The sequence below is a fragment of the Triticum urartu genome, chromosome 4A (assembly GCF_056163025.1).
Source record: "Triticum urartu cultivar PI428250 chromosome 4A, HENAU_Tu73, whole genome shotgun sequence".
In the NCBI taxonomy this organism is placed as follows: Eukaryota; Viridiplantae; Streptophyta; class Magnoliopsida; order Poales; family Poaceae; genus Triticum; species Triticum urartu.
In genome coordinates, this window is record NC_141876.1 from 60,268,872 (window position 1) to 60,340,960 (window position 72,089).

General features: G+C 42.7%; 3 protein-coding genes across 3 annotated transcripts; 2 read left to right on the forward strand and 1 right to left on the reverse strand.

Annotated features, from left to right (window-relative positions):
- Positions 1–20,453: 20,453 nt before the first annotated feature.
- LOC125550631 (RNA helicase family protein) lies at positions 20,454–33,162 on the forward strand. The gene is made up of 16 exons (XM_048713662.2): positions 20,454–20,772; positions 21,176–21,268; positions 21,351–21,455; positions 22,656–22,873; positions 24,464–24,516; positions 25,158–25,274; positions 26,387–26,478; positions 27,210–27,296; positions 27,446–27,660; positions 28,185–28,277; positions 28,934–29,057; positions 29,142–29,283; positions 30,560–30,629; positions 32,010–32,167; positions 32,600–32,775; positions 32,866–33,162. The coding sequence occupies exons 1-16, from the start codon at positions 20,549–20,551 to the stop codon at positions 33,014–33,016; spliced, it is 2,118 nt and encodes a 705-aa protein (XP_048569619.2). The 5' UTR covers positions 20,454–20,548; the 3' UTR covers positions 33,017–33,162.
- A 1,534-nt stretch (positions 33,163–34,696) lies between these two features.
- Positions 34,697–38,128, forward strand: LOC125550633 (3'-5'-exoribonuclease family protein). The gene is made up of 7 exons (XM_048713663.2): positions 34,697–35,264; positions 35,363–35,432; positions 35,519–35,624; positions 36,092–36,158; positions 36,792–36,867; positions 37,343–37,632; positions 37,821–38,128. Exons 1-7 carry the CDS (start codon positions 35,046–35,048, stop codon positions 37,911–37,913), a joined length of 921 nt encoding a protein of 306 aa, XP_048569620.1. The 5' UTR covers positions 34,697–35,045; the 3' UTR covers positions 37,914–38,128.
- Positions 38,129–40,731: 2,603 nt separating this feature from the next.
- DPMS2 (dolichol phosphate-mannose biosynthesis regulatory protein-like protein) lies at positions 40,732–47,370 on the reverse strand. Its single transcript, XM_048713660.2, has 5 exons — positions 46,477–47,370; positions 46,027–46,225; positions 45,617–45,727; positions 41,257–41,400; positions 40,732–41,166 (listed from the first exon to the last, which is right to left on the reverse strand). The coding sequence occupies exons 4-5, from the start codon at positions 41,344–41,346 to the stop codon at positions 41,011–41,013; spliced, it is 246 nt and encodes an 81-aa protein (XP_048569617.1). The 5' UTR covers positions 41,347–41,400; positions 45,617–45,727; positions 46,027–46,225; positions 46,477–47,370; the 3' UTR covers positions 40,732–41,010.
- Positions 47,371–72,089: the final 24,719 nt, after the last annotated feature.

Here is a 72,089-nt window from a genome sequence, read left to right on the forward strand (position 1 = left end):
TGCAAAACACATACGGGTCTGAATATGGCAGACCCGTTGACTAAACTTCTCTCACAAGCTTAACATGATCACACCTTAGTACTCTTTGGGTGTTAATCACATAATGATGTGAAATAGATTATTGACTCTAGTAAACCCTTTGGGTGTTGGTCACATGGCGATGTGAATTATGGGTGTTAATCACATATAGATGTGAACTATTGGTGTCAAATCACATGGCGATGTGAACTAGATTATTGACTCTAGTGCAAGTGGGAGACTGAAGGAAATATGCCCTAGAGGCAATAATAAAGTTGTTATTTATATTTCCTTATATCATGATAAATGTTTATTATTCATGCTAGAATTGTATTAACTGGAAACTTAGTACATGTGTGAATACATAGACAAAATAGAGTGTCCCTCGTATGCCTCTACTTGACTAGCTCGTTAATCAAAGATGGTTAAGTTTCCTGACCATAGACATGTGTTGTCATTTGATGAACAGGATCACATCATTAGAGAATGATGTGATGGACTGGACCCATCCGTTAGCTTAGCATTATGATCGTTTAGTTTTATTGCTATTGCTTTCTTCATGACTTATACATATTCCTCTGACTATGAGATTATGCAACTCCCGAATACCGGTGGAACACCTTGTGTGCTATCAAACGTCACAACGTAACTGGGTGATTATAAAGATGCTCTACTGGTGTCTCCGAAGGTGTTTTTTGGGTTGGCATAGATCAAGATTAGGATTTGTCACTCCGTGTATCGGAGAGGTATCTCTAGGCCCTCTCGGTAATACACGTCACTATAAGCCTTGCAAGCAATGTGACTAATGAGTTAGTTACAGGATGATGCATTACGGAACGAGTACATAGACTTGCCGGTAACGAGATTGAACTAGGTATGATGATACCGACGATCGAATCTCGGGCAAGTAACATACCGATGACAAAGGGAATGATGTATGTTGTTATGCGTTTTGACCGATAAAGATCTTCGTAGAATATGTAGGAACCAATATGAGCATCCAGGTTCCGCTATTGGTTATTGACCGGAGATGTGTCTCGGTCATGTCTACATAGTTCTCGAACCCATAGGGTCCGCACGCTTAACGTTCGATGAGGATTTGTATTGTGAGTTATGTGTTTTGGTGACCGAAGTTTGTTCGGAGCCCCGGATGAGATCATGGACATGACGAGGAGTCTCAAAATGGTTGAGAGGTAAATATTCATATATTGGAAGGTAGTATTCGGACATCGGAATGGTTCCGGGTGATTCAGGTATTTTTCCGGAGTACCGAGGGGTTACCGGAACCCCCCGAGGAAGTGTTGGGCCTACATGGGCCTAAAGGGAGAGAGAGGGAAGCCCGCGGAGGGTGGCGCACGCCCCCCTCCTAGGGAGTCCGAATAGGACAAGGAGGGGGCGCCCCCCTTCCTTTTCCCTCTCCCTCTCCTTCCTATTCCCTCCGGTGGAGAAAGGAAAAGGGGGGTGAATCCTACTTGCACTAGGAGTCCAAGTAGGACTCCCCCCTTGGCGCGCCCCTCCTGGCCGCCGGCCTCCTCCTCCCCCCCTTTATATATGTGGGTGGGGGGCACCCCAAAGGCACACCAAGAATTCTCTTAGCCGTGCGCGGTGCCCCCCTCCACAGTTGTTTACTCCTCCGGTCATAGCATCGTAGTGCTTAGGCGAAGCCCTGCGCGGATCACATCACCATCACTGTCACCACGCCGTCGTGCTAACAGAACTCTCCCTCGACCCTCTACTGTATCAAGAGTTCGAGGGACGTCATCGAGCTGAACGTGTGCATAACACGAGGTGTCGTATGTTCGGTACTTGGATCGGCTGGATCGTGAAGACGTTCGACTACATCAATCGCGTTAACATAACGTTTCCGCTTTCGGTCTACGATGGTACGTGGACACACTCTCCCCATATCATTGCTATGCATCTCCTAGATATATCTTGCGTGATCGTAGGAATTTTTTGAAATTGCATGCTACGTTCCCCAACAGTGAGCACAACCCACCACCACGAGCCTGGCTTCGGGGTCACGCCCTGGTGTCTTGTGGGCTGTGTGGGACTCCGTTTGTGTTGATTCCAAGTCCCAAAAATCACATATATTCCCAAATAATTCCCCGTAAAATTTTATTGCATTTACACTTCGTTTGATATGAATTTTCTGCAAGACAAAAAACATGCAAAAAACAGGAACTGGCACTGGGCACTGGATCAATAGGTCAGTCCAATAAATCATATAAAAAGTTACCAAAAATATGTGATAGTTGTATAATATTGGCATGAAACAATCAAAAATTATAGATACGACGGAGACGTATCAGCATCCCCAAGCTTAATTCCCGCTCGTCCTCGAGCAGGTAAATGATAAAAAAGATAATTTTTGATGTGGAATGCTACCTAGCATAAACTTGATCATATATCTAATCATGGCATGAATATTAAGACATAAGTGATTCAAAGCAATAGCCTATAATTTAACATAAAGACATCAATACTCAGGCATCCCAACAAACAATCATGTCTTTCGAAATATCAACGCTAAAGAAAGCTATCCCTACAAAATCATATAGTCTTGTCATGCTCTGTCTTCTTAACACAAAGTATTTCTCATGCACAACCCCGATGACAAGCTGAGCAATTGGTTCATACTTTTTAACACGCTTCAGCTTTTTCAACCCTCACGCAATACATGAGCGCGAGCCATGGATATAGCACTACGGGTGGAATAAAGTATGATGATAGGGGTAAATATAGAGAAAACAAAAACTAAGAAAGTCTCACATCGAAGCGGCTAACCAACGGGCTATGGAGATGCCCATCAATCGATATCAATGCGAGGAGTAGGGATTGCCATGCAACGAATGCACTAAGAGCTATAAGTGTATGAAAGCTCAATATGAAAACTAAGTGGGTGTGCATCTAATCCTATAGTGAAAATTTCTCACTAGTATATGAAAGTGACAACATAGGAGACTCTTCATATGAAAAACATGGTGCTACTTTGAAGCACAAGTGTGGTAAAGGATACTAACAATGCCCCTTCTCTCTTTGTTTATTTTTTCTTTTTCTTTTTTCTTTTTTCTTTTTTTCTTTCTTTTTTTAGTTTTCTTTCTTTTTTCTTTTTATTTTTATTTATCTTTTTTTTCTTCTCTCACTGTCCGGATTCTCATCCCGACTTGTGGAGGAATCATAGTCTCCATCATCCTTTCCTCACTGGGGCTCTACTCTAAAAATGAATAATGATGATCATCACACTTCTATTTACTTATAACTCAAAAGAAATAAAAATTACAACTTGATACCTATAAAAAAATATGACTATATGTATGCCTCTGGCAATACCAAGATGTGCAATGATCTAGCATAACATGTATGAAAAATGATGAACGATGGCTGAGCCACAAATACTATGTCAACGGCAATATATCTTGGAATGGCTATGAAAAGGCCATAATAGGTTGGTATAGTGGTTGTTTTGAGGAAGATATAATAAGGCTTATGTGTGATAGAGCATATCATATCACGGGGTTTGGATGCACCTGCGAAGTTTGCACTGACTCTCGAGGTGAGAAAGGGCAATGCATGGTACCGTAGAGGCTAGCAAATTGCGGAAAGGTAAGAGTGCGTATAATCCATGGACTCACATTAGTCATAAAGAACTCATATTGTAAAAGTTTATTAGCCCTCGAAGCAAAGTACTACTACGCATGCCCCTAGGGGGATAGATTGGTAGGAAAAGACCATCGTTCGTCCCCGACCGCCACTCATAAGGAAGACAATCAATAATAAATCATGCTCCAACTTCATAGCATAACGAGAGACTATACGTGCATGCTTCGGGAATCAAAAACCTTAACACCAATATTCCTACTAACCACAACCGTTTACTAGTACCTCCCACATATTCCATCTCTATAACGCAAAACTATTGCAAGGAATCAAACATATCATATTCAGTGATCCATAAGTTTTATGTAGGATTTTATGACTAACCATGCAATTGACCAATTCCTGTTGACTCTATAAATAGATATAAATGAAGCATGAGAGTTTAATTCTTTCTACAAAAGACCATGCTCCAACAAATATAAGTGAAGCAAAAGAGCATTCTACAAACAACGGTTTTCTATGTGAAGAGAAATAGGCAATCCAAACTTCAAATGATATAAGTGAAGCACATGAAGCATTCTATAAAGCCACACTCAAAATATATAAGTGAAGTGCAATGAGGATTCTATAAATCAACCATGGAATATCTCATACCAGTATGGTGCTTAAAGGAAAAATGAAAAATAAACACAAAAGATGCTCCAAGATTCACACATATCACATGAACGAAACGAGAATGAAAGCATACCAATACTTGTTGAAGAAAGATGGGTTGCCTTCCGGGGCATCCCCAAGCTTAGATGCTTGAGTCTCCTTGAATATTAACTTGGGGTGACTTGGGCATCCCCAATCTTGAGCTCTTGCCTCTCCTCCTTCTCCTCATATCGAGACCTCCTCGATCTTTGATCACTTCATCCACACAAAACTCAACAGAAAGCTCAGTAAGATTCGTTAGTATAATAAAGCAAATCACTACTCTAAGTACTGTTGCAAACCAATTCATATTAATTTTTTTGCATTGTAGCTACTGTGATATAACTTTTCCATGGCTTGTACCACCGATAAAAATCGATAGTTTCATCAAAACAAGCAAAACAATGCATCAAAAACAGAATCTGTCTTAAACAGGATAGTCTGTAGTAATCTGAACATTCACCATAATTCTGATACTCCAAAAATTCTGAAAAAATAGGACAAAATAAACAATTTGTATATAAATACCTTACAAAAAGTTTCAGAAGCTTTTGATGTTCCAGTAAAAAATGTAAAATCACGCACTACAGCCAAAGTTTCAGTTTTTGCACCACACATACCAACAAGCAATCTACTCATCCTAAAGGCAAATTTTGGCACATTATTTTTATAATACACTGGAATTGTACAAGGGGATAATTATTTTTGTTGAAAAGTGTCTGCAATTCAAGATTCACAAAGTTTCCAAGGGCATGAACAAAGTTCAAGGCATGCTCCCGCTTCCACGGTGCTCATCTATCTCACTTTCACTTTTCTTTTTGTGAAGTTTTAAGTTCCCCTCTATATTTTTTATTTTTAAACTTTATAAAATCACTCAACAGAAATAAATGACTCTCTAAAACTTCCGGGTTGTCTCCCTGGTAGCGCTTTTTTTAAAGCCATTAAGCTAGGCATAAGGTGCTTAAGTAATGGATCCACCCGGATCCCAAGGTATATCAAAGCCAATTTTAATTAACAATGATTTGGCATTTAGTAGTGAGCACAAAGCAACATATATCATGAAATGACGAAGTCTAACTCTCTTACTATGCATCGGCATGTCATACAAGAACAATTCATGCACATCAAGTAAAGGCCAACACATAGCATAAGCAATTTCTTGCAATTTTATCGTGTTGGAAACATAGAGAGGTGTAGATATAGTCCCTCTCTCATAATAATTGCAAGTAGGAGCAGCGAGCACATGCATATTATATTCATCAAAATCATGTGCAACGGTAAAAGGCAACCCATCAATGTAATCCTTAATAAGTGCAAATTTCTCCGACATAGTGTAGTTTGGAGAATTCAAAAAGATAATAGGACTATCATGTATGGGTGCAATAGCAACAATTTCATTCTTAACATAAGGAACTATAGCAAGTTCATCTCCCTAAGCATCATTCATATTGTCATCTTGGCCACAAGCATAGCAAGCATCAAGTTCTTCAAAAAGGGATGTTTCAAAAGAATCAATGGGGTCATAGCAATTATCATAGCATTCATCCTTGGGTAAGAACGAAGCGACATTAAATAATGCATGAGTTGGAGGGTTACTCTCATTAGAAGGTGGGCATGGATAGCTAATCCGCTCTTCCTCCTTTTGTTCTTCGCTCTCCTCATCATCTTTTTCATCCAATGAGCTCACAGTTTCATCAATTCCTTCTTCCATAGACTCCTGCAAAATATTAGTCTTTTCTCGGACATCGGAGATTTTCTCAACAAATTCATCAATATTGGAATTATATTTGTAATTATCATACCAATATTTAAGGATGGCGGAATTTTCAGGTCTATAAACATCATCATCAAAAGCTTCATACTTTAAAAACAAAGATTCAATTTCATAAGCACCCTTAAAAGCAACAAATTCTTCTGTTCGTTCCACATCATAATAATCACATATACCATTAGCGTAAGAAGCCAAGGTTTCATTATCATTAAATTTGCGTGAAAAGGGAAGATGTGGAGCGTTCATCCTAGAGCAACAAGTATAATCATATCTCAAGCATAGCTCCCGAGCATACCAATGCAACATATGAATTTGATCCCATAATAATTTTCCTTTATGAGTCAAGCGATAATCCCTAAAGTATTCACTTTGATCCAACGTTACTCCCATTATATAGTTGAATGGGGTTTTCTCGGGATTATCAAAGTAGTGCATAATATCTTTAATATAACAAGTATCGAGGGTTTTAGGAGGTTCCCCATCTCCATGAGTAGCAAGTACAACTAATTTTTTGGTCTTTCGTGTTCCATATCCATAACTAAAGATAGAGAACAACTTAGAACAGGCAATAAAAACTACTTAGTGATAAAGCAAACAAGCACACACGAGAATATTCACCCCACACCATTGTTCCCAGGCAACGACGCCAGAAAAAGGTCTTGATAACCCACAAGTATAGGGAATCATTTGTAGCCTTCTTCGATAAATAAGAGTGTCGAACCCAACAAGGAGCTAAAGGCAGAACAAATATTCTCTCAAGTTGTATCGACCACCGATACAACTCTACGCACACTTTAACGTTTGTTTTACCGAAAACAAGTATGAAACTATTTTGCAAGGATAAAACTACGAGTACTTTGCGAGAATAAAACTACAAATAAATTGCAAGGTAATAAAAGTGGATAGCTTTTGTCAACAAGAAAGTCATTTGTCCCTAGACAATCGATAACAAGTACCGGTAATCATTCTTGCAATTTTACATGAGGGAGAGGCATGAGCTAACATACTTTCTCTACTTGGATCATATGCACTTATGATTGGACCCCTAGTAAGCATCCGCAACTACTAGAGATCATTAAGGTCGTGAAACCCAACCATAGCATTAAGTATCAAGTCCTCTTTACTCCCATATGCAACAACCCACCTACTCGGGTTTAAGCTTTTGTCACTCCCGTAACCCACCATAAGCAAATTATGAATGCATTTCAATACCCTACAGCGAGGGCCCCTCACATTTGCGCGAGATGGAGGGCACCGTAGGATAGCACATAAATAAAATATACAATCATACCAACCAAGATCACAATTAACCCACAGGACAAAACAGATCTACTCAAATATCATAGGATAGCCAAATATCATTGGGAAATAATATATGGAGTTGAGCACCATGTTTAAGTAGAGATTCCAGCATGGAGAAGAGGTGTTACACCGCTGCATAGAGGGGGAGAAAGTTGGTGATGACGGTAGCAAGATTGTTGATGTAGATCGCCGTCACGATCCTTGCCCCGACAGCACTCCGGCGCCACCGGGAGATAGGGGGAGAGAGGCCCCCCTCCTCCTTCTTCTTCCTTGGCCTTCCCCCTAGATGGGAGGAGAGTTCCCCCTCTGGTCCATGGCCTCCATGGCGGCGGAGGGGCGGGATCCCCTCCGAGATTGGATCTCCCTCTCTGTTCTCTTATGTTTCGCATTCCTCAGATCTGGCTGAAAACCGTTTCTTATATTCCGTGAGATCCGTAACTCCGATTGCGCTGAGATTTTAACACGATTTTTTTCCGGATATAAGCTTTCTTGCATCCTAAGTAGAGCGCCAACCGACGTACGAGGTGAGCACAACCCACCACCACGAGCCTGGCTCCAGGGTCGCGCCCTGGTGTCTTGTGGGCTGTGTGGGCCTCCGTTTGCGTTGATTCCAAGTCCCAAAAATTACATATATTCCAAAATAATTCTCCGTAAAATTTTATTGAATTTGGACTTCGTTTGGTATGAATTTTCTGCGAGACAAAAAAACATGCAAAAAACAGGAACTGACACTGGACACTTGATCAATAGGTTAGTCCAATAAATCATATAAAAAATTGCCAAAAATATGTGAAAGTTGTATAATATTGACATAAAACAATCAAAAATTACAAATACGACGGAGACATATCATCTAGCCAGGATGAAATTACCACCATGCTTTCATGGGATGATGATGATGTTATCTCAGCCTTCGAGCCCCGGCCTCGGTGCTGCAGGGCTCGAAGCCCACAGCCTTCAAGGCCGGTTCCTGGTAGATCTACAACTTGATAGACGGCTTGAAGAGCTGCTCGAGGAAGAAAATTTTGGGTACATGGTCACGTTGCACCCATCTTGGCTAGTACATCGATCGCTGCATTGTTGCCATGTTTAAGAGTGGAACTCCAGTCTGTCGAACCAACCTCACATATGTTGTGCTGCCTCCTAATATGTCGTATCCACGTGTCCTTGGCGTTGAAATCTCGATTAATCTGGATATAGCAAGGTTGAAATCACCATGCACCTCGAGCCTTTGGATACCCATGGTCATGACCATGTGAAGGTCATGTAGGAGAGTTTCGTAGTTAGCAACATTATTGAAGTATGTATATGAAATCTGCAGCACATACCGCATCTTATCGCCTGTTGGAGATGTCAGGACTACCCCGCCCCAGTTTTTCCAACATATTAGATCCATCGAAGTACATCATCTAGTGCTTGTAGTCAATGGTATCTCCAGTCCACCAGAGTTACAAGTCCCAAATTTGACATTAGTGCTCGCATTTTTCTATATTTATTTCAGACCTTCTGGCGATGTGCATTCAGTTGGAGAAGACGTTCCCGTTGACTACGAAGGCGTCTGTTGCGACTTGGTCAATCTTAAGATGATGTGCCGGCTCAGTCTCTCGGAGGTGCTCATAGAGGTAGGTAGGGCTGGAAAAAAAACTCGAAGCTCGCGAGCTAAACGATTAGCTCGTGACTCGGCTCGAATCGACTCGAACTCGAAGAATAACGAGCCGAGCCGAGCTTTAGTTTAAGATCATTTACACACCAACTAAAACGAGCCGATCTCACGAGTACTCGGGTAACTCATTAAGCTTGGTAAAAAATTAATATTTTTTAGGGATAATAAAATACAGCCGCTAAAGACCTTGCATCCCAGCACAAGGCCCAGCCGCTCAAGGCCGAGCCACCTAGGAGACTCACACGTACAAGATCACATATGCACATGCTAAATTCTCAATTAATCTTTTTATCGTATTTGTAAGGTCTAATGTTCATATCTTTAACGAGCTTAACAAGCTAAACAAGTCAGCTCGCGAGTTATACGAGTCGAGCCAATCTTGGATTTGAGATCGTTATAATAACAAGTCGAGTCGAGCTAGCTCATTAATGAAACAAGCTCTAGCGAGTCGAGTCGAGCTGGCTTGACTCGGCTCGAATTCCACCCCTAGAGGTAGGGTATGCGTTCGTGCGTTCATAAGGGTGAGTGTATGTGCGTGTGTGTGAGCGACTTCGATTGTACTAAGTTAAAAAAGACCAAGATTTGTCTTTTTTTGTGTAGCTCTCATTTTAACATATTTTGACATGGAAATGTGCACATGTGTACATTATGTATTTAGGTATATGTGTATTTTTTCTGAATTTTTTGAAACTGAGAAGTTTGAATTTTGAAGTTTTGAAATTAAGGCCTTCATGGAGCTCGGCCGCATTTGACATTTTTGATACGACATTACTCATTTTGTTCTGAAACTTTAGAGTATTATGCTATATCATGTATGTTGCCAAAAAGTTTCAAAAATATTTGACTATTTTTGAATCATTTTTTCAATTCGAGTGCGCTCTCACCCAGGTCCACCGTTGTATTTTGGGGTATCTTCTATATCTAAATAGCTAGCCCCCACTAACTTATTTCTCTCAACATGCAAGCATGACACCTCATCAAGCAACATGCATTAGAAAAGACCCACTTCAACATTCAATGAGTCATAGGAAAAGATTAACTTCAACATGCAAACATGCATGATATATTTAATAAATATTTTGCAAAAATACAATAATCAAACACAAATAACAATATGTATTTTTAGTTTTAGCTCACATATTATTTCTCTGAATATTCTTATTTCTATAAAATTATTAATATCTTAGAAATGTATTGCAAAATATCCCCGCAACAACGTGTGGGGCATCGTCTAGTTTATGTCTTAACATGGGTGTCAATTTGGCAATAGACATTGCAATACAGAAGTCATCAATGTGTATTTACCATGTCGGTTTTTGTTTAATTGTTCGAATTACTTACCACATTTGTCACGTGGTTATTATGTCGTTTTTATCACGTGTTTCCTCTGCAAGATCTGTTATAAACCGATGAAACCCTGTAGTAATTGGATGCGTACGTATTTTTCTAGTGTACAGGACAGAAGAGTTATCGTAGTACCATTATTTGAAAAGAAAGAAAAAAGACCACGCCCGCTTTTCCTTCGCTCCTGGACGCTATCATGTGACGGATGTCTCTCCTAGCGTGCTAGCTCCTCCTTGTCTCCTTTGTGAAAGAGGTCGTACCAATCATTCGGCTGTTAGTAGTACGTAGCACAGTATACTTGGTAGTAGTAAAAGATTGAGAGCTATAATTACAAATCATAAGCACTTGGTAATAAGGAGGGGCTTGCATGCATGTGAAATTACAATCATGAAAAACCCACAGCCAATCATATAACAGTACGTATATATACTAGCACCATCATCGTCCCCTTCCCTAGTGGGATCACAAAGTTTTCCCTTTCGAGGCCGTGCAGTACAAAGCTGATTATTGGCAGGGGCGACGTGCCGGCCGCGTACACCGGCCATGCCAGCGGCTTTGCGTGCACCGCCCTCCGGAAAGCTGAAACCCGACCCGACCATAAATCATTTGCTAGTTCTTCCAGTGATGCCCCAAAGTCTTCATCTACAGTAGCGTGCATGGTTATTCATCCTACTGTAGTCTGGCTCCAAGCTAGATACCCCCTGATCCCGCCAAAAAGAAAGCTATTCAACACAGCCACGTCCTGTTCAGAAAACACGGGCACGTGCATGCACGGATGGACCGTATATATCGCGGCTGTCGCCTCCAGAAACGGACACCGAGAGGTGCCCAAACAGCTCCGTGGAAGAGCAATTAATCCAGCACGACGGACGGACGGAGTAATTGGAGAAGGGAGACCACCTGAGAATTCATGGGGACGGGGCCTCCTCACCGTAGCTGGCACCGGCATGCCGACGTGAGAATTCATGGGTAACATGGCAAATGAAGCAGCCAGCCCAGGCAACATGTCAAACTAGGGAATGTCATTTGGCAAAGCCATGCTTGGCCGACCCACTTGGACAAGCACCCAGCTCCGGGCTGGTTCGGACGCCGCGGAGCCGCTCGGGCCGCTGCGCATGTACCTCGAGCCACCACTCGCCTTGTGCGGCGACAGAGCGGACACATGCCGTGGGCATTCGCCAGACACGTCGTCGCTGCCGAATCCGAGCCGGAGTGGCGGTGAAGGCGCCCGACTGCTGGATCCATGCCTGGGCAGCCCCGACGCGAAGCTCGGATCTTGATCTGGGACCGACGGAGGAACAACTATCTCGTCCTCGTTCAAGTAAGCGACGATTTTCAGGTCGACCCCGTTCTAAGGTTGAGAGTAGGGAGCCCGATTGAAGATACTCTGAGACATCCCTCCAAGCTTGGGGGCACAGGTAAGCCACCCGGACCCTCTAGCTCTAGGTTAAGAATTGAACTCATCGTAAACCGCAAAAACGAAAAATGGCGTAGCCGAAGAACAAGAGAAGAGCAATCGGCATTGGATCAGATGAAAGAGAAGGCACGAGTGTTGCACAATAAGCTAGTTGTTGCTAGCAGTCTAGCGTCAGAGTAGCTGTTTTTCTTCAGTTAAAAGTTCAGTTAGCATGTTTTGTCAGTTTCGTCAGGTTAGTTAGATGCCAGCTCCCACGAGACGCGGTCTGTGTGATCCGTGGAGAGTTTGTAGGCGTCGTGGACCAGGTGCTCGATCGTGGGATGGCACGATTCAGTAGGAGCGCTGGAGCCGCGGCACGATCGTTTTCTGTTAAGGAATAAAAGGGGAGGAAAGCTGAAAAGCAGCAGTCATTACGCTGCGCAAAACTCTCCAGTGTTCAACTAACCAGCGAATACAGAGAGAGAGGGGCGACAAGTGGTATCAGAGCCATGTCGAGGACGCCGGCGGCCGTGACGAGGACGCCCGCTGGCGGTGCAGGCCGATCGGAGACGCCACCACACATACGCGCGCCGTCACAGGACCACGGACGGACTCGTCGCCGAGGCGACGTGGTGGCTCAGCAGTCGGTGCAGCCGGCGCCCGCGATGGGCGCGCTGCCGGCGCTGACGCGCACCAACTACGCCGAGTGGGCTCTGCTTATGAAGGTCTACCTTCAGGCCCACGGCTGGTGGGGCGCGGTCTCTCACGGCGACGTCTCCTACTACCACGAGCGGAATGCGATGATCACCATCCTGCGCAGCCTCCCCTCGGACATGCTGCTCGCCGTGGGGGAGAAGGAGACAGCCAAGGAGGCATGGGACGCCATCGCCACGCAGCGTCTTGGAGCCACGCGCGTGCGCGAGGCCAACGCGCAGAAGGTGCGGCGTGATTTCGAGGGGATCACCTTCCGCGACGGGGAGACCATCGACGACTTCTCGCTCCGTCTCTCCGGCATCGTCGCCGCCCTGCGCGCTCTCGGCGACACGGTGGAAGAATCAAAGGTAGTCGTCAAGTTCCTGCGTGTTGTCCCGCCCCAGTTCGCGCAAGTGGCAATCGCGATCGAGACGCTGCTGGACATCAGCACACTCTCCCTGGACGAGGTCACCGGCAAGCTACGCGTCGTTCAGGACCGACTCGACGATGCGCACGGCGGCAACGGCAACCAGGGGGGCGGCTGCTCCTCACCTGGGAGGAGTGGCAGGCCCGCCAACAGCAACCCCGCGCTCCAGGGCCTCCCTCAGGCGGCAGCAACAACCGCCGAAGAGGCGGAGGCCGCGGCCGAGGCAGTGGCCGCGGAGGCGGGCGCGGAGGCGGCCGCGGCGATGACTACCCCGACAAGAGCGGCGGGGACAAGGAAAAATGCAGGTACTGCGGTATAAAAGGGCACTGGGCCCGAGAATGCAAGAAGAAGAAAAGGGAGGAGGATGCTCTCCTGGCCCAGGCGGATGAGGAGGGCGATCCCGAGCTGCTGCTTGCCGAGGTCGTCGAGCTCACGCACCCCATGCAACCGCTGGAGATGGTTGCAGACCGTCCTGATGCACCGCGCGCTACAGTCTTCCTCAACGAAGAACAGGCGCACGTCACTCCAGCAGCCGAGGGCGCCACCGTCGACGCGATGTGGTACCTGGACACCGGAGCGTCCAATCACATGACCGGCGACCGCACGGCCTTCACCGACTTGGACACGGCCATCACTGGAACCGTGCGTTTCGGAGACGGTTCAGCGGTGCAGATCGAGGGGCGCGGCACGACGGGGGAGCGCAGCGCGCGCTCCTGGAGGTGTACTACATCCCCAGGCTCAAGAGCAGCATCGTGAGCCTTGGGCAGCTCGACGAGAACGGCTGCGACATCAAAGTGCGCCATGGCATCCTCACCATACACGACCGGCGCGGCACTCTCATCCTCAAGGTAAAACGATCTCAAAATCGTTTGTACAAGTTGCATTTCCGCCCTGTTCGCCCGGCTTGTCTTGCCGCGCGCACGGACAACGTGTCATGGCGCTGGCGGAGATGCCTCTCGACCTCGTACACGCGGATTTGTGTGGGGCGATCACGCCGGCGACGCCAGGCGGACGGCGATACTTCCTCCTTCTCATCGACGACCACAGCCGGTACATGTGGCTCACCTTGCTATCACGCAAGGACGAGGCCGCCACGGCGATCAAGAACTTCCAGGCGCGTGCGGAAGCGGAAGCGCGGCGCAAGCTAGGGACGTTGCGCACGGACCGCGACGGGGAATTCACGTCCGTGGCGCTGGCGGAACACTTCGCGTCCGTTGGCGTCCAGCGCCACCTGACAGCGCCGTACTCCCCGCAGCAGAACGGCGTGGTGAAGAGGCGCAACCAGACGGTGGTGGGCATGGCAAGAAGCATGATGAAGGCCAAAGGAATGCCAGATCACTTCTGGGGAGAAGCGGTGACCACGGCCGTGTATCTCCTGAACCGCACGTTCACTCGAAGCATGGACGGCGCGACTCCATACGAGGCCTGGCACGGCAAGAAGTCGGAGGTGAGTCATCTACGCGTATTTGGGTGTGTGGCTGATGTCAAGAGCGCGCGGCCAAACCTCAAGAAGCTGGACGACCGGAGCACGCCCATGGTGCTCATCGGATACGAGTCTGGCACCAAGGCGTACAGGGTCTACGACCCGGCGAGCCGGCGCGTGCACATATCGCGCGACATCGTGTTCGACGAGAACGCGAGCTGGGACTGGAGCAGCGAGACGGCGAGCACGGGCGGCACGTTCGTCGTCGACTTCGCAACATACGACCCAGGGGAGGACAGCGCTGCTCCAACCGTCTCACCGTCAACGCCAACACTTGGAACAACCACAACGGCGGCTGTGCCGGCCACGACGACGCCCACCTCCGCCGCGGCTGCAACAGGAACACCAGCGTCGAGGAGCGCATCACCTGCCGCTCCGGCGTGGCAAGACGTGCAGTACGCCACTCCGCCGCCCTTCGACGCGGACATGTTCGACGACGCCGACAACCCAGACGCCGTCCATCGCTTCCGCCGCGTGGACGACGTGCTCGGAGAGGGCGCGGCCGGTGCTGGGAGAACCGAGCAACTGCTCTTGCTGCCCGAAGGCGAGCCCGCGACGTTCGCGGAGGCCGAACCACATGCAGCATGGCGAGCTGCGATGAAGGAAGAGATGAGTTGTATCGAGTCTAACGGGACATGGTCCCTGTGTGATCTACCCGCAGGTCACCGCCCCATCGGGCTGAAATGGGTCTTCAAGGAGAAGCGCAACGCCACCGGCGAGGTGATCAAGCACAAGGCTCGCCTCGTGGCAAAGGGCTTTGTGCAGCACGCCGGCATCGACTTCGAGGAAGTGTTCGCGCCGGTCGCGCGCCTCGACTCTGTGCGGCTACTGCTCGCCGTAGCAGCACAGGAGAACTGGGAAGTGCACCACCTCGACGTCAAGTCTGCCTTCCTCAACGGCGATCTTGAGGAGGAAGTCTACGTGGCGCAGCCCCCGGGGTTCGAGCTCGCCGGCAAAACAAGCAAGGTGCTTCGGTTGCACAAGGCGCTCTATGGACTGCGCCAAGCACCTCGGGCGTGGTACACGAAGCTCGATGGCAGCCTCAACGCTCTCGGCTTCGAGAAGTGCCCGTCCGAGCATGCGGTCTACACACGGACTGGTGTGGGTGGTCGTCTCCTCGTCGGCGTGTACGTGGACGATCTCATCATCACCGGTGCGTCCGCGGCGGCGATCACCGAGTTCAAACAGGAGATGATGACGCTCTTCAAGATGAGCGATCTAGGATTGCTCAACTACTACTTGGGCATAGAAGTGGACCAGAGGCCTGGGCTGATCACCATCACGCAGTCCTCGTACGCCGGCAAGCTTCTGGAGAAGGCCGGCATGGACAACTGCCACCCCGTGGCCACACCAATGCAGCCACGCCTCAAGCTCAGCCGGAAGGGGACCGGGGAGCCCGTTGACGCCACGCACTTCAGGAGTGTGGTGGGCAGTCTCCGCTACCTCACCCACACGCGACCTGACATCACCTACGTTGTTGGGTATGTTAGCAGGTTCATGGAGGCGACGACGAGCGAGCACTGGGGCGCCGTCAAGCAATTGCTGAGATACATCGCCGACACATGTCAGCTGGGATGCTGCTATGCTCGGCAGGAACGAGGCGCGGAACTCGTCGGGTACAGTGACTCAGACCTGGGCGGGGACGTGGATGATCACAAGAGCACCAACGGCACCATCTTCTTCCTCGGAGGCAGCCTGGTGTCGTGGCAATCAGCCAAGCAAAAGATCGTCGTGCTTTCCTCATGCGAGGCGGAGTATGTCGCTGCAGCAGGAGCTGCGTGTCAGGGCATCTGGCTCAGGCGACTGCTCGGAGAGCTGCTCGGGCGCGTCGACGGCGCCACCAAACTCTGCATCGACAACAAGTCAGCGATAGCACTGAGCAAGAACCCTGTCTTCCATGACAGGAGCAAACACATCGAGCTGCGCTACCACTTCATCAGGCAGTGCGTCGACGACGGCAGCATTGATGTTCTGTACGTCCGCACAGGTGACCAGCTTGCTGACATTCTCACCAAGGCGCTCGGACGGATCCATTTCCAGGAGATGCGTGATCGGGTGGGAATCGTCAGATGCAAGCAAACCTAGCTTAGGGGGAGTTTGTTGCACAATAAGCTAGTTGTTGCTAGCAGTCTAGCGTCAGAGTAGTTGTTTTTCTTCAGTTAAAAGTTCAGTTAGCATGTTTCGTCTGTTTCGTCAGGTTAGTTAGATGCCAGCTCCCACGAGACGCGGTCTATGTGATCTGTGGAGAGTTTGTAGGCGTCGTGGAGTAGGTGCTCGATCGTGGGATGGCACGATTCAGTAGGAGCGCTGGAGCCGCGGCACAATCATTTTCTGTTAAGGAATAAAAGGGGAGGAAAGCTGAAAAGCAGCAGGCATTACGCTGCGCAAAACTCTTGAGTGTTCAACTAACCAGCGAATACAGAGAGAGAGAGGCGACAACGAGGAGGAGGAAGAATTGGTAAAACTAGAAAACAACCAGTTAAAGATTAATAACACGCCAAAAATTACGTAGTGATCGGATCTCAGAAATTCGTGTAAGGGGCAAATCTAGATTGGACTAGCTCTCACTAAAACTGAAAAAAAAACCCAGAGGAGTTCAGGCTTCGGACTCTTTTCTTAGTACAATTCCAATGTAAATAGACTGATGTGCCCTCTATCCCTAAATACCTAGCCCCACTATTGATGTTTGTTGCATGATGATGAAGGCGCGTCAGGCAAATCGTTCGAGCCCTTGATGAAGTATAGCTTAACCATATGCGGCTGTTTGATCAACTTTCACCCTTTGGAAAAGGGACTTCAGTTTTGTAATCATTTGCTATCTTATAGTCCCACCAATTGTGACGAATATGTGTCTCTTCTCCTTTCCCATTACATCCATGCTAAATTCCTCCAATATGTTTCTCTTGCCTCCGATGGAGAGGTTCCTGGCCACGGTCACAAGCTTCTCTATACGGAATCAGATGCTGCTCCTCATGGTTCATTGATTGTGAGGGGTTCGCTTGCAGTTCCTAATCTACAAGATTGCAAGAAAAAATTGGATGGCATTGGCAAACTCATTACCGCTGCCAACCGTGGCACTTTGGTCAAATTGGTCATCATTGCTCAAAGCTATTTACCACCTTATTCCTCTTATCCTGCCAAATGAGACGACCAAAATCATTACCAAGCTTGAACGATATTTTCTCCAGGTGGCGACAGATGAGGTCTCGGGGAGATGCAAAGTGAAGTGGGAATTAGTATGCCACCCGACTGCACTTGGGGGATTGGAATTCTTAACTTCGACAACTTTGCAAGAGCACTTCGGCTCCAATGGTTGTGCTTAGAATGGACCGAGGCCATCTATGGCTTGAGTGGGCTTGGGAATCCAGTGCAACATCGAGGACATGAACCTTTTCTAGAAGTGCACTACTGTTACTGCTCGAGATGGAAGCAAGACCAGATTTTGGCATACACCATGGCTCAATGGTGCAAAACTAAAGGATATCACCCCCTCAGATCGAGTTGTCCAAACTCAAGAATGATGGGATATGTAAGATTTACATCACCCGGGTTTATATCTGGCCGTGGGCCGGGCCGGGCCGGGCTTGGGCCAGGTCTAAAAAAGCCCATGGCAGAAAACTGAGGCCCAGGCCCTCCCAGGCCCTACCATCGGGCCTACTTTTCAAGCCCAAGCCCGGCCCATCTGGTAAAAAGCCCTGAAAAGCCCTTAGGGCTTAGGGCCGTGGGCTGGGCCTCTTCCTTAAAATGTCAATATGCTAAGCCCAAGCCCTGCTGGTGGGCTCAAAACTCAGGCCCAAGCCCAGCCCACGGTCAAGCCCATTGGGCCTAGGCCCTGGATTTTAGGGCCAGGCCTGGGTGGGCCGACAGGGCCGGGCCTGAGATGGCCAGGACTATCTGGGTTCAACACAAGTCACCTAATGGAATTCTACTCCCTTTAGGGACTTCTCTGTGATGTGCACTTAAGCGAGAAGGCGTCTGATTCTATAACATCGCATGTGATCCCTTCCAATTATAAAAAAAAGTTAGACGATCCATTGCGATGCTCACATTGTGGGAAATTTCAAATGAGAGGAATGCTTGGGTATTTCGGTATATTTATACCTTGCCAACATCAAGCGGAAGGCTATGTGTTAGGAATCATCGGCGGTAAACATTTGAGATCGATCATGGCGTGATAGTAGTTCTTTATGTGTATTTCCACCCTCAGGCGGGCATTGTAATCCTAAATCGCCTTCTTAATCAATGAAATGAGGCAAAATCTGTTCCTCATGTTTAAAAAAACCATCTGCCTCCGCCCATGGCCTGTGCCCTTCACCACCAGGACGCTCCGCCTCGTTCATTGCTTCTGTCAGCGGCCTGTCGTCCACCTTAGTATGTTTACTTGCCACAAAAATGCCACCGCCGTAGAGGATCGCCACAACTAGAGGTCCACGAAGGTATTGCTATCCAACACCACTAAAAGTAGGACTAATGTTCTAACTCCAGTGCAAATATTCTTCCTCTACTTAAAATCAAATATAACTATCATCACTGAAAGAATTCCTCTTTTCTTTCCATGTCCTCTCTCACTATGGTAGTTTATGCCTGCTAGGTGCTTGATGGAATTCCTAGACATGCATTTTTGAGGAAGATATGACAAATAATCCAGGTGAAGTGATTAATTGATGATATTCACCTGATGTCCCTTCCCGGAGTAGATATAAGTTCTTTCTTAGCATGCTAGAGAAGAGATGACTCGTGATGGGAAAACCAACACACTCATAGAGTGACTCGTTACTGATGTTGGGGAAACCATTATGACTCCAAAAAAAATTCACATTTTGTTTTAAAAAATATGTGTGAGTTTTAAATTTGTTCATGTTTTTTTTATAGATTTAGAAAAACGCTCATCAAATAAGAAACGGAAAACAAAAGGAAAGAACCGAAGAGAACCAGGTTAAAAGGAAAAATACAAGAGAAAAAAACAAAAGGAGAAAAACAAGGATAGAAAAAGAATCAGGAATCTATGGAACTTGTGCGCACCCATTGTCGTAGTTGGGCCGGCCAACCCGGTCATCCATCCTGCTTGCACGTTGTAGGTTCTATCCTTCCCGACGAGCAAAGAATAGCATTTTTTTGGAATATACCTACTTGAAATATATAAACGTTTGCAAAGCAAAAATTTAGTATTGTAGGACAAGCCAACCCAATAGGGTGTATGCTTGAACTTTGAAATAGGCTATGGTGTAGCTCAGTAGCTCAAAACAAAAAGGTAAAAAAAAGATAAACCCAAGCACCCTGCTACCTTCGGCCATGTTGTCATCGTCGTCATTGTCGCGAATTTTGGTGTTGCTAATCTACCAGTTCTTAGTTTCTTTCATACTCTCTCTGTCCAAAAAAACTTGTCCCAAATTTGTTCCTCAAATGGATGTATTTAGGACTAACTTGATGCTAGATACATCCATTTGAGGGACAAACTTTCTCGAACGAAGGGAGTACCTTTTTTTCTTCTGATTTTTGTTTTTCTTCTTTTTCAAAAAAACATGAACATTTTCTAAAAAAATATGATTTTTTAAATAAATCCATGGATATTTTTAAATTTCAAGAACACTTTAAAAATTATGATCATTTAAAAAATCCAAAGAGAATTTTGAAACAATTCATGAAATCCTTTAAATATTTATTTACATATTTTTTCAAAAAGAGAATATTTTTAATATTCATGAATATAATTTGAACTTCTTAAACATTTTCTGTGTTCATTCTTCTAAATTCGTGCCTTTTTAATCTATGAATTAGGAAACACGCGACACGTGTGTATGTTGCGAAGTCGTCGATGACATCACTTACAGAATCTGCACAGCGCGGGTGTGATTTGCATGGTGGATCAATGGTTGGCCGTCCGTCGCCCCGCAGCATGTTCTTGCGCTAGCTATACGTTACAGACAAAGTTTTCGAAAAACATAAAAAAATGGGCTAAAAAAACTGGTTCCACTACAAAAACCGGCCGAAACCGGTTAGCTCCTGTGAGTGGAATAGAACGACTGGGCGAAGAATAGACGCGCCCGAACCACGCACGCTTGAACTTTGAAAGCCGTCGACCATCTGCCTGCCCTCTGCGCAGCCCAGTGGCTCAAAAAAAAAAAAAACTAAACCCTAGCACCCCGGTTCCTTCGGAGATGCCGTCGCCGTCGCCGTCGCGGCCGCCGGTGCTGCCAATCTCGGAGCACGAGGACGAGATCGTGGCCGCCGTGGAGGCGAACCCGGTGATCGTGGTCATCGGCGAGACCGGCTCCGGCAAGAGCACCCAGCTCTCCCAGATCCTCCACCGTCGAGGCTACACCCGCCGCGGTGCTATTGCGGTCACCCAGCCCCGCCGTGTCGCGGCCGTCTCCGTCTCCAGGTGCTCCCCTCTCTCCCAAGCGTGCGCGCATAGTTCAATTTGCTAGAGTGTGGGCTAGTTGCGTGGGAGGTAGGCGCCAGGGAGGCAGGGAGCATATGGTTCTACTTCCTGATCTATCATGCTACCATTTTTGTCTTCCTTGTGGGCTGCGAGGGTGCATTTAGGTCAATTGGCTGGATTGGGAGGAGGATGCAATCGAATCGATTGTGTATCAAGAACTATGTATGGGTCTATATGCCCGTGGAGATACCAAACTCTGATATATTACAAATTACAATAGGAACATAATGCTCGACTGGAGTATCATTTTGTTGCACAGAAAATACATTAAGAGCATAAACACCTAGAAGGAACTGCCCTGTATGATACCTGGAATGCCGAGAGTAACTTCAATTATTTTCAGGAGGGTGGCACAAGAGCTCGGTGTCTCCATTGGGGAAGAAGTTGGTTATGCTATTCGGTTTGAAGACCGAACTTCAGAAAAGACTAAGATCAAGTAAGCTTCAGAAAGATTGAATTCTCTTGTAACTTAAGCATGTCCTGAGTTCTTGGATTGAATATTTTGAATCAATTCGTAGGTACCTCACAGATGGTGTTCTTCTGCGGGAAAGCCTTTCAAATCCTGAGTTGAAGCAATACTCAGTAATTATCTTGGACGAAGCTCATGAACGTAGCTTGAACACGTATGGTCATCTTTATGTTACACAGATTTACAGGAATCTTTATCAAAATTTAGAGTGTTTTTAATCAAGTTTTATTGAAGTACAGTTTGCCAAGCTCTAGCATAAATGCATAGCACAATAGAGTAAGAACTTTGAAGCTATCAAACTAGTAGGATGACCAAATACTGTTATTTCGGCATCTCTTATCATATCGTGTATTGAGTTTGAACATATGTAACCTATACTAGCAATTTGGCTTCTCTGTCCAATTTATAATCTGAGTTGTGAACTTGGGTTAAAATGAACTTTGTACTATCCTATTTGATGCCTTCTTTCTCGACTAGTAGGAATTTACTGCACAGTACATACCAAATAATTAATTGACCACTCACTAATATATGTTTTCAAATACTCCTCTGTCCTATACTAATTGACGCTCAAATAGATGTATCTAGAAATATTTCGGTGCTAGATACATCCGTTTGAGCGCAAATTAATATGGGACGGAGGAAGTAATATATAACAGTAACACATTACCTAAATTGTAATTTTCTCTAGTACATGCTTACTTGGTTACTCTTTAGATGAGATGGCCTCTGACTGCAAACATAAAGTAACTTCTAGCTCTTGGATGCATATGTTGATGTTGTACCGAAGTAGAGTTACTTGGGTTGTAGGGGTGAGAGGCTCTAGGGAAAGTTTACCACTGGCATGCTATTGCTGCTTTGATAATACTCCCTCCGTCCCATAATGTAAGAAGTTTTTTGACACTAGTGTAGTGTCAAAAAACGTCTTACATTATGGGAGGGGGGGAGTAGAAGGTAATCGGAAGACTGGCAATTTAAACATTAGGGTAACAACTGAAAGAGGGAGCACATGGATTAGGATAGCACCAGATAGCTTGCAGTCACACTTAAATACTTAATGCTGATAATCACATATTCACACTCGTTGTTCTGCATGAGTTGATACTATTCTATCTTTACCCCGACTTTCTGCAGCATAGCTCAACAGATTCAAAAGTCACATGAGAGAATAACAAATTGGATTCAAACTTCCAATAACATACTCATCAGGACCAGCTATCTGGTTGTGGGAACCTGTGAATGTAATCTAGCTACCATAGTCTTGAAATGATGCTATTTTCTTCCTTTGTTTTAGTGTGGCGTTGATTGTGAACTTATCTGTAGTGGCTCATTTTGATGTTTTTTTTGGTTACAGTGATATCCTTTTAGGTTTAATGAAAAGATTGATCAAACATCGAGCTTCAGATTTGAAAGTTCTCATCACTTCGGCGACTCTCGATGGTTTGAAAGTGTCAAATTTCTTCTCTGGATGTCCTGTGTTGAACATCCCTGGAACTATATTCCCTGTGGAGAAGTTTTACAGCACAGATCGTCCAACAAATTATATTGAATCTTCTCTCAGAACAGCTATAGGTATGGATAATTTTTTGTTTGTGTAACTATTGCAGTTATAAACTTTTACAATAGAATGCCAATATTTTTTTGGTGCTTCCTAAGTAGGCAAATAGCTATATGTATTCATCACTTTTCCATTACATCAATCAGAAATTGATTCATTGTCAGCAGACCTAAGATTTTGATCTAATGTCGTGAATGTACAAGAGGGCATTTGGATTTATAGTGGTATGCGGGTAACAGGTCAGTACCCCTTGAGTTGCTGTTGGATACTGCGTTGGTCAAATTGGCTGGTAGAGACGAAAGTGTGTAGGGGCAGAGCCATTTCCTTTTATTATTTTAAGACTTCAAGGCACTTGGTCGTAATACAAAAATGCAGTTAACTCTATCATTCTAACAGAAAAGCACAATTTGCAAGTCCAACTGAATCCAAGTGCAGCTAACAAACTTCTGTTGTTTAGGTTTCTAGCTCTAGAAACCGCAGTGAGAGTAGGCTTGTTTCCATTCGTTTTCTCTGTTTCTAGGTAGATACCGCTGTGAGATTTTTGTGTGCCAGTCTGCAGTGGCGGCTGTCTTGTATGGACTCAGTGCTCTCTTCTTAAAGATAAGATGTGCAAAGCTTTTGCATGTTCTCTGAAATAGACCATTTTTTCACTTTGGCTGTTTCTACTTATTTCATGTGTTTATCAAGAATATCCATTTGAGCCATTTGAGCCACTTTGTTTATCAAGAATATCCCTGCAAATTGGCTTAACTTTAACCACTGTGGAGAAGTTTATCAAGAATATCCATTTGAGCCATTAATGTATGCATATCGTACATCATTTCATGTGTTTTTATATAATATACTATCCAACAAAGGGCTCTTATTATTTGGAAAAGGTAAAGAAAATAAAATGTTTGCTCTCATGAGGATTTGATAATCTAGGATGACTCCATCCCTTTCATAGTTGTTCGTCTGATTTTGACATATCCATTGGTGATTGGTTCAACATCTGATGAGAATATTCCCTTAAGTAGTAGCACTTTGTCCCTGATGAGTAGGTCCTGTACACCCCACCAAACACTAGGATACCCACATATCCTAGACCACTGACAAACCCCCTCCCCGCTGTTGATTCTGCCACTGTACTGGCTGCAATTTGCCTCCCTTGTCGTCTTGTTGCCATCGTGTGGCTGTCACTGTCTTTGATGTAAAGGGAGGTGGTGCAAGTGTGGGATTGTGGTGGTGTGAGTTGCTATGTCAAAAAGATCAGCCTTGGGAGGGTCATGTACTACTGGTTTCTGGGTCATTCCCTTGGCTCTTATCCATTTGACACTATTAAAAATTTGAAGGGCATTGACATGAAGGCGTATACAAACTACAGGTTTGCCAGCTAACTGCCTGCATGCCTTTTGGTGGCATGGAAATTATTTCATGCATGCATAAATATGATCAGAGAGTAATGTTTATATTGTATGACTAATTATTGGTGGAAACTAACATCGATTATAGGGAAGTCATTTAATTATGTCTTTAGGCTTGTTTAAAGTTTTGGCCCTGATGATTTATATAATTGTTGGAGATCTTATTTTCGGTAATAATACCCATAGATTTTTCTCCAACAGATATACATGTTAAGGAAGCTCCTGGGGATGTATTAATATTTATGACAGGAAAGGTCAGTATCTCAAAATTGGCCACTGTTTATGCTCTCATTATCTTATATGCAACTTGAAGGACATTATGTGGTCTTTGACACTAAGGAAAGACCTTGACCTGTTTCTTAGCTGATTTAATTGCAGTTTATATTAGTTTGTCCTCTTTTCTTGCATTGTTAGTGTATCTATATCTATATATACCTACTAATAATGTCATTAGTGCTTCTGCCCGTCCGCCGTCAATAATTTTGCAAAAAAGTCCCTGTGTTTTTTGGTATTCAATAATACCGAGAGTCCCAGTTTGTCCTTAAGGTTTTAAGACAATTACTTGAGATGGTTTTACTGCCTACTACCACTTGGCCCTAATTTGTGACCAAATTACACATTATTCTTATAAGAGAACAAAATATTCAGAAAATATTTTCTCTTGATTATCTTACCTGATTCTTTTTTGAATTTTGATACTGTATTTTATTCCTCCCATCTAGAGTGACTGATAATTTTAATTTTGGAATACCTGTAGAACTTTCATATGTTGTCATTGATATGGTTTTAAAATGTCTGGGAGTATTTTTGCATAACTGAAGGGGCTATGTGTTGGATGCAGAACCCTTACTATTGTTTTGTCATACTTATACAAACTTGTTGGTATCCTTTTCAGGATGACATCGACAAGATGGTGTCAAAATTGGAGGAAAGAATTCAAAATCTTGAGGAAGGATCTTGTATGGATGCTCTTGTCCTACCACTCCATGGTTCTTTGCCACCTGAACAGCAGGCAATCAGTTAATCTCCCGTTGCATATTTTCTTCCTTAATCTTTTACCCCAAAACTTTCCACATATCCATCTCATGAATGCTAGCTTGCTCTCAGTTTTTATTTCGAAATCTTAGGGTGTGCTCTTTTCCCAGCACATGTGTAGCTACAAATCACTTTAAAAAGGTCCCAACTCCCAATTACAAAAATTTCATGGTATGTTTTTTATTTAAAATTTAGCAATTAGGTTCATAGAATTTAAGTTTGACTTTTTTTGCGGTCTACTTGAAGTACTTTGAAATTCACAGTGCACTCGCATAATCTGAAATGAAGCAATATTTATCGCATAAATTCTCTCTTTACTTTGCAAATTAGCCTGTACTTTTTCTAGTTGAGGATGAGCAGCTGGTTTTCTGCATGAATAGTTGAATCCTATAATTTACATCAAGTTTTACTATTTGTAGCATTTCAATAAAACTTTCTGGTATGTGTCAGTTACAAGCCTCCTGAATACCTTACTGGAACATATAATGTCAATCCATCTGAAAACCATATGGTCCTGTAGTAAGGTCTTCTGAATATTTTTTTTCCGAGCACATCGATCACTCCAAATCACATAAAGACTTTCAACTAAGAGGAATATCATGACATGTTCTTTTTTTTTTTTAAGAATTTAGCTATAAGTTCCTGGAACTTAAGTTTGATTTTTTTTGGGGTCTGTACGAAGTACTTTAAAACCGACAATTTGACAAAAGTTCGATTTATTTCATAAAGTTTTCCTAGTGTTGCTAATAAAAATTGTATACTATGAGAAGCTGATTCGTCTTTCACTCATGATCATATGCTTTTAGAATGTTGCATTGCCTTGCTTTGCAATTGTTTCTTAGCGATCAATTATTGCTAGTTGATAGTGTATTTTGTTTTGTGAACCTTTCTGTTGTTATCTTTGAGCTATCACATTGCTACAATATTACCTATTTAAGGTTTTGTGTTAACTATGCACATGATCTTGCTCTCTTACCTCTTTGCTTAGCAGCATCCATTTGTTTTATGTATGTTTGGTTTGATTTCACTTTGGTCGTAAGCATTTGATACCTATAGAATTCTTGCTGATCTGTTGAGTTTTATTTATAGGTTCGGGTATTCTCTCCAGCACCTCCAAATTGTCGACGGTTCATTGTTGCAACAAATGTAGCTGAAACTTCGTTAACTGTAGATGGTGTTGTGTAAGCAAGCAAACATTATCAGTTAAAGTGCACATACGTCCAGTTTCCATTTCCATACTCTTGTTTTTATATTTAATTTTGATTACTGAAATGTTGTGTTTCTAAATTAGGGAATCTATATCGACTTCGCGGTTTTCTAGAAAATAATCAATCAAATACCATATTTTTTACGGACTAGTGTATCACTACATCCTGTTTATCTCCGACACTAGCTTACTTGAATTTTGTAGAAGATTGATTTGTAAAATGTAGATGGCATACTTTTGCCTGTTACGCCATGAATTTCCATCTAACTTACACAACTTTCATTTGACAGCGCTAGTTGTATGTGTGAATTCATGATTCATGCATTGTATTGCATCCTGAGGTGTTAGTGTTATGGTTAATAAATTATATATATCACCAAGATAAACATTAAAGCTGTCTTATGCCTGCAGGAGTTGTTAAGAACTGATGTGATCCAGTTATCAACTTCAGTATATATTAATGATTTTAATCGATAACGAATTATCTGTATTATAATCACAGTGTTACTTTGGATGAATGAGATGCTTTTGATTTGTTTTTTTTCCTCTCATGCTAAAATGCTGATGCAGCAGCAACTACCCAACTGAAACCGGACTATTAAAATTTGCAATATTTTCTGTATATAGCTGAGTACTCAAATGTCCTGCAATTTTGATATTCCCGGAGAGGCATTTTATTAATAGTGCTATATCTTATTTCACCAGGTTTGTTGTTGATTGTGGTTATGTAAAGCAACGCCAGTATAATCCGTCAACTGGAATGTATTCACTTGATGTAGTTGAGATTAGCAGGTAAATAGTAATGGGATATGCACTCTGGTTGTCTGTCTGCATCTTATCCAGACTACTTTCATTCACAGATGTCTAGCTACTGTCTCAATTTTTTTGTCTAGCTTTAATACACACAATATGAATCACTGATTTTTTTCATGAATTACTAGAGTGCAAGCTGACCAGCGAGCTGGACGAGCTGGAAGAACTCGGCCTGGCAAGTGTTATAGATTATACCCAAGTTCCATCTACCAAAAGGAGTTTCTCGAGGCTACAATTCCAGAAATTCAACGAACCTCCCTTGCTGGAAGTGTTCTGTATCTGAAATCATTAAATCTTCCTGATATCGACATTCTAAAGTTTGATTTCCTCGACCCACCATCACGTAAGATAAGATTCAGAATCTTTTATTCATAATAATCCTTCTGCGCTCACTTCGTAAAACTTCTTTTCATCTAATTAAGTACTATGTGTGGTAACCTAAGCAGCTGCAGGCTGGTCTTTGTTCAGGCATGTCATAACTTAGTCACCTTTCTTGCGCTGCTGGGTCTAGCCTTGACTATAGAATTTAGTGTGCTGCATCATGCTTGGTCAGCCCAATGACACTAGTTTTGTGGTGCACGAGCCTAACAGGAACGCCAATATAGAAGTTCTTAAAAAAAGTGATTGCGCATAGGTCAGTTAGATGCTGTTTGCATTTGCCATTTTTTATCATCAGTTTATAATATTGCATTTCCTGAAATTGCGTACCACTGTCATTAGCTGCTCACTGTCACTTGTCAGGAATCTGTGACTTCAAAGACCCTCATGGAAACCCCCATTATTTTTGTCCGTAGTGATCCAGGTGGATAAAATTTAGGATTATCTTCTCTGTCTCCTTATTAATGGACCAATGCTTATGACCTGCAGGTGAATCATTAGAAGATGCTTTGAGGCAGTTATACCTCATTGATGCAATTGATGAAAGTGGGCAAATAACAGATGTTGGACGCCTTATGGCAGGTATAAGTTTGAGCATGAAATCAATTGTTATTCAAACCTATCTTGAATGATGTCTGTAGGAAAATTGCTATTATACCAAACGGCAAGCAGCTCTGGGTGGCTGGGTTTTGTGTGTGTGTGTGTGTGGGGGGGGGGGGGGGGGGGGGGGTTACACCTATGCCCATTTGAAGCTGGGGCATTACCAAAAAATCACCTACAGAATTGAGATCAGGCAAATGAATACTCGTTGTAAAGTGCCTTTTGAGATCGACATGAGCTGTTCATGCGGATAGTACGTGTGGGTACTGTACTACTGTTGCTCATGAATTCTTCATGCAGCAGGCCACCATGTGTTGACATTTTGTTGAGGAATGCTCTTGTATATCCCCGAATCCACGCTTTTGTGTGGTACACCTATATGCATGAATTGAATTACACACCTGCTATGATGCCCTATCACTAGTTGTAAGTGCTAGATAATAAATTGTCCTCTTTGTTTTAAATCTTACTGTCCAAGGTATTGGAGGATTTCTGTGAAGTAGTTAATAAAAAGTTATTATTTAGTAATTTTCGCTGTGTGATTAAAAGGATTATGTAGGATAAGTTTATTTTGTTCTGGTAAATTTTAAATAATCTGATTTGGTTGTCTAAATTGCATGCTGTGATTTTTTTTACAGAGCTCCCTCTTGACCCTTCGCTTTCAAGGACTTTGATTGAAGCTAATGAACTGGGATGTCTGTCTCAGGCATTAACTGTTGCTGCAGTCTTGTCCGCTGAAATCACACTGCGGCAAACTAGAAGGTGACCATTTGTTGTTTTTAATGTATTTCATGTAGAATGGTCCCATTAGCCAATTGTAATGAACTTGTTGCTTCTTATGTACAGCAAGGATATGGAAGGAAAGAGAAAACGGCAAGAGCTCCCTGATGGTTCTGGCTGGGGTGACCATGTACAATTGCTTCAAATATTTGAAAGCTGGGATCAAGCAGACTATGATCCAAGATGGTGCTCAGATCATGATTTACAGGTGAATGAAAATAAAACTGTGATTCAAATATGATGAGAAGAAAATTTGGATGAGTGAGCATTAATCATTGTAAGTTTGTGAACATACATGCAATCATATCGGACCTTATTGGAACAGTCAAGCTGTATCAAGAACTGTTGTCATTGTTATAACAACAGGAGATTAGAGGGCAGTATCATTAGTAACGTGATCACAACAATGATTCGTAGGGGGTTGTACGGCGACCTTATATCGAAGGTCGTCGTACGCCGACAAACTTGACACTTCGATGTTTTTTTAATAGGTTCGGTTGTGACCTAGGCTCCCTGAGTCATTTGAGACTCCCAAACTTGATCCTAGGGTCCCTGAGTGAATTTTGGAGCTCTAGTGCCCTCCCTTTGTTTGTATTCAAGTGAGAGTCAGTGAGGGTACGTGCCCATGGGGGGCTTATATAGGGCTAGGGGTCCTTGACAAGACCAAGGCCACACTTGGTGGTGGTAGGTAGGAGGTGTACATTGGTCAAAGTTGGTCAACTGGTCCATGGTGGACTAGGGAGAGAGGGAGTCCATAGCTTATGGTGGACCAGATCCTCTCATCCCTCCACCCTTGCGGGCTTCTCTCATCTTGGGCCTTCCTTGACTTCTTTTTTTATGTTCTCTACTCTTATGACTTGTTGACTCGTGTTAGTTGCTTGGACTTTCATTGACTTGACTTTGTTGTCAAAGACTCAAAGTCTCATGATTCAAATTATGCCCACAACTTCTATTTGAGTTTGTTAAGAGGACAAAGGGAAATGGTATTTTGTTCAACAGAACTGAGGACGCTGACATCATACTGGTTTGATTCTGATGCTTTGTTTAAATGTAAGGATCGTCTAGTATTTTAAATTGAGTGAGTTACTTGAAAGCTAGGGAATTATCTCTTCATAAACAATACCATTTTGTGACGTGTGGCAATGCCTAAGCCTGTAATTCACTGCTCAACGTTTGGCCCACCTGTTCTTTGTCCTTCATTTGTTGGGCATTTTACCTAAACTTGTACTCCCTCTGTTCCATAATATAATATAAGATGTTATTACAACCAATAAGTGAGTATATCGGTTGTAATAACATCTTATATTATGAGCCGGAGGGAATAGTTTACTATTTACAGCTACATACATGACAATAGAAGTATCAAGTATGATTAAGTTGACGTGCATCTATATAATATCTTTGAAAGACTTTGCAGTCGCACTTTGTTTTGTACAAAACAATAGGTTTCGTTCTTTATGTTGACCACCAGACTATCTTTGCAGGTACGGGGCATGAAATTCAGCAAAGATGTGAGAAATCAATTAAGTCAGATTATTCAAAAAATTGCTAAAGGTCAGTTTTCTACTTGTTATGTTTTCTGTTTCTCAAAATTCTTGACAAAGTACCCCTTAAAAACTGTTCCCCTGTTTCTCCTATACCGAGACATGTCTCTCTGGTAGAGCTGCTTTTTATATAAAGAACATGTATTGCTTCAGTTTTGATTCCTAAGAATTACCTTCAAAACAAAGCTGAAGAGTGAAGACTAGTGTTATATGCTCTTAGGTTTTTTGCCTTCAGGATCACATGCACCCATTAATGGCTTTGAGACTTGTGTTCCAAAAAATCCACACCTTTACAAGGGCATTCCCAATGCTCTTCCACCATCAGCTCTAAACCATGCAACGTTGGGTCTGAGCTGAGGTGGCAGGACAATTAGTGAAGAATAGATTAAAGTTATATCTACATGTAGATTGTATCTTGTCCCAAACTCCAATGACCTGTGGGAACTCATTTGCACACAAGCAAACGATACATCCGTCATTGAGGATTTAGTATTTCAGCTTGTATCATTACATCCGTCATTTGCACACAAGCAACCGATACATCCGTCATTGAGGATTTAGTATTTCAACTTGTATCGTGATGTGGAACTAATAGATAGAACAATTTACTAATTTAGATAACACCACTGGGAGCACCTAACATGTCTCAGCATATGCCTTTGCAGAATTTGTGAAAAATAAGTATTACAGAAGATGGGTTCAATCCTTCTATCTTCTTTTTTTCTTGGCACTGCACTTATTGTGATATTCTTGCCAACAAAAAATTGCATGTGTTCACCCGTCGAAAGAAAAATGTATACATGTTCGACATGTATTTTCCCCCCAAGTGTACAAGTACTAAAGCAAATTGCGGGTGCATATGATCTTAAGAGCATAAAATTCCAGTCAATAGATGCTTGATGCTCTCTGTAATTTGGATAATCTGTTCAGATCATGTTGTCAAAATTCTTCTTTATAGAGTATTTGTAGGCTGTATTTTGTCTAATTTTATTTTGAAGTTAAATATAATGAGATAGCAACTAAACAGAACAGCAAATTTTGTTTGTTGAAATAGCACAGCAGATTTTGTCCGTGCACGTACATAATTAGTCTTTGTTGCCTAATGGCAGTATATTTGTTGTCCTTGAATTAAGGCTTCCTATTGTTGAAATGTGAGCAGACATGTGAAATTATTAATGTATATGCTGTCTCCTGTTGAAATTTCAGCACAACACGTCAAATAATCACAATTTATGCACAAAAAAGAGATATTATGACAGCTACACCATGTTGTCTATATCAGTTAAAATATCGTGTACATTGCTCTCCCTGAGATGCTGGAAACTGATTGGAGTATTTCCCATCCAGTTTTGACTGAATTTTGTAAGCAAACTTGCTTTGTAAAATTCAGGTCCAACAGATTTGCAAGCAAGGAGAGGACAGAAGAGTGACCCTGACTACAGAAAATTGAGGAGAGCACTTTGTGTAGGATATGGCAACCAGTTAGCTGAGAGGATGATTCATCATAATGGTTACCATACGGTTGGATACAGGACACAACTTGTGCAGGTATAACCTTGATAATTTGTTTGTTAGATTCAGTTAGTTTGCATTCTAGGGGCTAAAAAGTAAGACTGAACCAGTAGTACACGCAGAAACTAATACTAGTGTCAAAAACGCTCTTATATTATGGGACGGAGGGAGTATGTCTTATTTGTGCCTGTCTTGACTTTCCTTTGGAATTAATGAAACTGCCAGTCGCTACTTGAAGTTTATAGTTATTTCTCAGCGATGCTTAATAGTTTATTCTAGGGGACATCGAGTTTGTTGTTTGTGCCATTTGGAAACCGTAGTTATGACATGCTGAATATCATTTGTGAAGAACAGTTGTGTCATGCAACAAGAATTCATTGACATATTTAACCTCCTCTTGTGGAACTGTACCTGCTACTTCAATTGTGCAACTCCACTGGCACCTTTCTAAGTACACCTTTTATGCAGGTGCATCCATCTTCTGTACTGGAAGGGGATGAATACGGGAAACTGCCTGTGTATGTCGTCTACCACGAACTAATAAATACTACCCGCCCTTTCATGAGAAATGTTTGTGGGGTCGAGCAGACTTGGGTTAAACCAATCTTGAAGAAGCTTGAGAAACTGAACATAAACAAATTAAGGTATGAAAGCCATGTATTAACAAATGGTTATCATTCCGGTGTCATGATACAATGCTAGCTAGACAAGTAACCTTGAGTGTCTTATTGCAGCGGCGGTTCAAGTGCGTTGATAGATTACGAACCTCTAGAGGAGAAGCAACCAGGCTCGCCGACAAAAGCTGCAGCTGCTAAGCAATCTGATGTGGATAGTAAAATCCAGGCGGCCCGAGAGCGCTACCTTGCGCGAAAAGGCAAGAAGTGATATATTAGTGATCTTCCAGTAGTATGATTATTTTGAAGAGAGCGAAGCATGCATAGAGCACATGAACATGAAAAGAGTAAACACATTCGGAACAGAGCTCATAGTCTGATGTATACTAACCAATATCATGGAACAGCCTTAGATCATCCCTGTCCAATGCCTTGTGGTGTGTTCCGTGATGTACCTTGCTCAGTTTGCGCTTAGATATGAAGCTTAAAGCCCCAAAATTATCCCCGGTTATTCAAGATGTTCATAATTCCGTATCTGGGGCACCTGCGATTGTGGACATTAGAGTGCACTAACACGTGTCGATGTACTGGTGCACTAGGTCGCCGAAATGTGCATCTAAGAGTCCTAGATTTTATTTTTTTACAGAAAGTGACTTACAAGCTGATGTGGACTATTTTTATGGACCTAAATAGCCAGTGAACGTTCGCTTGGGAGGATGGCAATTGTGAATGTCTTCCATGGCAAGTTGTATCGGGGTGGCAATTTTTGAAAAGAATAAAAAATTTGCGGCAAAAAACAGCAGAATTTGCCATCTCCTACCGCATAAAGTTGCCACAAAAATTTGCTTGCCATGCCACCCTCCTCCTAGAAAAGGTTCACCAGTTACCATTTTTTTATTTTTATTGAAAATTGGGGAGAAGCAGGCCCACCCTAATTCTGTAGATACTATTATTATCTATAAGTCCGGCAATCGAGAATTGGCAAGAACTTTGACATGCAATTTGATGATAAGCAATCGTAAAGAGTTAATAAGTTAGGATTTGGGTTACTCTTACTCTTACTCACAAGTTACAAAAAAGGATAATCATAACTGTAATAAACCTAGGTCTAAATAGTAACCTATTGAGAGGGACATGGATTTCACTTGATAAAATAATGTGAATGGTTGAATGAACACAGAAGTCTTTTCTTTTTTGGGTAAATGTAGGCAGTTCTTTTTGGGCTTATTTAGGTCTATGGAAATAAGCTGCCTAGTAGGCTTCGAAAATTTTAGGTTGGATTCTAAAACAAGCTGGGTAAGGGACAACCTATTTCCACAGCCCGAAAAAGGCACAAAAACTGGTTGTAGAAGTCTTTTGACTCAATTACAACGCTAGATAACTGGGTTGATGGAGATGGTGCTTAACTTGGTCAAAATCCTACGAGATAGATGAAGAACATTAGAAGTTAGTTTTCAACCGATGAAACGCATACTTTACATATAACTAAGACAGATGGGTCTATACGTAATTTGGGACACAAGTAATATAGTCTTGTATTAATTTTTCTGTAAGACCAAATGTCAACGAAAATATTTTTATTTTATTTGAAAAACTTCAAAATGCATTTTCTTCCAACAGCTCATTTGGCATCTATGTTTGGATCGGAATTCGCGGAATTCAATTGCGAACTCCGACACCAACACATTTCAGAAGTCTTTTCCTTTTTATAATTACAATTACCTATATTTTTAAGGCGACACTTTGCTTTAAGGCGCTGGGGCGCCTCGACACCTAGGCGCCTAAAGCGGACATATTTGCAAAGCGCTGGGGGGCGCCTCGACGCCTAGGCGTCGCCTTAGAGACGCCTTAAAAACATAGACAATTACAATTCCAGAAGTCTGAAACGGCAGGTAAACGAAACCCCGGCCATTCCTTTTCAAAAAGTAAATAAAAATAAAACCCGGCCAACAAGCCGTCATTCTCCAAAATCGCTCATTTGGCAGGAACCCTAAACCCACAGGGCTCATCTCGCCAGCGCCGCCGCCGCCCAGGGAACCCACCAAGCTCGTCTCCCCGGCGACTCCCTTCACCACCAGGACCTCCCCGACCCCACGCACCGCCGCCGCGAGGGTGACCACGCGAAGCAGCCGTCGCTGATTAGCTACAGGGGGGCGGACCAACAAGACCGCCACAGCCCACAGACACCCCAGGAGGCCGGGTGGCATAAACCCTAGGAAGCCCGCGGCTCTTCCCTCTCTCTCTCTCTCTCTCTCTCTCTCTCTCCCGACAGAGCACGCCGCGACCCGCCGACCACAAGAATGAGCGCGGAGACCGACGCGACGGCGGCCGGCGGGCTCGCGGGGGAGATGGAGGTCGAGGCGTACCGCCGCCTCTTCCCCCTCGCGTTCCTCGAGCGTCACCTCCGCGAGTCCGTCCGGCCTGACGCCCGCCGCCTCGCCGAAGCCCGCCCCACCACCGTCGCGCTCGGCGCCGTCTCCTCCGCTCACGGCTCTGCCCTCGTCCGCCTGGGTGACACCGTAAGCTCCCCTTTCACTCTCACAACCTATCTCCGGTTCCCATTGCCATATTGGCGTTGCGCGCCACCTGTTTGATGAAATGCTTTCCATCGCCGCAGGCCATGCTCGCGTCGATCAAGCTCGAGGTGATGTCGCCCTCTGCCGAGACCCCGGACCAAGGATCAGTCGGTTCGTGTGGCCTTCCTCTTCCTTTAGCTGCTGCTGCTGCTGCTCTAGTTCTGTACAGTTTGGCTAACTTCACCGTGTTTCCGCAGCTGTGGAGTTCCACATGCCGCCTATCTGCTCCCCGCTTGTAAGGCCAGGACGGCCAGCAGAGGCTGCGCCTGTCATCTCCAAGGCCCTGGAGGACGTCCTCATGAGGTTTCTGTTGTGGCTTGCATTTCTTGCGTATCTTTACCATGCTGACACAAGGGATGAATGTATTACTGTGATTCTGCTTTCAGCAAATCGTTATGGTGTAGTTTTAGATTGGTTCATTCTTCCACAGCAAATAAGGATGTCACACCTACAAGAGCACTGTTTGAAATATATTCATATGATTCTCTTTTACCACAGATGTAAATGGGTCGTTTCAGATATATTTACCACAGATTGTTTCTGTGAATTGAAATCTCAGGCGGGTGATTTTACATTTCTTTCACTGCATTAAATTTTATTGATTATTTTGTTTCAACTGCAAGTTATAGGATAGGTATTAGTGTGCTTGCTGCTCTGAGAGATTTAAGTTTGGTTGATAGATGATCACACATTTTTTCTACCTACCGTGCTGTAACCTGTCTTTTCTCATATATGGCACTGAAGTTAATTTATTGTATCCTCTTTTGTAGCTCTGGGATGTTAAATTTGAAGGAGCTCTGTTTGATCAGTGGGAAGGCTTCGTGGGTAGCATACCTGGTAATACAACTTTGATTTTGATACTGTGGTCGCCGGTATTCCTTTATTCATAGAATCAAAGTATATCCCTGACCAGTCATCTTTAGAAGTCATCAGGACAAAATTCATGTGATAGCGATAAGTCGAATAAGAATGAGAAAGGCCTCCACCCTTGGTGCCTATCCAAACTTCGAAGTTTCACTGAGATTGACGCTTTCAGTAGCGCGCTCCTCAATGGAGAATGATCAGTTCTGCGCAGCAACAAACAAAATAAACAGAACTCTGCACGACAGTTAAAAAAAATGATAAACAGAACACAGCACAAAGTAAAGAAAAAAAGAGCTTATGCGTAATACCTTTGTCTCTTTGTTACTGTGCTGATGTAGTTAGAATTTGATGATGGTGGTTAATTTTAGCACCTACCTCTACATTACGAGAATTGCTTCTGTAATTTTGTGTTCATGCCTCGCATATTCATATGGTAGCACCATATATGTCGTTTCTCTAGATTTCTGCACTGGGCAAGCATGTGTGATGTGTGCTTGTACATTGTACAAACCCAATGAAGAAACACAAGTTTGAGATAGCCTTCTGTTAATAAGTTTGCCAAAGAGATATGTGCTTTTTTCGTTTCTTGACACCTCTATTTTGCAGGATGTCTATTGTTTGAATGCTGATGGATCTTTGTTTGATGCTGCACTGATCTCAGTGGTGGCTGCATTTACACATTGTATGTTTAATTTACTTTCACTCTCTTAATTGATTTGATAACCTTCCACTATTTGTTTGACCTATAACTGGAAACATTAGCACTGGTATTCTGCTGGTGGTTACTTAATGATGTATGAACTGTAATGATTCAATCTTCTGTTTCCATATTTTTTATATTGCAACCGCCTCTTGTAGTTAACTGAGGAAGTTTGTATACATGTTACAGATTTTAATAAAACCTGATCTATTATTGGTTGTTTTTACTTCATATGGTTTAGTTTATGAGTTGCAAAGTTTATATAACCTTTTGAAATTAAGTAACCACCAGATTCTATGATACAAATGAGCCTGTCAGAGGAAACAATGCTGTATTACTTAGTTACTTTCCTTCAAAGGACTTGTTAACTGACGATATTTGATTTTTATTCTCACTACACGAATATCTTGCTTGATTTTTGTTACTTATCATTATTAATACCATGTTGCATTCACAGTGGAAATTCCCCTAGTATCTGTTGGTGATGATGGTAGAGTCTTTACTGTTGGAGGCAATGAAGGCAAAACCAAATATGAATTGGTAAACAGAGAAAAGAGGAAGCTTACTCTTGGTGACATTCCATTTCCTCTCACATGTGCACTTCACAAGGATAGTATTCTAGCGGACCCAACTGCTGAAGAAGAATCAATAATAGAAACCTCTGTCACAGTTGTTCTAGATTCTTCCGGCCGCTTAGTGTCAATACAAAAACCTGGAGGTGGAGTGACGTCCATGGCAACAATTAAGGTTTGATTTCCAATCCCTTTCCCCATATATATAACAATGGCAACAATATGGTTTATTTCCTGACGTATTAGTAATTTAGTATCCATTCAAGTATGACAACAACTTTAGCTAATTGGTGTTGGTTTTGTTTTATCACACTAACTTAATGGATGGAATGAGGTTCAGCTAATGACCTTTTATTTGTGCAGGCGTGCATTGGCTTGGCAAAAGAAAGAGGACAAAAGTTGAAGGAAATACTCACGGACTCCGTTGAAGCAATGGAAGTTGACCAAGCTGAATAAGTCCGTGCAAATAGTTCTAATTCAGTGGTTGTACTGCCACTGGTAGTGACATAGAAGTTTTGTTGCTTTTAACTGTGGGTATTATTTTTCTAGGATGAACGCGAAGATATAACAATCTGTGCCCTGCATATGACCTGACGTTTGTAGCGCCATAAGTTTTATTTGAGAATGTTCTTGATTATTTTCAGTAGCTCTTTTACAGAGTTTAAACTTTATGTCCAGGTGCGCCCATTGTTCAGTGGTGGTTATCTTTGGTTTTGTGTTTTTCATTTTGATTTACTGGTAGTCTAATTTTGTTTTCTCAAGGATTGTCGTTCATTTCAGTGAGAACATGGGGAAAATGTTTAGATTCAGATTGTACTGTAGCTTTTGGTTGTAGAACTCCTGAGGCTTCAGAAATATTTCTTTTTGCTCTGTCATGTGAATTGCTACGTGAATATAATTATTCCCTCCATCATCACCCTTTTTTTTTTTGAGACAACATCCTTCGTGGTATTGTACCCTGTTTTGTTGGTCCTATATGCTGGGCTCTGAAACAGGCCCCTATATAACTGAGCAATTTTTTTTCTTTTCGAAACGGAGGCATAAGATTTGCCTCATCTATTAAATAAGGGAGAAGCAGAGTTTAGAGTTTTATAAGAGCACCCACATACACGGCATGCCGATTACTCGCGCAAGAAAAAAGGCCCTAGTCTTTTAGCACCCGCGGTAATCCAGAGCTTTGCCTCCTCCATGATGTTGTTGAGAAGTATCGGCGTCGATGTGAACTTGTGCCGAAACACCCGTGCATTTCGCTCATAAACAAGCATGGCGAGGGAGGCCGAAGCGCTCCGGCTAGGAACGTGGTTGCCGGTTCGCTTGTCCCACCATTCGTGGACGGACCCGGCAAGGTGCCAATCGATGGTGTCCATGTGAGCAAGGCCAAGCTTGACGATAATTGACCTTCAAAGCCTAAGTGTGTAGCGACACTTGAAGAAGAGATGTGCATCCGTTTCTTGTTCCCTTTGGCAAAGAGGGCAAAGGCCACAATTTGCCCAACCCCGCCTCTTGAGGCGATCAGCTATCCAAATCCTATCTTGGAGGGCCAACCATGCAAAAAAATTGACCTTCGGGGGAGCCCAAGCTTGCCAAACCATGCGGTCCATGGGGGAGAGAGTTAATCCAAGGAACTGAGCCTTATATGCGGTGGCCGCGGTATAGATCCCGTCGTTCGAGTGCTTCCAAACGTTATCATCGTGGAGTTGCTTATCAAGGTGGACGTCACTCAGAAGCATCCATAGGGTGAAAAACTCCCGGACGTGATCACCGGAGACGATGGTGTTGAAGTTGATTTTGAGAATCCATGCATTGCCTTTGAGAGCCTCTCTCACCTTCCAATTCTTTCTCCTGGAAGCCTAAAAAAATTAGAGGTGCAATGTCCTTGGGCTTGCGCCCGAGAAGCCAAGGGGAATCCCAAAATGGCGTTTTGGCGCCGTCCCTCACGGTGATGGTGATCGAAGCATAAAAGAAGTTTAGATCATCCTCCGCGCAAGGGTTGCCAAATCGAACCCATAATATGTGGGGTTCCTTCCACTTATACCATAGCCACCTTAGCGGAAGAGCACGTGCAAACTTGTCAGTATTAAGCACCCCAAGGCCACCATACTCCTTCGGCCTACAGACTGTATCCCAATTGACCTTGCATTTGGCGCCTGTCGTCTTGTCCGTGCCCGACCAGTGAAAAGCTCTTTGAATCTTGGTTAGGTTATGGAGAGTGCTAGGTGGTACGATGAGAGGCGTAATGGAGAACACCGCTTGGGAGCATAAGACCGACTTGACCAGCGCCGTGCGACCGATGGTTGTGATGTTTTGGCCCTCCCAAGTAACCAATTTGCCAGCCGCCTTGTCTTCAAGATATTGGAAATCTACCTTCTTGAGTTGCCACACCGAGAGTGGAAGGCCTAAGTACTTCACCGGGAAGGTTGCTCGAGTAGCCGGCATACTCCCAAGTATGTGCCCAAGGTTGAGGTTGTTGCATCGAATTGGCACCACCAGCTTTTGTGGAAGTTGGTACAGAGGCCCGTAACCTCACCAAAGCCTCTCAAGATCGAGGCGAGGTTATCAATGTCCTGCTTGATAGGAGCCACAAAGACCGCGGCATCATCCGCATAGAGAGAGGTCCTTACCGTGGCCCCCCGCCCATGAATCTTATGAAGAAGGCCTTTCCGGGTTGCCAGGTCAAGAATTTTATGCAGCGGATCGATCGCAATGACAAAGAGGAGGGGGGAAATGGGGTCCCCCTGACAAAACCCGCTGCCGTGCTTGATTGGCGGGCCGGGCAGCCCATTGAGAATGATGCGAGATGAAGATGTCATTAAAGGGGCAGCAATCCAAGCACGAAACTTGGTGGGGAAACCCATGTGTTGGAGGAGGTTCAGGATGTAACTCCACTTAACCGAATCAAACGCCTTCTTGATATCAAGCTTGAAAAGGAGTGCTGAAGTTTTGCACTTGTGTAGCCTCCGTGCGAAATTCCGAACGTACATAAAGTTGTCATGGATGCTGCGTCGCTTAATGAATGCACTTTGGGCGTTGGAGACTAGGCCATCCATGTGGGGGGCTAGCCGGAGCGAGAGGACCTTGGCGATGATTTTAGCGATGGCGTGGATGAGGCTAATAGGCCTGTAGTCGGAGATGCCTTCCGCACCTTCCTTTTTGGGCAAGAGGACAACATTGACTATTCAGCTTGGAGACGCTAAAATGAGCAAGACACATTTGGCTGTGCCTTTTATGTGCAGCTTCTGTACTGGTACCAAAAGTGAACTACACACAAGCATGATACATGTTAGTGCCGACTACATTGATCAAACACATAATCCGAGAAATATTGATGTAACAACACTTGATATTTGACCAATGTTCATTCTTGGAATGTCATGCACCTTGCCATCAGTAAACTACCAAGAACATGCAAATGCCCATTAGATCTAATTTATGACATAAGTGTCACGAGAAAGCCTTAGATCACAAGCGAAGGCAATATCCACAAGACCTGTCTACTAGGTTCTATAAGTACACCAGAAATTCCACTGGATCGGCAGGGGAGTCACCAAATCCATCAAGCAGCCTTCTTTTTCTTCGACTTCAGCATCACAAGACCGATGAATATACTTAGGAACGAAAGTAGCACCACACCGGCAAACACAGGGATGAAGATGGCGTATTCTTGAGGCAGAAAGTATTGGTGGACAAAATGGTCATCGTCAACAAATGGCTAGGCGGGAAAAGAGAAACAAAATCACCATCGATGCATTAACACAGAAACATATAGAAATGAAGCATGTAATGCCCAGAAGTTACTAACCAAGATTATGACCCAGAAAGTGTAGTAGGTAAAGATGGATAAACTCGTCATGGTCAACACAAGGCCGACTGCCTTGTCTCCCATTTCCATTTCTCCAGAATTTATAGGAACCTACTCTTGATTTGAGATACAAAATTGGGTTTCCTGCATACAGATAAATGCAAACACAGTGAGTATCCAAATAACTTCACATGGTAAGGTTCATAAAATGGAGTGCCAAGATAGTGAAACTACATCAAAATAAATAAATACTTCATAATAATACCAAAAGTCCTGATGTACTCTGAGGTGCAACATGGTATGTAATAAACCTGAGCAACCACTCCACCGCTAAAGCAATAAATTACAGTAGATGCAAAATCATCAACCAGATATCTAGTGTAAGCATCAACTCGGTTGTGCCACGGCGAAATATTTCTTCATTATCATATTTTGCTGAACTTTTGACGACTAATGGACGGAATACTAGGTAAATCTCATATTACAAATACAACAACTGGAGAACTCAGCCTGAATTCAGTAAGCAACCAACCAGCAAGCATTGCATTTCAATGTTGCAGCAAGTAAAACTTGCTCACTGAATTCCTAAGCACCAACCAAATAGAGTTCAGGGTGTCACATGTCATTTGGGACAACCGAAACAGAGGTATTATTTTCAGGGTGGTGAAGAAGCAACAAAGTCATGAAGTCAACAAGTACGCAGATAAATCATCTCCACCGACCACTGCTAGTCCTGCAAACTTCTTACATGAAGAACACAAAAACCTTGTACAATGAAACTTTTTTGATGCTTACATATATTCAGTATACCAAAAAATAGCTGCTAACAGAACACTTTTTTTTTAAAACGGATTAACAGAACACCTTTCATCAGCTAGATTATGCTTTGTTATGGGCAGTGGTGCTACTACAACAACTAAGATTTTGCTGTCCCTTGTTTAAGAATATAAGAATTTTCTAACGACATGGAGTCACATTACACATGACGCATCTAGGAGATACTGCAAAAGGTAATTCATCCTTTGTTGAATTTCAATAATATGCGAGATTTCACTGTTGATGGTAACACACAAGGTGTCTGCAGTTCTTCCGCTTCATTACAAGAGGTAGATCCGTAGATCCACCAGTATGGTTCTTGATTTTGATTAGCAAAAATTATATGGAGTTACTACAGTTCAAATAACGTCCTGTCACCAATTTGTATTTTGGTATAATCATTTTTGAAGTAGTAACTACACAAGCACCACTGAGCAAGAACAAGTATACAGAGATCCCCAACAAATTCAAAAGAAGGCAGGTCAAATCAACCTATGGTTCCACAATGAAGCAGTGAACTCAAAAGTGATATTTATTATTACGTAGTGAACTTAATTCTCTCTTCCATAAATGTCAAGCCTCGAGGAGAAAATTATAGCTATTTAATGGGTAAAAGGGAATAATCCCTTCCATCATTTCCTATTTAGGCCTTCTGTTTCTACCTTCGTGTCTTTTAAAATAAGATTAAAGCATAGACTGCCAGAGGCAACAGGTGACCAAATTGGCAACATAGGTGATCAGAAATGAAATAGATGCACGTTTCTTTCAATATAATATACATTGTATTCTACGGCTGTATGTGTAGATACTAGATAAAATGATAGATAGATAGTTTTGTCTGGATGCTTGTATAATAACTGAACAAGAGCGTCAGCATGAAATAGAGGATATAGAAAAAACGTCATTCTAGTTACTTGTTTATCTGATTTGTTCTAATAACCCAAGCATAACCGCAAGCACCTAGTGGTCCTGCTACAGATCACACACTGAAACAAGTGCTCTCTCAGTGAATGGGGTCAAGGAGGACATGCAAATAATTTTTCTAAATTACGCATCACATATTATAGCAGTAGAGTTAATCAGATCTAAGAATGCTTCAGTCATGTATGCGCTACACACTTAGTTCATGGTCCTCATACAAAAAGGTATCAATGACTGGAAAAAATACAGAGGGCCTAACATGGGGAATGGAGAATGGGTTCATTCTCTACCATCCAATAAACAAATTCGCGTCAAACTGAACACTTTGGAACATGTCAGGATGCATGACTGGACTATAATGCATACTTGCACATGACATACCACAAGCTTGATTATTGTGCCCATATCAAATTTGGAACATGTTCCAAAGTGTTCAGTTTGACGCGAATTTGTTTATTGGATGGTAGAGAATGAACTCATTCTCCATTCCCCATGTTAGGCCCTCTGTATTTTTTCCAGTCATTGATACCTTTTTGTACGAGGACCATGAACCAAGTGTGTAGCGCATACATGACTGAAGCATTCTTAGATCTGATTAACTCTACTGCTATAATATGTGATGCATAATTTAGAAAAATTATTTGCATGTCCTCCTTGACCCCATTCACTGAGAGAGCACTTGTTTCAGTGTGTGATCTGTAGCAGGACCACTAGGTGCTTGCGGTTATGCTTGGGTTATTAGAACAAATCAGATAAACAAGTAACTAAAATGACGTTTTTTCTATATCCTCTATTTCATGCTGACGCTCTTGTTCGGTTATTATACAAGCATCCAGACAAAACTATCTATCTATCATTTTATCTAGTATCTACACATACAGCCGTAGAATACAATGTATATTATATTGAAAGAAACGTGCATCTATTTCATTTCTGATCACCTATGTTGCCAATTTGGTCACCTGTTGCCTCTGGCAGTCTATGCTTTAATCTTATTTTAAAAGACACGAAGGTAGAAACAGAAGGCCTAAATAGGAAATGATGGAAGGGATTATTCCTTTTTACCCATTAAATAGCTATAATTTTCTCCTCGAGGCTTGACATTTATGGAAGAGAGAATTAAGTTCACTACGTAATAATAAATATCACTTTTGAGTTCACTGCTTCATTGTGGAACCATAGGTTGATTTGACCTGCCTTCTTTTGAATTTGTTGGGGATCTCTGTATACTTGTTCTTGCTCAGTGGTGCTTGTGTAGTTACTACTTCAAAAATGATTATACCAAAATACAAATTGGTGACAGGACATTATTTGAACTGTAGTAACTCCATATAATTTTTGCTAATCAAAATCAAGAACCATACTAGTGGATCTACGGATCTACCTCTTGTAATGAAGCGGAAGAACTGCAGACACCTTGTGTGTTACCATCAACAGTGAAATCTCGCATATTATTGAAATTCAACAAAGGATGAATTACCTTTTGCAGTATCTCCTAGATGCGTCATGTGTAATGTGACTCCATGTCGTTAGAAAATTCTTATATTCTTAAACAAGGGACAGCAAAATCTTAGTTGTTGTAGTAGCACCACTGCCCATAACAAAGCATAATCTAGCTGATGAAAGGTGTTCTGTTAATCCGTTTTAAAAAAAAGGTGTTCTGTTAGCAGCTATTTTTTGGTATACTGAATATATGTAAGCATCAAAAAAGTTTCATTGTACAAGGTAACAAGTGGCGAGTCCCCTGGAAAGGCCTTATTAAGCAGCTCGAGCAATATGTTAAAACTCTTATCACTCCAACCCCCAAGAAATTTGGTGTGGAGTAATCTAACTACAAAGTGTAGCTTTGAGAAACTTGTGCACCCAGGATAAAGTTGTTGCCCTGCATCATCTAATAATTGGTGAAAGGCCTCTATATTTGGATCACTTCCATCCTCCCTTAGGTCACCATCATTCCCACCACCATCCCCAACTTCACCAAATTCATGTCCTATATCTTCAAGCATTTCAGGTATCTCATCAAGTACCTCAAATATGTCCTCATCTTCAACCTCGTCGTTTTGAAACTTGACAGGCTCGCACCATTGTGGAAGGCATAACGGTCCCTCCCCATGATACAACCATTTTTTATACCCTTCCAAGAACCCATCGCATACTAAGTGCTCATAGACAACACTACATTCCTTCCATGCACAGTTCACACAGATTTTACAAGGACATAATATCTTGCTCCCTCTAGCAGAATTGGTAAATGCAAATTGTATAAATTGTTTGACCCCTTCAATATACGTTTTTGTATGCCTACAATTATTGATTCATCAATAGATAATCCTTCGATAATATTATATAAAGTGGAAAGCGTGTTCATCTTAATGTTGTACCTAGCATGATCCATCCAACTCTTGTCCATCACGAGTTGCTTGTACTAAATTTGAACCCTTGCCTAATTATCGCAAGCCAACACAAATCAATAATTACAAACCAGAGCAACACTCGAATATTCGAAATATAGTCTAATATTACCATGCAATGATAGAATCAAATTACAAGGTATTCAAACTAAAATCAGAAGATACCACACAACGATATAAAAAATATCAAGTCTTATGATCAAGAATCTCACCAGAAGCTGGAAGTGGCACTTGTTCAATTATTGATGGCTGCAGCTTGATACCTTCTTCACTTCCCAACCTAGATCTTAAACTTGTCCTTAAAGTCTGGTCTAGGCTGGTTCCTGGAACGCGTAAAAATATAATTACCCTAGATGAAGAACAATAACCAACTAGCATGCAGTTATGATCTTACATTTAGCATATCAAAAGGTACCACAAACTTGTCCAGTTTATCATCCAGATCATTAATGAAACTAAATCAAAAGTACCAAGTCATATACTCTAAATAGCACCTGATAGGCATAAATTAGGAATCATGTTCTGACAGTTCAAGTTACAAGGATCTTCTATTAGACTCATAGCTCATAGCCAAGTTTACTACCTCAGCAAAAAAAAAACTGTGCATGTTCTAAATGCAGACCTGTGACAACAGAGAACAGAACTCGGTGCAACCTCTATCTGCGACTCTCAGGCTGTTGCTGCTCCTGCTGATCAGTTGACGAGTAGGTGGCAGAGGAGGTGAACCAGGGGTGAGGATGGCGAAGGGTATCGGGAGGCGTTGTTCTTGGGGAATATAGCACCAATAGAGGGCCTTTTTAGTGATGAGCTCCTTTACATATCTGCAAACATTTATAGATTAATAAACAACAAAGGATTATAAACAGCATGTATGCCACTTAGATACTGGTCATTTTTCATCAAGTGGTGAAGCTACCTAATAGCATGTTTATACTATGAAAAACTGTCATTTATAAGTTTACAAAACATAATGAGTATGATATGAGAAAATGCCAATAACACTAGAAAAGAAATCCATACTTGTAATCCAGCCATATTTCACAACATACAAAATTATGTCAAAGACACAAACCTGCATGTTTTAATCCTTTCACAGCATCAAAGTTTTTGTATGTATATCCCACAAAGCTGAGATCTTTTTAATTCAGCTTCGCCTGTACACTGGGACAACTATGTGGGGTGATGGAGGCGATGGGGCGGCGGCGCTGGATTGCGTGATGCTGGTGCGTCCGGCTGGATTGGGGGATTCTCCTGTGGCGTGGATAAAGAGGATGGGGGCGGTGGTTCTGGGTGGATGCAGGGGCGGCGGGCTGGATTGGGGATGCTCCTGCGGTGTGGATGAAGAGGATGGGGGCGGCGGTGCTAGGTGGATGCAGGGGCGGCGGCGCCGGGTCGATGCAGGGGATGGGGGCGGCGGTGGGTCGATGCAGGGGATGGGGTCGGCGCCGGGTCGATGCAGGTTCGGCGGCGGTGGGTCGATGCAGGTTCGGCGGCGGTGGCTCGATGCAGGGGATGAAGGCGACGGGTGGATGCAGGGGATAGGGGCGGCAGCGCCGGGTCGACGCAGGGGCGGCGGCGGTGGGTCGATGCAGGGGATGGGGGCGGCGGTGGGTCGATGCAGGGGATGGGGTCGGCGCCGGGTCGATGCAGGGGATGGGGTCGGCGGCGGTGGGTCGATGCAGGTTCGGCGGCGGTGGCTCGATGCAGGGGATGAAGGCGACGGGTGGATGCAGGGGATAGGGGCGGCAGCGCCGGGTCGACGCAGGGGCGGCGGCGGTGGGTCGATGCAGGGGATGGGGGCGCGGCAGCGGTGGGTCGACGGAGGGGCGGCGGTGCTAGGGTTTGGCGGCGACGGCGAGATGCAGTGCGGGCGGCTGCTGAGGGAGGGAGAGCGTCGACATGTGTTTTTTTTGAGATGAAGTGTGTGGAGAAGGGGAAAGAGGAGGGGAAAAGGCCACGGTGGGCTTCCAGTGTCTTCTAATTTTTCATTCTCCCGCGACTTACCTCGCGCGCTTTTTGGGCCTCAATTCGTTAATTCCGCGCCAACTGGTTAAGGGCAGTGCGTTCGCCTCCAAAATGAATTTGGGGCAATTGGGCCGCCCCAAAAGATGCCGGCAGATGGCCTGCCCACCTAGCTTTCATATTCCCGGCAGATGCATTAACCTATACATCATTGCCCGACATATAAAGCTTTCCAGACAGTTACTCGCCCCCAATTCTTGCTTATTCCCGGCAGTTAATTGCCCTTAATTTTTTGTCATGGTGTAGTGAACCCTGTAAAATTTCATCGCCTTCCGATGGAGGAATCTCCGGCGATCTATGATATACCGGAGGCCTGTCGAGTCTGGACGGAAATCTGGACGAGTTTAGGACGTGGTATCCAGAGCCTAGCTCGGAGGTTATTTGGAAGATCCAATCATTCATATTCTACGGAATTTCCATATCTACCACCTCTCAAAATTTCAGCTCGATCCGACCGTTCAAACTCCGGGAACCTTTCGATTAGTGCATTACTTTTCGGATCTGTTTTCTGCGCGAATACGAATCCAACCTGAGTTCATCTTTCTTCATAAACGGGATATTGGACAATCTTTTTGGAAGAATATCTTTCTAGGGTATTATGCATTGTTCTTAAACACGTGCCCATAAAATTTTAAGCCTTCTCTAAGGTATTCTTCACCATCACACTGGTGTCAAACCAGTCCGGCAACATTGCTCCACGGTTGCGACCTGCGCTAGACACGTCGTCGCTTTGTTAAGCCGAGCTCAACTTCTTCGGATCATCATCTAGACGAGTTGAACAAGAGTTCAGCATCGCGAAGGATAAATCATCACCAACATCGCCGCCCCATGGATTACGCGGAGCGGGCACACAGGCATTGTCGCACGGTCACTTCATCAAGCCGACATTGACCACGTCACAAGTCACAACCTGCATTGGCATGGCCGCACTGTTGCTTCTTCAAGCCGATGTCCATCATGCCGAACTGCTTCAACACCTCGGCTGACAGGGCAGCCACAACGTCTCCTTACCGACCCACTCCGTCACCTCAGCTAGACCGGGGGCTTCGCCATCTCATCATCAACTTACTCCCGAGACTTCGACATCATCAGCCGACCAGCTTCGTCACGTTAGCTGGACCGTAGGGGCTTTGCCTCGGCGAGCCAACCTTTGCCAGCATCGCCATGCCGTCGCTTCATCGCCCATCAGGCAATGGGTGTGCGATCGAGTCCCAATTTTGGGAGTAACCTTTCTTCAGATTGCTACAACAGATAAACCAGACGCTATTGATCCTATTAATTTTTCTTGCTTGGGTTTACTTTTTCTGAGAAATTATTACTCTGATTTGTTCCATCATATGTACACAGGTCTGTCAAGTGATGGCCGCATCAATGATGGTTGCGTGATGGTTCGGTCAATTTCCCGTCTGCAGTTCAGCGAATGCCTCATTGGGGACTCGAATCGCCCTGTGAATACAGGCTTTGTCACGCCAGCACTCTGCACCGACATTGGCTTCAAAGCCAGGCCACATCTCTTAAAAAATTATTTTTCGTAAATTAATTATGTGAGGTTTTCTTCTATATTTATATTATTATTATTTTGGACTGCATTATTTTACATGTGTAGGTAATCGACTTCGACTGCGTCACGCGATTACTTCAGCAAGCCGACGTCGTCGTCCCAATCACCACGGACCACGTCACCTCGGTTGGACCAGGGCTTCGTCATCATATCATTAACCCACACCACGGACTTCGGCGTCATACTGTCGGCCTGCTCCGTCGCCTCATTCGGACTAGAGGTTCTACCCCGCCACATTAGGCGTGCTATGTCACTACTTCGAAGTGCCGAACTCTTCGCTCTGCCACCTCGGGACCAGCTTGGGAGCTGGGACCTCGTCCCGCCGTAAGCTCAGGCCGCGCATCGACACCGAGCACATTAACCAGCTAAGTCGCTTCCATGCTTAGTTTTTTTAATTCTTGTTCGGTTCGACCAAACATTATATTTATGCGAAAATATGTTTGTCAAAATGAGGTTCGTTAAAAACCACTTTTCTTTGCCCGTGTTAACTGGGGCTCTCAAATTTATATGAGCCATTTTATAATAAGTGTTCTTCTTCTAAGTCGTTGCAAAGTCTTTTTCTACCACTCCTTTCTCGACTCGAGTGTGTGGTCAATAGCCGGATAGCCTGTTTTCTCTCTAATGTCGCTCGAGTTTAGTTCGCTAAAATGGCTTAACGAGCAGTACTCCGCCTTCGGGATAGGAGGTTGCAGCCATAGGCTGGCCCGCTTGAAGTCTTGAGATCGGATGTGTCATATGAATGCACGACAGAAGCACAAAAATTTTAAGACCAATTTTCGGATTGGCACCAAATGACTTGATTTAGTTCGGACGTCAAGCTTTTACGTAAGTTTTTTGGCTTTTCGATCTTATGGCATGTTTAACCTATTTGTGTGTCTCCAGCATAAGTCTCGCAGTACAACGCCGAAAACCTTTAAAGATTCGGCAATATCAAAGAGGGGCTGCGGCTAGAGCCGAACCCACCAAAAGCCAAAGTATTCCATGGACTCCTCGGCAAAACATTCTCAGATACTGCTTTATATGCATCGGTTTCGAATTGTGTCTTCGGTCAATAGTTGGGTTGCCCGGCTCCTGTGCTTGCCTCCTACGTTCTGCTTTGTTCGGCTAGGTGTGCAAAGGGAGAACCACTGCGATTGTGCTTCCAGCTCGCATGGTTAAGCGCCTCAGTGGAGAAAGCTGAAAACTGACTATCACAATAAGCGTAAACTGGTCAGCGGTTCGATGACCGTGTTAAACTATAAGATCGATGGAGGTCACCCCATGTTAAACGACGGGCCGTTCACAAGATTGGCCGAAGTGTTAACGGCTTGACCTCGGCTGTCGCCGAACACTAACTGGGAGCTAATAATTGGCCTCCCAACTTTAAGCTCCTATGACTAAGTGAAAGTTATAAAGCTCACATATCTGATTGCCTCGTTTCCGCTAACACAACCGCCTTCGGGCACCGAGACGTCGGCTAAGGGTTGTTTTGTTATTGTGGAAACACCCTGCGTAGCATCTACAAGGGGGTGGAAGCCGACGATGGGCCACTTTCAACTGATAAACGATCGCAACGGAGTCGAAATAAACATATCATCGGCATTTATATTTAATATACAAGGGCTGCCTTCCATAATCATCGTTATAAAGCCATAAATATGCATCAATTTGACTTAAGATTTTGGCCAAGCTGGGTTGCCTGGCTCCTGTGCTTACCCCTACGTTCTGGAGTTTTCGGCTAGGCAGTAAAGGGAGCACCTCTATGATTGTTACTACCGGGTCATCCGAGTTAGTACCTCAGACTGGGTGAAGCCGAAAGCTAGCGATCTTAAAGGATATAATTGGTCGGCAATGACGGAAGTGAAAATTTTGGTTCATTAAGACCATAGAGTTCGGGAACTTTCCCGACACGAAATCCTCAATATTTTCCTCCCACATTGATTGGAGGAGAGGTTTTATGATCATGATCAGCATGACAACCCGAAGAAATGAACCGATAGCGGGACTATTTTCTTCGGACGATGTTTCTTCCCTTAAAAAGTAACATAACATATTTCTCCGTGTACCTTTGTTTATAAAACCATATGGCCGGATTGCCTTGTTTGTCGTTTATAAAGTAGGACAAACACTCCCCGGCTACTGGCCGAGGAGGTTGAAACCGATGGTTGGTCATAAAAGTTTTGTATAGTGCGAATCTGAGCATTAATGATGTAGAGTACTTGGATACATAGAATCATTACACATAATTTGTGATTTTACTCCAGATATCGATCCTTAATTCGGCCACCCATGCCCACATTAAGGCTCGGGAGCTACCGGGCTTCGGGCTTATCATTTACTAATATTAAAGGGGCACATTGATCCCCTGATCCGGTGTTGCCACCCGACCAGTGTCTCGGGGGCTACTGCATTGCCTATTCAATACAGAAAATTCAAAGTGCTCAGTGTTAGGCTTGACCGAACTATGGGCAAACACATCTTCGGATAACAATAGGAACTATCTAGGACCTATCCGGCGTCAAGCTAATATATTACAGCGACTTCTCGAGACCCTCTCTCAAGGGCTCGTCCGCCAATCACTATCTCCTATAATGTGCATCTCGGGTTTTAGGCCGACACACACCTTGAGGGCTACTGGCTATATATCATGTCAGTAAATAAATTGCATCAACCGGAAAAAAAATCCGCAAACAATCAGCCCAAGCCCGAGGTGGTGCATCACCTCGGAAGCAGTCTGGCATAAAGCTCGGATGCAAGTGGCTGCCTCTATAGAGGGCATTTCCGGTAGAGGGCATTTTCGGCATTAAGCTCGGCTTAACTTCTTCGACTTTTTTGAGCCAAAGTGATCTATGACACCTCGGATATAGTCCGGCATTGGAGCTCGGATATTCTCCGGCATTGGAGCTCGGATGCAGACCGGCGTTGGAGCTCGGCTGCAAAAAGACACCTCGGATGCAGTCCGACATTAGAGCCTGGATACAGTTCGACATTGGATCTCGGACGCAGAGGATACCGCCGCACAGGAAACACTTCAAACCCGAGGTGTGGTGTAAAAATAACAAGGCAATGATAAAGGCCGATAACTTAAAGGGGCTCCTTGGATACCCAACGTGTAAACTCTTCGGATTCACTTCGGCGATCCTCAAGATTGAAGATGAGAAGATTTGTTGAACCAATTTTCAAGACCGATGACCGAAGATGAAGAACAATTTGGAAGAATCGAGGAGAGTCCCCAACTTGAAGACCAGTTCAAGGGGCTACTGACGGTGTCTTGGACTAGGGGGTACTCACCACGTCGTCTTGGATCGGTCCGAGGACCCCCTGATGTCTACTACACAACCTTCTTCTTGTAGACATTGTTGGGCCTCCAAGTGCAGAGGTTTGTAGGACAATAGCAAATTTCCCTCAAGTGGATGACCTAAGGTTTATCAATCCGTGGGAGGCATAGGATGAAGATGGTCTCTCTCAAACAATCCTGCAACCAAATAACAAAGAGTCTCTTGTGTCCCCAACACACCCAATACAATGGTAAATTGTATAGGTGCACTAGTTCGGCGAAGAGATGGTGATACAAGTGCAATATGGATAGTAGATAATGGTTTTTGGAATCTGAAAATATAAAAACAGCAAGGTAACAAGTGGTAAAAGTGAGCGTAAACGGTATTGCAATGTGTTGAAACAAGGCCTAGGGTTCATACTTTCACCAGTGCAAGTTCTCTCAACAATAATAACATAATTGGATCATATAATTATCCCTCAACATGCAACAAAGAGTCACTCCAAAGTCACTAATAGCGTAGAACAAACAAAGAGATTATTGTAGGGTACGAAACCACCTCAAAGTTATCCTCAATTACATTTTTGTAGTTTTCTTTTATAGACTAAACTAGTGATAAAACAAGAAACTAAAAGATTCGATTGCAAGATCTAAAGATATACCTTCAAGCGCTAACCTCCCCGGCAACGACGCCAGAAAAGAGCTTGATGTCTACTACACAACCTTCTTATTGTAGACGTTGTTGGGCCTCCAAGTGCAGAAGTTTGTAGGACAGTAGCAAATTTCCCTCAAGTGGATGACCTAAGGTTTATCAATCCGTGGGAGGCGTAGGATGAAGATGGTCTCTCTCAAACAACCCTGCAACCAAATAACAAAGAGTCTCTTGTGTCCCCAACACACCCAATACAATGGTAAATTCTATAGGTGCACTAGTTCGGTGAAAGATGGTGATACAAGTGCAATATGGATAGTAGATAATGGTTTTTGTAATCTGAAAACACAAAAACAGCAAGGTAACAAGTGGTAAAAGTGAGCGTAAACGGTATTGCAATGTGTTGAAACAAGGCCTAGGGTTCATACTTTCACTAGTGCAAGTTCTCTCAACAATAATAACATAATTGGATCATATAACTATCCATCAACATGCAACAAAGAGTCACTCCAAAGTCACTAATAGCGGAGAACAAACAAAGAGATTATTGTAGGGTACGAAACCACCTCAAAGTTATCCTTTCTGATCGATCTATTCAAGAGTCCGTAGTAAAATAACATGAAGCTATTCTTTCCGTTCAATCTATCATAGAGTTCATACTAGAATAATACCTTAAGACACAAATCAACCAAAACCCTAATGTCACCTAGATACTCCAATGTCACCTCAAGTATCCGTGGGTATGATTATACGATATGCATCACACAGTCTCAGATTCATCTATTCAACCAACACAAAGAACTTCAAAGAGTGCCCCATAGTTTCTACCGGAGAGTCAAGACGAAAATGTGTGCCAACCCCTATGCATAAGTTCACGGAACTCGCAAGTTGATCACCAAAACATACATCAAGTGGATCACGTGATATCCCATTGTCACCACAGATAAGCACATGCAAGACATACCTAAAGTGTTCTCAAATCCTTAAAGACTCAATCCGATAAGATAACTTCAAAGGGAAAACTCAATTCATCACAAAAGAGTAGAGGGGGAGAAACATCATAAGATCCAACTATAATAGCAAAGCTCGCGATACATCAAGATCGTACCACCTCAAGAACACGAGAGAGAGAGATCAAACACATAGCTACTGGTACATACCCTCAGCCCCGAGGGTGAACTACTCCCTCCTCGTCATGGAGAGCGCCGAGATGATGAAGATGGCCACCGGAGAGGGATTCTCCCTCCGGCAGGGTGCCAGAACGGGTCTAGATTGGTTTTCGGTGGCTACGGAGGCTTATGGCGGCGGAACTCCCGATCTATTCTGCTCCCCGAAGTTTTTAGGGTATATGGATATATATATAGGCGAAAGAAGTCGGTAAGGGGAGCCACGAGGGGCCCACGAGGGTGGGGGCGCGCCCAGGGGGGCAGGCGCGCCTCCCTGCCTCGTGGCCACCTAGGAGCTTCCTTGACTTCAACTCCAAGTCTCCTCAATCACGTTCGTTCCAAAAATCACGCTCCCGAAGGTTTCATTCCATTTGGACTCTGTTTGATATTCCTTTTCTGCGAAACACTGAAACAAGGGAAAAACAGGAACTGGCACTGGGCTCTGGGTTAATAGGTTAGTCCCAAAAAAATACAAAAGTGTAAAATAAAGCCCATAAACATCCAAAACACATAATATAATAGCATGGAACAATCAAAAAATTATAGATACATTGGAGACGTACACCCCCATGGCGGTTCACTTATGGGCCACTTCGGGCAGCCCATGCCACATACAAGGAGGATTCCACAAAGACTTGGCGCCCAAGACAAGGACTCCTCTAAACCCTAGGCCTCTGGTGTGTTATATAAACCGAGGCCAGGCTAGTCAATAGAACATCTCATATTCATTAGAACAATCTCGTGGTAGACCCATGCATGTACTCTGTACTACACCCATATGAATACAATCAAAAGTAGGATGTAGGGTATTATCTCTTCGAGAGAGCCCGAACCTGGGTAAAACCCTGTGTCCATGTTAACATCACTCCAAGACGCCTAGCTTAGGACCCCTACTACGAGATACGCCGGATATAGAACCGACAGCAGCCTTGGGGGCAGTCTTGGGCTTTGATGGAGCAGCCCCTTACTTGATGGCATCCCCCATCAACTTCTGTGCTTTGGGTGCTGGTGCAGCATCCTCCTCATTCTCTTCCTCATCTGATTGGATCATCATAGATGGCTTTCCAATAACTCTAGCCATGGTCTTCTTGACCATTTCCTTCCTCTTCTTTCCCTCACCAGCAGCCTCTTCTTCTGTTGACATGGAGATCTCAAGAGTTGAGGCTCTAGCCTTAGACATTGACACTCTCTTGGCAGGAGCTTTTTTGTGCAACCCAGGCTTGGTTGAAGCTGTAGTGCCAAACTCTTTCTTGACAACATTCTTCTTTGAAGTGACCTCTTCATCAACAACAAAGTCTTCATCCTTTGATTTTGAGTTTCTCTTCTTCCTTGTCCTTGTTGCTGCTTTGGGCAAGTTGCTCGGGATGCTTCTGCTACCCTCATCATAGCTGCCAGAGGGACTGGTGCCCTCACTCAAGTTAACTTGCTCCTCAGATTTGTTCTGGCTGTCACTTTGGTCTGACATGGCTGAAACTGAAAGCTGACCCTGTGAATAGATATAGTTGAGATAGAGTGGATGAGTGATACTTCTCCAACGTATCTATAATTTTTGATTGCTATGCTATTATATTATCAATCTTGGATGTTTTATAATCATTTTATATCATTTTTGGTACTAAAGTGGCAAGTGCCACTTGCTGTTTTTTGCATGTTTTCTACATCGCAGATAATCAATACCAAACGGAGTCCAAACACAGCGAAACTTTTTGTGGATTTTTTTGGACCAGAAGACAACGAATGGGCCGAAGAAGCACCTGGGGGCTGCTCCAAGGGGAGCACGTGCCCACCTCGGGTGCCCCCGGACCGCCTCTTTACTCTATAAATACCCCAATATTCCAGAAACCCTAGGGGAGTCGACAAAAATCAATTCTAGCCGTCGCAGAGTCCAGAACCACCAGATCCAATCTAGACACCATCACAGAGGGGTTCACCACTTCCATTGGTGCCTCTCCGATGATGCGTGAGTAGTTCTTTGTAGAACTTTGGGTCCGTAGTTAGTAGCTAGATGGCTTCCTCTCTCTCGTCCGATTCTCAATACAATGGTCTCTTGGAGATCCATATGATGTAACTCTTTTGCGGTGTGTTTGTTGGGATCCGATGAACTTTGAGTTTATGATCAAATCTATCTATTTTTATCCATGAAAGTTATTTGAGTTTCTTTGATCTCTTATATGCATGATTGCTTATAGCCTTGTATTTCTTCTCTGATGTTTGGGTTTTGTTTGGCCAACTTGATCTATTTATCTTGCAATGGGAAGAGGTGCTTTGTAGTGGGTTCGATCTTACGGTGCTTGATCCCAGTGACAGAAGGGGAACCGACACGTATGTATCGTTGCTACTAAGGATAAAATGATGGGGGTCTATTTCTACATAAATAGATCTTGTCTACATCATGTCATCGTTCTTATTGGATTACCCTGTTTCTCCATGAACTTAGTACACTAGATGCATGCTGGATAGCGGTCGATGTGTGGAGTAATAGTAGTAGATGCAGGCAGGAGTCGGTCTACTAATCTTGGACGTGATGCCTATGTAATGATCATTTCTTGGATATCGTCATGAGTATTTGAAGTTCTATCAATTGCCCAACAGTAATTTGTTCACCCACCGTTTGCTATTTTTCTCGAGAGAAGCCACTAGTGAAACCTACGCCCCTCGGGTCACTTCTTCATATTATTTGCCTTTGCGATCTATTTTCCTTTGCCTTTATTTTTAGATCTACTAAACCCAAAAACCCAAAAATACCTTGCTACAATTTATTCTTATTTATTTTATTTGGCGTTCGATCTATCAATCTACTACAATTTATTCACGTACATTTTGCCTATCTTGGGTGCCGTACCCGAAAGGGATTGACAACCCCTTTTACACGTCAGGTTAGGAGTATTTGTTATTTTTGTGCAGGTGTTGTTTACGTTTTGTTGCCTGGTTCTCCTACTGGTTCGATAACCTTGGTTTCATCACTGAGGGAAATACCTACCGTCGCTGTGCTGCATCATCCCTTCCTCTTTGGGGAAATACCGACGTAGCTTCAAGCCGCTATCAAAAGGAATTTCCAGCGCCGTTGCCGGGGAGGATCATCTACATATACCAGGTTCCTAATCACAAAATCACATCTCCTCGCAATTTACATTATTTACCATTTGCCTCTCGTTTTCCTCTCCCCTACTTCACAAATATTTACCGTTTTATTCCCTCTTTTTCGTTCGCCTTTTTCTTGCCGGATCTGTTTTTTAGTGCAATCTTGTTATGTAGTCATCATGGTTCAAGAGAACACCAAGTTGTGTGATTTATCAAATACCAACAACAATGATTTTATTGGCACTCTGATTGCTCCCGCCACTAGTGTGGAGTCTTGTGATATTAATACTGCTTTGCTGAATCTTGGTATGGAAGATCAATTTTCTGGTACTCCTAAGGAGGATGTCACATCCCACCTTAATACCTTCGTGGAATTATGTGATATGCAAAAGAAAAAACATGTCGACAATGATATTGTGAAGATGAAATTATTTCCGTTTTCTTTGCATGATTCTGTAAAAATTTGGTTTTCTTCTTTGCCTCGCAATAGTATCAATTCTTGGAATAAGTGCAAAGATGCTTTTATCACTAAGTATCTTCCGCCCGCAAAAATTATTTCCCTTAGAACCCAGATCATGAATTTCAAGCAACTTGAACATGAGCATGTTGCACAATCTTGGGAGAGGATGAAAATGATGCTAAGGAATTGCCCAACTCATGGGTTAAATCTTTGGATGATCATACAAATTTTTTATGCGGGATTGATTTTGTTTCTCATAATATTTTATATTCCGCCGTGGGTGGTACTTTTATGGAAATTACTTTGGGTGAAGCCAGCAAATTGCTTGATAATATCATGGCGAATTATTCACAATGGCATACCGAAAGAGCTCCTACTAGTAAAAAAATTAATTCGGTTGAAGAAATTTCTTCTTTGAGTGAAAAAGTTGATGCTCTTATGAAATTGGTTGCTAGTAAAAGTGCTCCTATTGATTTCAATGATTTGCATTTGTCTACTTTGATTGAGAAAAATAGTGATGCCGTATATGTGAATTTTATCTCTTGAAATAATTTCAATAACAATGCTTATAGAGGTAATTTTAATCCTAGGCTTTTTCCTAGTAATTCCTCTAATAATTATGGTGATTCCTATGGAAATTGTTCTTATAATAATAATAGGAACACCTCTGATCTTGAGAATAATATTAAAGAATTTCTCAACACGCAAAAAGTTTTCAACACTACCATAGAAGAAAAGTTGAATAAGATTGATGATTTTTCTAGAAGTGTTGATAGAATTTCTCATGATGTAGAAAGTCTCAAGATGAAAATTTTTGTGCCTAAAGTTGAGGAATAAATTAAAGCTCTCTATGTTTCTATGGATGAAATTAAGAAAAGAACTGCTAATCTTAGAGCTAAAAGAGAATTTTTAGAAAAAGCGTTTTCTAGTGATTACTTTCGTAAAAGTGATGAAGAGCTTAAAATGATTGGTGTTTCTTCTATTGATTCCTTGTTTAGTAAAGTTAAGATTGATGAAAAAGGGACTGGAGAAGAGTCAACTTTAGTAGAAGGCGTCCCGATAATTTGAAGGGTGAAAATCTTGTTGAGAAAATTGATAAAAGTGGGTTTGAAGAGGTCAAAACTTTAACTAGTGACGCGCCCACTCTTTTGGATTACAAAGACTTTAATTATGATAGTGTGACAACCTGGTTTTTGCCCTCTTTTCTTTGCCTGACTTTCAGTTGGTTTGAATTTGAAATTTGGAGTTTTGAATCTTTTCATATGGACTTAAACACTTGGGTACCCCTTGGCTTTCACCCAAGTGTCCCATTTCCCTCTCTAACCATCATTCCCACTCTGGTTCACCTCAAAATAATATTTGGAATATTTTTCTTAAATGAAAAATATTCATTTCCCTCTCTTAAACCCTAGCTAGCTCAATGTGCTCCAAAGCAACCCCAATTTTTCTTGCCCACAAAACTCTGAGAAAATTCACAAATATTCTTTGAACCCTAGGGCACCTTCCTGAGCAAAAATATTGCATCACTTTTTGGAGTATTTTTGCTACAGAAAATATTTTCTGTTCTGGACAGAAATGGTGGCTTCTACAGCAACAACCATTTTACTTGCTCCATTGTGGCTGATTTTTCTTATGCATCATCACCTTAGTAGATGATTGCTAACTGATGCGTCCATTTTGCATCATGCTTTTATATCGATATTTATTGCATTATGGGCTGTTATTACACATTATGTCACAATACTTATGCCTGTTCTCTCTTATTTTACAAGGTTTACATAAAGAGGGAGAATGCCGGCAGCTGGGATTCTGGGCTGGAAAAGGAGCAAATATTAGAGACCTATTCTGCAAAACTCCAAAAGTCCTGAAACTCCACGAAAGACGTTTTCCAAATATATAAAAAATACTGAGAGCAAGAACTTCACCAGGGGGGCCACACCCTACCCACGAGGGTGGGGGCGCGTCCTACCCCTTGGGCGCGCCCCCCTACCTCGTGGGCCCCCTGGTGGCCCTCCGGTGACCATCTTCTTCTATATGAAGTCTTTTGATGGGAAAAAATAGGGAGCCATCTTCTCGGATGAAACTCCACCACCACGAGGTGGAACCTTGGCGGAACCAATCTAGGGCTCTGGCAGAGCTGTTCTGCCGGGGAAACTTCCCTCCCGGAGGGGGAAATCATCGCCATGGTCATCACCAACGCTCCTCTCATCGAGAGAGGGCAATCTCCATCAACATCTTCATCAGCACCATCTCCTCTCAAAACCCTAGTTCATCTATTGTATCCAATTATTGTCTCCATGTCCGGGATTGGTGCTAGTAGGTTGCTAGTAGTGTTAATTACTCCTTGTAGTTGATGCTAGTTGGTTTAATTGGTGGAAGATCATATGTTCAGATCCTATATGCATATTAATACCCCTCTGCTCATGAACATGTTTATGCTTTTTGATTAGTTACTTTTGTTCCTGAGGACATGGGAGAAGTCTTGCTATTAGTAGTCATGTGAATTTGGTATTCGTTCGATATTTTGATGAGATGTATGTTGTCTCTCCTCTAGTGGTATTATGTGAACGTCGACTACATGACACTTCACCATTGTTTGGGCCTAGAGGAAGGCATTGGGGAGTAATAAGTAGATGATGGGTTGCTAGAGTGACAGAAGCTTAAACCCTGGTTTATGCGTTGCTTCGTAAGGGGATCCATATGTTTCATGCTATGGTTAGGTCTACCTTAATACTTCTGTTGTAGTTGAGGATGCTTGCAATAGAGGTTAATCATAAGTGGGATGCTTGTCCAAGTAAGGGCAGTACCCAAGCACCGGTCCACCCACATACCAGCTTATCAAAGTACCGAACGTCAATCATATGAGCGTGATGAAAACTAGCTTGATGATATTCCCATGTGTCCTCGGGAGCGCTTTTCTCTATATAAGAGTTTGTCCAGGCTTGTCCTTTGCTACAAAAAGGATTGGGCCACCTTGCTGCACTTTATTTACTTTTGTTACTTGTTTCTCGTTACAAATTATCCTATCACAAAACTATCTGTTACCACTTATTTCAGTACTTGCAGAGAATACCTTGCTGGAAACCGCTTATCAGTTCCTTCTGCTCCTCGTTGGGTTTGACACTCTTACTTATCGAAAGGACTACGATAGATCCCCTATACTTGTGGGTCATCAAGACTCTTTTATGGCGCCGTTGCCGGGGAGTGAAGCGCCTTTGGTAGGTGGAATTTGGTAAGGAAAAATTTATATAGTGTGCTGAAATTTACTATCACTTGTTATTATGGAAAGTAATCCTCTGAGGGGCTTGTTTGGGGTATCTTCACCCCGACCAGTAGAGCAAAGAGTTGCTCCTCAACCTACTGACAATGAAAATGAAAATGAAAATGTCTGCTTTGAAATTCCTTCGGGTATGATAGAAAAACTGCTAGCTAATCCCTTTTTAGGAGATGGAACAAAACATCCTGATGAGCATCTAATATATGTGGATGAAGTTTGTGGACTATTTAGGCTTGCAGGTGTACCCGGAGATGTTGTTAAGAAGAAGATCTTCCCTTTATCTTTGAAGGGATACGCATCGACATGGTATAGGTTATGTGATGATATGGGGTCTTGGAATTACAAACGATTGAAATTGGAATTTCATCAGAAGTTTTATCCTATGCATCTTGTTCATCATGATCGCAATTACATATATAATTTTTGGCCTCGCGAAGGAGAAAGCATCGCTCAAGCTTGGGGCAGGCTTAAATCAATGTTATATTCATGCCCCAATCATGAGCTCTCGAGAAAAATGATTATTCAAAATTTCTATGCTCGGCTTTCTGATAACAATCTCACCATGCTTGATACTTCTTGTGCTGGTTCTTTTATGATGAAGACTATTGAATTCAAATGGGATTTATTGGAAAGAATTAAATGCAACTCTGAAGATTGGGACCTCGACAAAGGTAAGGAGTCAGGTATAACACCTAGTTTTGATTGTGTTAAATCTTTTATGGATACCGATATTTTTCGTAAATTTAGCACTAAATATGGACTTGACTCTGAGATAGTAGCTTCTTTTTGTGAATCTTTTGCTACTTATGTTGATCTCCCCAAGGAGAAGTGGTTTAAATATCATCCTCCCATAGAAGTAAAAGTAGCTGCACCTATTAAAGTTGAAGAAAAGATTATCACTTATAATGACCCTATTGTTCCTACTTCTTATGTTGAGAAACCACCTTTCCCTGTTAGGATAAAGGATCATGCTAAAGCTTCAACTGTAGTTCCTAAAAGCAATATTAAAACATATACACCTCCTGAGCAAGTTAAAGTTGAACCTAATATTGCTATTGTTAAAGATCTCTTGTCCGATAATATTGTTGGGCATGTTATTTATTTCTGTGATGAAACTGCTAGAATTGCTAAACCTTGTGCTAAAGATAAACCTAGACCTGTGGTAGGCATGCATATTATTTCTGTTAAAATAGGAGATCATTGTTATCATGGCTTATGTGATATGGGTGCTAGTGCTAGTGCAATACCTTATTCCTTATACAAAGAAGTTATGCATGATATTGCACCTGCTGAGATGGAAGATATTGATGTCACAATTAAACTTGCCAATAGAGATACTATTTCACCAATGGGAATTGTTAGAGATGTTGAAGTCTTGTGTGGGAAAACTAAATATCCTGCTGATTTTCTTGTTCTTGGTTCCCCACAACATAGCTTTTGTCCCATTATATTTGGTAGACCCTTCTTGAACACTTTTAATGCTACCATAGATTGCAAAAGGGATGTTGTTACTGTCGGTTTAGATGATATGACTCATGAATTTAATTTCTCTAAATTTAGTAGAAAACACCGTGAAGAAGAATTACATAGTAAGGATGAAATTATTGGTCTTGCTTCTATTGTCGTACCTCCCAGTGATCCTTTAGAACATTATTTGCTAGACCATGAAAATGATATGTTTATGAATGAAAGAAGGGAAATAGAGGAAGTATTCTTTAAACAGGAACCTATTCTGAAAAACAATTTACCTGTTGAAATCCTAGGGGATCCTCCTCCACCCAAGGGTGATCCCGTGTTTGAGCTTAAACCGTCACCTGATACTCTTAAATATGCTTATCTTGATGAAAAAAAGATATATCCTGTTATTATTAGTGCTAACCTTTCAGAGCATGAGGAAGAGAGATTATTGATAACTCCGAAGAAGCACCATGCTGCTATTGGGTATACTCTTGACGATCTTAAGGGCATTAGTCCCACTCTATGTCAACATAAAATTATTTTGGAAGAAGATGCTAAACCAGTTCGTGATCATCAATGTGGTAAGAAAGGAAATACTAAAGCTCCTTGAGGCAGGTATAATCTATCCCGTTGATGATAGTCAATGGGTAAGTCCTGTCCATTGTGTCCCTAAGAAGGGAGGTATTACTGTCGTTCCTAATGATAAAGATGAATTGATTCCTCAAAGAATTATTACAGGTTATAGGATGGTAATTGATTTCCGCAAATTAAATAAGGCAACTAAAAAGGATAATTACCCCTTACCTTTTATCGATCAAATTCTAGAAAGATTATCCAAACATACACATTTTTGCTTTCTAGATGGTTATTCTGGTTCTCTCAAATACATGTGTCAGCCAAAGATTAATCAAAGACTACTTTTACATGCCCTTTTGGTACTTTTGCTTATAGACGTATGCCTTTTGGTTTATGTAATGCACCTGCTACCTTTCAAAGATGCATGATGGCTATATTCTCTAACTTCTGTGAAAAGATTTGTGAGGTTTTCATGGACGATTTTTCCGTCTATGGATCTTCTTTTGATGATTGCTTAAGCAACCTTGATTGAGTTTTGCAGAGATGGAAGAAACTAATCATGTCTTGAATTGGGAAAAGTGCCACTTTATGGTCAATGAAGGTATTGTCTTGGGGCATAAAGTTTCTGAAAGAGGTATTGAAGTTGATAAAGCCAAGGTTGATGCTATTGAAAAGATGCCATGTCCCAAGGACATCAAAGGTATAAGAAGTTTCCTTGGTCATGCCGGATTTTATAGGAGGTTCATTAAGGACTTCTCAAAAATTTCTCGGCCTCTGACTAATTTATTACAAAAAGATATACCATTTGTTTTTTATGATGATTGTGTAGAAGCATTTGAAATACTTAAGAAAGCATTGATTTCTGCACCTATGGTTCAGCCACCTGATTGGAATTTACCCTTTGAAATTATGTGTGATGCTAGTGATTATGCTGCAGGTGTTGTTCTAGGACAAAGAGTTGATAAGAAATTAAATGTTAATATGCTAGTAAAACCCTAGACAATGCTCAAAGAAATTATGCTACCACTGAAAAAGAATTCTTAGCAGTTGTATTTGCTTGTGATAAGTTCAGACCTTATATTGTTGATTCTAAAGTAACTATTCACACTCATCACGCTGCTATTAAATATCTCATGGAAAATAAAGATGCTAAACCTAGACTTATTAGATGGGTTCTCTTGCTACAATAATTTGACTTACATATTGTTGATAGAAAGGGAGCTGAGAACCCCGTTGCAGACAACTTGTCTAGGTTAGAAAATGTGCTTGATGACCCACTTCCTATTGATGATAGCTTTCCAGATGAGCAATTAAATGTCATAAATGCTTCTCATACTGCTCCATGGTATGCTGATTATGCTAATTACATTGTTGCTAAGTTTATACCACCTAGTTTCACATACTAGCAAAAGAAAAAAGTTCTTCTATGATTTGAGGCATTACTTTTGGGATGACCCACATCTTTATAAAGAAGGAGTAGATGGTGTTATTAGACGTTGTGTACCTGAGCATGAACAGGAACAGATCCTACGCAAGTGTCACTCTGAAGCTTATGGAGGACACCATGCTGGAGATAGAACTGCACATAAGGTATTGCAATCTGGTTTTTATTGGCCTACTCTCTTCAAGGATGCCCGTAAGTTCATATTATCTTGTGATGAATGTCAAAGAATTGGTAATATTAGTAGACGTCAAGAACTGCCTATGAACTATTCACTTGTTATTGAACCATTTGATGTTTGGGGCTTTGACTATATTGGACCCTTTCCTTCCTCTAATGGATATACACATATTTTAGTTGTTGTTGATTACGTTACTAAGTGGGTAGAAGCTATTCCAACTAGTAGTGCTGATCATAACACTTCTATTAAAATTCTTAAAGAAGTTATTTTTCCAAGATTCGGAGTCCCTAGATATTTAATGACAGATGGTGGTTCACATTTTATTCATGGTGCTTTCCGTAAAATGCTTGCTAAATATGATGTTCATCATAGAATTGCATCTCCTTATCACCCACAGTCTAGTGGTCAAGTAGAATTGAGCAATAGAGAGCTCAAATTAATTTTGCAAAAGACTGTTAATAGATCTAGAAAGAATTGGTACAAAAAACTTGATGATGCATTATGGGCCTATAGAACTGCATATAAAAATCCTATGGGTATGTCTCCGTATAAAAAGGTTTATGGAAAAGCATGTCACTTACCTCTCGAACTAGAACACAAGGCATATTGGGCTATTAAAGAGCTCAATTATGATTTCAAACTTGCCGGTGAGAAGAGGCTATTTGATATTAGCTCACTTGATGAATGGAGAACCCAAGCCTATGAAAATGCCAAGTTGTTTAAAGAAAAAGTTAAAAGATGGCATGACAAAAGAATACAAAAGCGTGAGTTTAATGTAGGTGATTATGTATTGCTATACAACTCTCGTTTAAGATTTTTTGCAGGAAAACTTCTCTCTAAATAGGAAGGTCCTTACGTTATCGAGGAGGTCTATCGTTCCGGTGCCATAAAAATCAACAACTTCGAAGGCACAAATCCGAAGGTGGTGAATGGTCAAAGAATCAAACATTATATCTCAGGTAATCCCATAAATATTGAAACCAATGTTATTGAAACCGTAACCCCGGAGGAATACATAAGGGACACTTTCCGGAACGTTTTAGACTCCGAAAAGGAATAAGTATGTGGTAGGTAAGTAAACCGACTCCAAAACAGTTTTTAAGGCAATATTTCTTTGTTTTGGAATATTTAGAAAAATAGAAAAATATGTAGCAGTCCGGGAAGGACACGAGGGCTCCACGTGGGTGGAGGGCGCGCCCCTACCTCGTGGGCCCCTCGTGTGCTCTCTGGACTCCGTTTTCGTACACGACACGTATTTTGGTCGGTAAAAATTCATTATATAATCTCCTAGAGATTTTGACTCCCGTATCACGCAAATATCTCTTGTCTTTGTTTTGAGCTGTCCTGCTACAGACAGAGCAACATGTCGTCCCAGGATTCGGAAGGAGAAATCTATGTGGCTGATTACCTTGCAGATCCTAAGGTCTATGGGGATGTGGAACGTTGCGGTTGGACTACGGAAGAAGAAGAGGACTATGAACCCAAGAGAAAGGAGGAGACGAGCTCAGATGAAGATGAAGTCCCACTACCTCAACCTGGGGACATGCATGTGGAGTTCAAAAAGTCAAGCCTCCTGGATAGGGTAAAGAAACCTAAGATCGAGTTTATCCCTTTTCGCCTCTTGCAGGAGAACAAGCAGGAACTATGCAAAAAGATACTGAGCTTGGAGCAGGAGATCGAGGACCTAAGGGACCAAAATTCTGTCCTCAAGCGCAAATTAAGGAAGAAGCCTACGCCATCAACAAAACCATCATCTTCTCCACCAACAAAGAAGAATTGAGTATCTGGTATGGGCACTCCCCTTGGCAACTGCCAAGCTTGGGGGAGTGCCCCAGTATCATATCACCATCACTTTTATCTTTACCGTTTTTCTTAGTTCGATCCTTTTGGTAATATCTTGATCTAGTATAATAAAAGTTCTTAGTATGATCTAGTTGTGAGTTTTGCTTTATTATCCTTCTATGTGAGTCCGTGAGCTATATATAATAAAGATTAGTGTTGAGTCAAGGGCTTGATTATTTTGCCATGATCCTAAGTGAATAAAAGAAAAGAGAAAGAAATAAAAAGAAACAAAGAGATCAGGTGGGTCTTATGGAGAGTAATGAGCTCACATAGAAAAAGTATGATGAATAAAAGTTGTTGAGGGTTGACAAACATAGTTTTGGTCATCATTGCAATTAATAAGAAGTAATAAAGAAAGATAGGTCTTCACATATAGATATACTATCTTGGACATCTTTTATGATTGTGAGCACTCATTAAAATATGACATGCTAAAAGTGTTGACGTTGGACAAGGAAGACAATGTAATGGGTTATGTTTTCTTACATCTAAGATAAATTATATTGTCATGGATCATCCAACATGGTTGAGCTTGCCTTTCCCCCTCGTGCTAGCCAAATTCATCGCACCAAGTAGAGATACTACTTGTGCTTCCAAATACCCTTAAACCAGTTTTGCCATCAGAGTCCACCATACCTACCTATGGATTGAGTAAGATCCTCTAAGTAAGTTGTCATCGGTGCAAGCAATAAAAATTGTTCTCTAAATATGTATGACTTATTAGTGTGGGAGAAAATAAACTTTATACGATTGTGTGATATGGAAGAAATAAAAGCGACAAACTGCATAATAAAGGTCCATATCACAAGTGGCAATATAAAGTGACGTTATTTCGCATTAAGATTTTGTGCATCCAACTATAAAAGTGCATGACAACCTCTGCTTCCCTCTGCGAAGGGCTTATCTTTTACTTTTATCTCCTACATTGCGTAAGAGTCATGTTGATCTTCACCCTTCCTTTTTACATTTTATCCTTTGGCAAGCACAGTATGTTGGAAAGATCCTGGTATATATGGCTAATTGGATGTGAGTTTTCATGAACTATTACTATTGACATTACCCTTGAGGTAAAACGTTGGGAGGCAAAACTATAAGCCCCTATCTTTCTCTGTGTTCGATTAAAACTCCATACCCATAAGTATCGCGTGAGTATCAGCAATTGTGAAAGACTATATGATAGTTGAGTATGCGGACTTGCTGAAAAGCTCTTATATATTGACTCTTTCCTATGTTATGATAAATTGCAATTGCTCCAATGACAGAGATTATAGTTTGCTAGTTTTCAATGATGTTTACTATTCATACTTGAAATTGTGATTGAATTATTACTCTAGCATAAGAAATCATATGGCAAGAATTATATAAGTTGCTATTCTAAGAATTATCATGATGCCCTCATGTCCGTATTTTATTTTTATTGACACCTCTATCTCTAAACATGTGGACATATTTTTTGATTTCGGCTTTTCGCTTGAGGACAAGCGAGGTCTAAGCTTTGGGGAGTTGATACATCCATTTTGCATCATGCTTTTATATCGATATTTATTGCGTTATGGGCTGTTATTACACATTATATCACAATACTTATGCCTATTCTCTCTTATTTTACAAGGTTTACATAAAGAGGGAGAATGCCGGCAGCTGGGATTCTAGGCTGGAAAAGGAGCAAATATTAGAGACATATTCTGCACAGCTCCAAAAGTCCTGAAACTCCACGGAAGACGTTTTCCAAATATATAAACAATACTGAGAGCAAGAACTTCACCAGGGGGCCACACCCTACCCACGAGGGTGGGGGGCGCACCCTACCCCCTGGGCGCGCCCCCTACCTCGTGGGCCCCCTGGTGGCCCTCCCGTGACCATCTTCTGCTATATGAAGTCTTTCGATGGGAAAAAAATAGGGAGCCATGATGACCCACAAGTATAGGGTATCTATCGTAGTCCTTTCGATAAGTAAGAGTGTCGAACCCAACGAGGAGCAGAAGGAAATGATAAGCGGTTTTCAGCAAGGTATTCTCTGCAAGTACTAAAATAAGTGGTAACAGATAATTTTGTGATAAGATAGGTTGTAACAAGCAACAAGTAACAAAAGTAAATAAAGTGCAGCAAGATGGCCCAATCCTTTTATAGCAAAGGACAAGCCGGAACAAACTCTTATAATAGGAAAAGCGCTCCCGAGGACACATGGGAATATCATCAAGCTAGTTTTCATCACGTTCATATGATTCACGTTCGATACTTTGATAATTTGATATGTGGGTGGACCGGTGCTTGGGTGCTGTTCTTACTTGAACAAGCATCCCACTTATGATTAACCTCTATTGCAAGAATCCGCAACTACAACAAAATTATTAAGGTAAACCTAACCATAGCATGAAACATATGGATCCAAATCAGCCCCTTATGAAGTAACACATAAACTAGGGTTTAAGCTTCTGTCACTCTAGCAACCCATCATCTACTTATTACTTCCCAATGCCTTCCTCTAGGCCCAAATAATGGTGAAGTGTTATGTAGTCGACGTTCACATAACACCACTAGAGGCTAGACAACATACATCTTATCAAAATATCAAACGAATACCAGATTCACATGACTACTCATAGCAAGACTTCTCCCTTGTCCTCAGGAACGAACATAATTACTCACAAAGCATATTCATGTTCATAATCAGAGTGGTAATAATATGCATATAGGATCTGAACATATGATCTTCCACCAATTAAACCAACTAGCATCAACTACAAGGAGTAATCAACACTACTAGCAACCTACTAGCACCAATCCCGTACTTTGAGACAAGAATTGGATACAAGAGATGAACTAGGGTTTGGAGATGAGATGGTGCTGGTGAAGATGTTGATGGAGATTGCCCTCTCCCGATGAGAGGAGCGTTGGTGATGACGATGGTGATGATTTCCCCCTCCCATAGGGAAGTTTCCCTGGCAGAACAGCTCTGCCGGAGCTCTAGATTGGATCCACCAAGGTTCCGCCTCGTGGCGGCGGAGTCTCGTCCCGAAAAGTTCCTTCCTATTTTTTTCTCATCAAAAGAACTCATATAGGAGAAGATGGGCGTCGGAGAGCCACCAGGGGGCCACGAGGTAGGGGGCGCGCCCTAGGGGGGGGGCGCCCTCCACCCTCGTGAGCAGTGTGTGGGCCCCTTGGCCTTCATCTTTGGCGTGGATTTTTCTTTATTTCTTTTAAGACGTTCCGTGGAGTTTCAGGACTTTTGGAGTTGCGCAGAATAAGTCTCTAATATTTTCTCCTTTTCCAGACCAGAATTCCAGCTGCCAGCATTCTCCCTCCTTATGTAAACCTTGTAAAATAAGAGAGAATAGCCATAAGTATTGTGACATAAAGTGAAATAACAGTCCATAATGCGATAAATATCGATATAAAAGCATGATGCAAAATGGACGTATCAACTCCCCAAGCTTAGACCTCGCTTGTCCTCAAGTGAAAAGCCGATAACAATAAATATGTCCTCATGTTTAGAGGTAGAGGCGTCGATAAAAATAAAATACGGACATGAAGGCATCATGATTGTTCTCATAACAACAACATATATAGATTTTGTCATATGATTACTTATGTTCAAGTGATGATCTATTCACAATGCAAAAGTATAAATCATAAACCTTATTGGGCTCCAACAAACTATAATCTCAGTCATTGAAGCAATTGCAATTTATCATAACATCGGAAAGAGTCTATGTCAGAGCTAAAAAGCAAGTCCACATACTCAACTATCATTTAGTCCTCCATAATTGCTAACTGATACGTCTCCGTCGTATCTATAATTTTTGAATGTTCCATGCCAATATTATTCAACTTTCATATACTTTTGGCAACTTTTTATACTATTTTTGGGACTAACATATTGACCCAGTGCCCAGTGCCAGTTCCTGTTTGTTGCATGTTTTTTGTTTCACAGAATATCCATATCAAACGGAGTCCAAACGGAATAAAAACTGACGGAGATTTTTTTGGAATATATATGATTTTTGGGAAGAAGAATCCACGCGAGACGGTGTCCGAGGGGGGCACGAGGTAGGGGGGCGCGCCCCTGACCCTCGTGACCACCCCGTAAGGCGGGTGATGCCCTTCTTTCGCTGCAATAAAGCTAATTTCCGGATAGAGATCGTGTTAAAATTTCAGCCCAATCAGAGTTACGGATCTCCGGGAATATAAGAAACGGTGAAAGGGAAGAATCTGAGAACGCAGAACCAGAGAGAGACAGAGAGATAGATCCAATCTCGGAGGGGCTCTTGCCCCTCCCACACCATGGAGGCCATGGACCAGAGGGTAAACCCTTCTCCCATCTAGGGAGGAGGTCAAGGAAGAAGAATAAGGAGGGGGGCTCTCTCCCCCTCGCTTCCGGTGGCACCGGAGTGCCACCGGTGGCCATCATCATCACCGTGATCTTCACCAACAACTTCACCGCCATCATCACCAACTCTTCCCCCCTCTATGTAGCGGTGTAACCTCTCTCTTACCCGCTATAATCTCTACTTAAACATGGTGCTCAATGCTATATATTATTTCCCAATGATGTATGGCTATCCTATGATGTTTGAGTAGATCTGTTTTGTCCTAATGGCTATTTGATGATCGTGATTGGTTTGAGTTGTATGTTTTATTATTGGTGTTGTCCTATGGTGCTCTCCGTGTCGCACAAGCGTGAGGGATTCCCGTTGTAGGGTTTGCAATATGTTTATGATTTGCTTATGGTGGGTGGCGTGAGTGACAGAAGCACAGACCCGAGTAAGTAGGTTGTTTGCGTATGGGATAAAGGGGACTTGATGCTTTAATGCTATGGTTGGGTTTTACCTTAATGAATCTTTAGTAGTTGCGGATGCTTGCTAGAGTTCCAATCATAAGTGCATATGATCCAAGTAGAGAAAGTATGTTAGCTTATGCCTCTCCCTCAAATAAAATTGCAATAATGATTACCGGTCTAGTTATCGATTGCCTAGGGACAAATAATCTTCTTGTTGACAAAAGCTCTTTACTAAAACTAATTTAGTTGTGTCTTCATCTAAACAGCCCCTACTTTATATTTACTTGCTCTTTATTATCTTGCATACCTATCCAACAACACCTACAAAGTACTTCTAGTTTCATACTTGTTTCCGGTAAAGCGAACGTCAAGTGTGCGTAGAGTTGTATCGGTGGTCGATAGAACTTGAGGGAATATTTGTTCTACCTTTAGCTCCTCGTTGGGTTCGACACTCTTACTTATCGAAAGAGGCTACAATTGATCCCCTATACTTGTGGGTTATCACTAACACTCACGAGATACTTGTGGTTACGGAGTTTTAATCGGATACAGAGAAAGATAGGGGCTTATAGTTTTGCCCCACAACCTTTTACCTCAAGGGTAATGTCAACAATAATGGTTCATGCTCCCCTACATCCAATTAGATATATATATATATATATATATCATGTTCTTTCCAACATGCTGAGCTTGCCAAAGGATAAAATGAAAAAGAAAAGGTGAAGATCACCATGACTCTTGCATAAGGTAGAAGATAATAATAAAGGATAGGCCCTTTGCAGAGGGAAGCAGAGGTTGCCATGCGCTTTTATGGTTGGATATATAAAATCTCAATGCAAAAGAATGTCACTTTATATTGCCCCTTGTGATATGAACCTTTATTATGCAGTCCGTCGCTTTTATTACTTCCACATCACAAGATCGTATAAAGC

What these genes read in the sequence shown, in the direction of transcription:
- LOC125550631 (XM_048713662.2), top strand. Translation starts at nt 20,549, where the DNA reads ATGCCGTCGCCGTCGCCGTCGCGGCCGCCGGTGCTGCCAATCTCGGAG. An exon ending in TTAACTGTAGATGGTGTTGT is followed by an intron (nt 26,479 to 27,209) that starts GTAAGCAAGCAA and finishes TTATTTCACCAG; the next exon opens with GTTTGTTGTTGATTGTGGTT. An exon ending in CTGAACATAAACAAATTAAG is followed by an intron (nt 32,776 to 32,865) that starts GTATGAAAGCCA and finishes GTCTTATTGCAG; the next exon opens with CGGCGGTTCAAGTGCGTTGA.
- DPMS2 (XM_048713660.2), bottom strand. Translation starts at nt 41,346, where the DNA reads ATGGAAATGGGAGACAAGGCAGTCGGCCTTGTGTTGACCATGACGAGT. An exon ending in CTTTCTGGGTCATAATCTTG is followed by an intron (nt 41,167 to 41,256) that starts GTTAGTAACTTC and finishes TTTCCCGCCTAG; the next exon opens with CCATTTGTTGACGATGACCA.
- LOC125550633 (XM_048713663.2), top strand. Translation starts at nt 35,046, where the DNA reads ATGAGCGCGGAGACCGACGCGACGGCGGCCGGCGGGCTCGCGGGGGAG. An exon ending in CTTCGTGGGTAGCATACCTG is followed by an intron (nt 36,159 to 36,791) that starts GTAATACAACTT and finishes TCTATTTTGCAG; the next exon opens with GATGTCTATTGTTTGAATGC. An exon ending in CGTCCATGGCAACAATTAAG is followed by an intron (nt 37,633 to 37,820) that starts GTTTGATTTCCA and finishes TTATTTGTGCAG; the next exon opens with GCGTGCATTGGCTTGGCAAA.